General features: G+C 41.3%; 1 protein-coding gene across 1 annotated transcript; it reads left to right on the forward strand.

Moving 5' to 3' along the window:
* Nucleotides 1-11,799: 11,799 nt before the first annotated feature.
* LOC148026645 (uncharacterized) lies at nt 11,800-49,692 on the forward strand. The gene is made up of 2 exons (XM_087691116.1): nt 11,800-12,416; nt 48,434-49,692. Exons 1-2 carry the CDS (start codon nt 11,877-11,879, stop codon nt 49,349-49,351), a joined length of 1,458 nt encoding a protein of 485 aa, XP_087547242.1. The 5' UTR covers nt 11,800-11,876; the 3' UTR covers nt 49,352-49,692.
* The last annotated feature ends 22,397 nt before the right edge of the window (nt 49,693-72,089 follow it).

A 72,089-nucleotide genomic window follows, 5' to 3' on the forward strand; every position in this document is an offset into this window, starting at 1 on the left:
TGACTTATTACTAGTATTGAAGTCATGCTTCTCAGTGAACTCATGATGTCCCCCGAGTGTTTGAGCTACTCACAGACTAGGAACACACTTCAGATCATAGGCTTCAATGTTTAGAATCATTGTTAATTATTACAAATTGAAGAAATTGAAAAAATAGGAAGCTTGAAGCTTCTTGGCTATGGCTGCAAGAAACCCACAGTTAGGGTTTTGCTCATAACAACCAACAAAGGAGGAATTTCTCCAAACCCTCTTAGAGGGAGATGGCCCACTAGAGGGGCTATGAAAGCCCTATGGTGGCTGAGAAGAATGTACAAAGTGTCTTCACGAGGGGATGGTTCGTCATGTAGGAAATTTTGCCCCCCAATTTTGCCTTTGTAAATACCATTATGAATCAGGACATACATGTGTAAAGAAACCCTAATTAGGGTTAGCTAGGGATTAGCTAGGGTTTACCTATAAAATGGCAGCCAGCCAAATGTAGCATCATCAATTGATCATTGGAAGACATCTTGTTCTAGGGAACTTTCTTTCTTGTATTCCATTTTTTAGCTATGGCAGCTTGCCATGTTAATGAAGGCTAGTCTCTTTCCATTTTCAGTTAGTCTTGTTGATTTCCTGTTTCTTTATCCATGGTTGGACATGGAGCTAGGCCAGTTTAGGCTAGTTAGGTTAGCTTCATTACACACATGGAGCTAGGCCAGTTTAGGCTAGTTAGGTTTCCTTAATTACAAATCTATTGCTTCTTTGGAAATTTGAATAGGTGATCTTTGCTTTATAATTTCATCCTAAGTAAAAAATATTTCAACCATGTGCCTTGTGCTACTTGTACATGTAGGTTCTTAGAGTTGGATAATAAGAACATATGACCTCTCTATCTAGTGGATGTCCTAAGGATTAGTCATAACAATGTCTCACTCTAGATGTTTGGATTGCAATTTTCCCTTTTTGGCTAGAGTAAAGAAGGTTCTTTAGAAATGGTATTAGATGAGGTCCCAATCCCCACTCCAAAAGTAATTCTAGAATCTGTTCTGAAGGAGAATATCGAGAATAAAGCCAATGATGGGGAAATGGTTGCAATTGCAACATTGAACATCACAGAAATGTTGTGACAAGAGAGGGGATTTGAAGCCCAACTCCGAAAGGTCACTTTGAGTCATAAAGGATGAAATTTCCACAATGTATCTTAGGCCAGATGATACCAAGCTGGTCAAGATTAGTGCATCTCTAGATTTGGATTCCCAAGCCCAATTGATCAATCTTCTAAAGGAATTCAAAGATATCTTCACCTAACATGACTTAAATATGAAGGGCCTTGAACCTCGATTTTATCAACATCACATTCCGCTTAAGTTAGGATATTATGCCTCTTTGGATGTGACAGTATCAAATGAATTAGCATATGGCCAAGTTAGTCAAAGAATATTTGGATCACCTCCTCAAGGTTAGATTCATTGCCCCAGTAGATTGAGTGGAGTGGATATCCTCAATCATGATTGTGCGCAAGAAGAATAAGAATCTCTGGAGCTGTGTGGATTACTGGAAGCTTAATGAGGTTACTATTCCTAATCCCTTTTCCCTGCCTTACATGGACATCATACTAGATGAAGTGGTAGGGCATGTGATGTATTCTTTTTTGGAAGGATTTAGTTGGTAGAAGAAAGTCCAATCAGCTCAGGAGGATCAAGCAAAGACAGAGGCTACTTCGAATTTCGCTCCAACCAACCCACCCTGGACCTCATATGATGAGATATTAGTCTTTCTAACTATTGGTGTGGCACTAGATCATCTACCTATGGATTAGCACAAGCATTTGGCACTGCAAATAAGATGGTTCAAGTGCATTCTGGGCCAATTGTATCATTAGACTCTAGTACGAGTCTTGCAATGAGTTGTTTTCCCTATGAAACAAGCTGCGGTCATGAAAGAAGTCCACCAGGGGTGGCAGGTGGATAGTTCTCTTCGAATGTCACCATCTAGAAGATTCAATAAGCATGCATATGATGGGCAAAAATGCACAGTGATGTGCAGAAATGGGTTCGACATTTGATTCTTGCCAACACTCATGGAGCCAATTAAGCCAAAAGCTTCCAAGACCAAGAACATGTACATCCTTACTGTTAAGGATTATTGTACCAAGTGGGTTGAAGCTTGGCTGTTAAAGGATAATTCAACCAACTTGATCGTTGCTTGTCTATTTAAAGATGTCCTAACTTGATATGGATGCTTGATGAAATTGGTGAGTGATTGTGGCAGTCATTTCATCAATAAGGTCATTAAGTTGCTCACAATGATTTTTCTCATTATTCATAAGAAGTCCTCACCTATACCCCTAGGCCAATGGATTAGTGGAATCCACCAATAAGAATTTGTGCAAGATTTTGACCAAGTTGGTGGAACATCATCGGAAGGATTGAGATACCAAACTTCCAGCAACCGTCTAGACCTACAAGACTTTGTATATAGGGTGACTACTAGGCTCCTTATAAATTAGCTTTTGGCATTGGAAGAAATCGATCCAGAGAAGTTCATTATTTCAATCATGTTGTAGATTGTAGTGTCCGATTGGCTCCTTTCGAAGGCATCCTTACCATTTTGGTTCAAAGTTGTGGGCATACTAGACGAGGAGTGCATTTAGAGTGTGTACTTATTGGCCAAACTCTAAATGTGGAAAAAGTACCAAATGGATTGTTTCTCCAAGAAGTGACTTTTTAAATGGGGGTAGACTATTCTACTCTTCAAGACCCAGATGGGCAAGCTATCGAGGAAGCTAAAATTCTAATGGAGCGGCCCTTTTTGGGTGTTTGAGTCAACTAGTTCCAATGCATCTTACCTCACTAATTTACAAGGAAATCTGCTCTCTCACACATAGTTAATGGGTTTCCTTCTTTGACATTATCAAGCAGATGTGTTTTTTACATTATCAAACAACTGGGATGGTGTGCCCTTTTTCAATAGAGGAAGAGGTGGAGTCACGACTGCTTTGGAGTTTATTTCGGATTCTTCTGCTCTGGAGGGCTCGGTGTCCATTTTCGAATCCTTTGACAACCTTGGCAATTGTGATAGTCGCTGGTGTCCACATTCTCCATGATACTTATTTTATGGGTTTAGTTGATGTGGCATGTTGTAAATGTGCCCACTCATGGTTCGGGATGTCGGCTCTTTGGGGTGACAATATGAAGTTTTGAAGCACAAACAATATTGATGATTCATCATGGCCTCAAATGATGATGTGGCACACATGCATTGGTTACTTTCTCCCTAGTGTGAATCACCAATTCTTCATCTCACAAAATAAAGTCTCCTTGGCCACAATTGTGCAATGTGTTTTCCTTCTTTGCCTTTGTGCCCTTCCCTCTTGCTCATTCACCACCTTGCAATCTCCTACTCTGCATGCTTGTCACATGTCTACACTCTTTGTTATCACCATGGGAGGTGGTTCTCATATCCTTTTTGAGAGGGTTATACCTACAGTACTTGAGCATACGAATGCAATGGAAGGGTGGGTATATGCATTGTGGTTGTACCAGTTTGTGACATTGCCATGGCCAGTCATGTCGATGCACCCAACAACTATCCACATCCTGACTCAACTTGATGAAGGGCCTCTCATTAACATCGTCAACCATTGGTATGAACTTACCTCATATTGCATCCAAGAGCAGCTATTGTTGCATTACAGTGGTGACCTTGAGCCACCATCTGCTCTCAAATTGCCCCAAATGGACAGGCTTTTTGGTGCCCCAATGGTTGTTGAGTATTGGCTACACAACTTGTAGGAAGCCACCAATCCAAGCTTGATGTCCTAAAGTTTCTAACGGAAGTACAGTACATATAGGCCAAGACCTTCAACATCTTACATTGAGTTGTCTCCCTTTTTTTTTTTGCCAGAGTTCCCCTAGCTCAACTTGACCAATATGATGCATGACCTGTTGGTCAATGACAAGAAGTAGGTGGCTACCTATGGTGTGGGTGTTCATTCTATATGGGTCATGAATGGCTAACATTTGACCTTCTTGTTCCCAACTCCTGACTCTGAGGATCTTGAGAGGAGTCTAGGCAATGTTGGCCCCTCAACCCCTACATCTTCCCATGTGGAAGGTGCCATTGAAGAGTAGGAGCAACCAGCTCCAAAAATCATGGAGGCAAGCCTTGTGCAGGAGGAAGAAGAGCAACAATAGTATCCTCCAACAAAGCTTAAGGCTTTAGGAGCCTCTAGAACTACTCTAAGCGATCCCTCTCTCTTGGAGTAGGTAATAGTGTGACCTGCCAATGCTCCTAGAAGCTCAGGGTCCAATAGCAAGCTAGACTTCAAGTCCCTACTTAAGGGCACAACTCATGGGAAAAAGTGGAGCTAAGTGCAAATTCCATTCATGATTATCTACACAGTGCTAAGGCAGAGGTTCTATGTGTCCAACTAGATGGCTTGGAGAATGAGGATGGGGCAACAATCTTGTCCCTGGAGTGTCTCGAAGAAACTGCAACTTACTTTTCAGTAGCAACTGGAAGAGGACCGGGCTAAAGTATAGGGTGGCTATGTTGGATCCTTGTGCACAACTGTCTTCTCTTCCTGTCGATGATGACGATCTGGGTACAAATGTTTAATCGCCACTTGCTCATGTTTTGTCATCTATTCTGGGATCAAATTTGGCCCCTATGCAAACTCTGGTGGTTCCACCTTCTTCAGCTCCTATGCATTCTCCCAAAAACAACAATTTCCATGACTCAAGTCCAGCAAATCAATGCCTCTAGATTCCAATCCAGCACACTTTGGATCTAGTCGGCTCTAGCCACCCCATCCTAGGCAAGCTCCACGCCCAAATGGACTTGTTAAGTGTTGGAGAGCCTCTTTCTCTCAACAATGAGGATGAGCAACCAACTACTAGCCATGTCCCAGATTTCTTTGACTTTTCAGTGGATAGAAGTGTGGATGATCCAAAGTGGCAAGTGTTTGTGGAATATTGCAAAGTAGTGGAAGTGCAAAAGGTTGAGCTAGAGGAGCGGGTTCAAGTTCTCCAAAGCGATCACTAGCAAATTGTTAGCAGATATGGATGTTGAAGATATATATTTGCTTAAACATATTCTTCCAGTCGTCTGCAAGACACTAAATTGACATATGTACCATACTCATCTTCCTTCTCCCATTCAAGATTCTTCTAACATGGCTCTGATGCCCTCTATGCACAAAGGGCCCAAAACTTGTCAGGGACCAAGCCTTCTGCTGAAGGAGTTGGTTCTACGAAGGCAAATGAGCTTGTTGGTCAATCACAACTTATTATTTAGCTAAAGCAACCACCTGATGTGGAGCCAAAATCAAGTCTGGATATCCAAATGCACTTCAAACTTGTGCAACTCCACCTTACATCTCTGGAGGCAGTCTCCAATAAGCGCTTACTAAAGATCTATGGTCTGGAGAAAGCAACAAATGTTTAGAAGAAGCGTGTGGACCATTTGGAGAAACATCTTGCCATGGTTACAGTGGAGTGGAATCATTTGCTTCATGATGTGTGACTTGGAGCTACCTTTCGAAGGTGTTGGCTATTGAACTAGTCTTTTACAATATCCCTCGGTTGCCTTAATGGAATAGGATGGATCTCTAGTTTCAACAACATCATCTTAATTATCATTCACTCCCTCCATTGTGACCTCAACTTCCTATTTGGAATTGACCTCCTCATCTAAATTCGGTTCCTATCCTTGGAGGTTCTCTTCCACCTATTCTGGTTCTTGGCCCTCTTTGGCCTCAAGTTCATATTCACCTTCCTCTTGCTCCAGCTTGTGCAACGATTCATGTTCCAACTCCAACCAATGTACTTGTTCCTTATGTGTGCATAATCAAAATGATCTATGCAACATCGAAGACTAACTCTAGCAGCCATGGGTTTGAGTCAACTGTGTGTGCCATGTGTTGGACACCACACATAGGGGCGACTAAATGTTTCATATGCTAAAGTGCCGAAAGATCAAGAGGCATAAGTTGTGCTAATCCATATATGTCAATTGGCTTATTGTGCAACTACACTACTATATAAATGTATCTCATTTATTTTCTTTGCTTATGGATATACAATATACATTTGATATTCTGATTCATGTGCTCTAATCAATGGAAGTGTATTATGGATCTCTATTATCTCTATTCTGTTCTTTGTTTTCTACAATATGAAGTATTTGCCATGTTCACATTTCTTTGTATTGGATCCTTGTATTAGATCCAAATATCCATGGTTATTATTTTATGTTGTGGTGTTTGTGCCCAATTTTACTGTTCTGGGGCTATTTTGATCGAAATATGGTAGCTCGTATTCACTTTGTTTTGCAATCACTATGGCAGGTGTTTATAATGCTTTTGAGGATAATGTTATCTTTAACATTGGCAAGTTGGATGCTAATAACTTTAACTACTAGAAGGCACAAAATTGCCAAGTTGGATGTCGACACCTTTAACTACTGGAAGACTAGATTTGGCAAGTCTTGTACCAAAGAAACAAGTTAAGCCATTGAAATGCAAAGGTATAAAGCCAAAAGACCTTGACATTGACACTTGGGAGGAACTTGATGGGCTATGTAAGTCCACAATTATTTACTTTGCCTAAGCAAGTATATCTTAATGTCATTGAGACTATTGATGGTGCATGGAAGTTATGGGAAAAGATATGGGATCATTATGATAAGCAAAGCATGGCTTCATAGTTGTACTAGCCCAAAAAGTTTGTGGACGTTCCTATGAAGGAAGGAACTCCTATGTCTACTCATTTGAATGAGTTCCATTTTTTTTGTAGCTAGCTTACATCACAAAAGATTGTCTTTGATGACAATATTAAGTCTGTGTTCTTGCTTGTCAATCTCCTTGAGCCATGCGGCACATTTCGTACTACTTGAAGCACTAATGCTCCTAAGGGTGGATTTACATGTTGCTCAGATGTAGAAGGAACTTTGCTCATTGAAAAGGTTAATAAGAAGAATGTTGATGTAGCTCACACTTCTCATGCTTTCACACTTTGAGGTAGGAATGATATTAGAGATAGTAATGACCATCATGGTAGATACCCAAAATAGAAAAGGTCTAAGTCTAGATCTTGTGGACAAGCTTGTAGTAATCTTATAGTCCTAACTCTTCACTTACATGCCATTATTGCAGGTAGCATGGACACATACGACCATAGTGCCATAAGATGCACTAGGATATGCATGATATAGACAAAGGAAAAATGTAAAATAATGCTAATAATCAAATGATTAGTGCATTGCTAAATCCATTGTCAAGATTGAAGAAATTAATACATTAGAGTACAATTCAATTGATTACATATTTGCTACTTCTTCACTGGTTGCCAACAGTTGGCTTCCTTATTCAATCGATTTTGGTTACTTGATTCAGGGGCTTCCTTTAATGTGACTCCTCATCATAATTGTTTTTACACTTACCATACCATTTCACATTCTATACAACTAGGAGAAGATCACGTATGTAATATTATTAGCATTATGATGTTCACTTGTAGTTTCCTACAAGTATTGCTTTTGTTTTGCATGATGTACGTTATGTTGCGACTTTGATGAAAAGTCTTATTTCTATTGGATAGTTGGATAATGCTTATTATCATGTCTCTTTTGGTGATTCTTCTTGGAAGATTACTTGTGGAAACCTCATTTTTGCTAGAGGTGCCAAAGTTGACAATCTATCCCTTGCTTGTTTTCAGATCTATGGATCACGTTCATTGATTTTCTTCATGTATCTCTATGGCATCATTGCCTTGGGTACATGTCACATAAAGGTATGGAAAACTTGACTCATTTGTAGTATTTATCACCCCTTGACTATTCTTATTTTGATTATTGTGATCATTACTTATATGGCAAGTGGACTTGTAATGCTCATAAGAAGTCTAGCTCTATGCATATGGCTAAGCTATTGGCTCTTATTCATTCTAATGTTTGTGGTTCTATGCCTTTGTGAGTCTTTGGGTGGTGCTAAGTATTTCACCATATGTATAGTTGATTTTTTACATAAAGTTTGGGTATATCCCATAAAGGAAAAAATTAGATATTTTAGCTACTTTTCAATGCCTTGGTTGAGCATAGGTTGAAATGCCTAAGATTAGATAATAGGGATCAGTATGATGATCGGGGCATTAAAAGTTAGTTAACCACTCCTTGTATTTGACCCCAAAATAGTGTTCCCAAGCATATAAATAGTACTATTTAGGAGAAGGTTCGTTAGTCATGTAGACTTACCCGTGTTTGAAATGCCTAAGATTAGATAATAGGGATGAGTATGATGATCGGGGCATTACAAAGTTAGTTAACCACTCCTTGTATTTGACCCAAAATAGTGTTCCTAAGCATATGAATAGTACTATTTAGGAGAAGGTTCGTTAATCATGTAGTACTTTGATGAGATCTTCTCTCCTTGGTTTTGGCCTTGGTTGCACAATTAAATTTGGACTTATATATTAGATGGATGTTAAGATGGCTTTTTTACATGGGGACTTGCATGAGGATATTTATATGCAACAACCTAAGGGATTTCTGGAAAAGGGCATGAAACATCAAGTATACAAGTTGAGGAAGAGTCTCTATAGACTTAAGTAAGACCTAGGAAATAGTTTCATAAGTTTGATGCCTTTATGCATTCACAATCTTATTCTTGTAGTGATATGGATCTATGTCTCTACATGAAGAAGGCCAGTGATGGTAGCCTTATTATTATGGTACTTTATGTTGATAGTATGCTAATTGTTGGGAGTGCTTGTGATGTGATACATCCTTTAAAGTCTTAGCTCAAGAGGAGCTTTAAGACGAAGAAAATGGGACATGCTTCTTATATACTTGGTATGCATATTATGTGCAATCACTCTAAGGGCTCCTTTACTTGTCCCATAAGAAATGCATTTATATGATACTTGAGCGGTTCCATATGTAGGGTGGTAAACCCATTGGCAATCCTTTATCTTCTCATGTGAAAGTCATCAAGTGAATTGTTCTTAGTTAGACTATGAGAAAGTCGAGATGGCCAAGATTCCATATGCATCTGGAATGGGTAGCTTGATATATATCGTGATCACCACTAGACCTAACATAGCATTTGTAGTGGGAGTTCTAGCTCATTACATATAGTGATACTTAGTCGACAATGTTGAGACATTATGAAAGATATCATGAGATACTTTAAGGGCACTTCAGACATGCCTTTGCTATGGCATCTAGGATAATGGAGTCATGGGTTATACTGACTCAGATTATGTAGAACATGCAGATAGTAAGAAGTCCACCACCTTTCGCCTTCACCTTTGCTAGAGGTGTTGTTTCTTGGATGTTTAAGGTGTGGAAATGCATTGCCTTGTCTATTACCAAAGTTGAGTACATTATAGCCACTAAGGCTTGCAAGGAGGCCCTATGGTTAGGTCATCTGGTTTCAGAGCTTGTTATTACTTCTATGACTACTACCTTGCTTTCAAATTCAATGAGTGCCATTCAGTTGGCATGCAATCCAATCTTTCATGCAAAGACCACGCACATTGAGGTCCATTATCACTTCATTGAGGTGATTGAGGACAAGCACATAGAGCTTGTCAAGATCTATAAAGACAAGAATGCTACTGATTTGCTTACTAAAAGTCTCCTAGTGGAATGTTATTCCTTCCTAGGAAGTTGATGAGCATAGGATGAGATGATGTCTTCCCTCATCCATTTGTACACATATGTACATATTGTACCTTTTATCCTTGCTCCATACACATTTGTATTTATGTGGAAGGTTATTGGGGGTTAAAGGTTGCATATACCTAGCCACCTATATTTACCTTGTACTCAGTGCCCACACACCTATACACTGTAGGTGGCAAGCACCCATTATTGTTATCTTTATTTCTTATTTTTTACAATGATAGAATAATAAACGAAAGGTAGGTCACACATTGTGATTGTTGGAATTTCCCACACACACGTCTTACTCTCTCTTGTTCTACCTCCATAGCTCTTGCTCTTGCTTCTACCCATGATATTCTCTCTCACTCCTACTCACCCTTTCAATTTTTATTGCCATGATCAATGTTTTATTAGTACTTTGTGTATATTAGGCTTGAGCTTTGAGACATTGAGAAAAAGCCCTTTCCCTTTCATTTTTAATGAATTTTGATCAACTATATGTGTAATAGATTGATTCAATCAACTAGTTCTTTTTGTAACAGTCACAAATTGATTCATTGAATGTGAAGGCATGCTTATGCTTCATCACAAGCACAATTGTATATGTAAAATTCTGATGAGAATTTGGTAAAGCATTCAGATCTCGGTAACTATGCTATTGTAAAATGAACCTATCAACATCAACAAGCTACACTTTGAGATTCCTAGTTTTGTAGAAATGTGTCCATCGAGTTATCCTTGCTTGTATGCTCAATTTTTAATTATTTATGTTGTTTAAGTTACTTGTGTCTCATTGCATGCATGAGGGAGGCTAGCAAGTGCATCTTGATCATTTGTGTGAGGGAGACTAGCAAATGCATCTTGAGCTCACATGATAATTTCACATGAGAAAATGTGGGCTATAATTGCTATTTTACAATGGAGCCCATGATGCATGATTCTGTGCATACTTTACATCCTTTCAAACTATTCTAGAGTGGATGGTGCATCTAGGTTAGCTATTTGTATAAGTTTACAACTAGTAGAATTTACCTCATTTTCTAGTACATATATGTATGCACACACACACACACACACACACACACACACACACACACACACACACACACACACACACACACACACACACACACACACACACACACACACACACACACACACACAAAAGGCAACTATTTTAGCCTTTTTTTGTGATTTGTAACTCAACATAGATAGTGAGATCCCATCAATGGCCAATGTTGCAATATATAGGACCATAGTGGTTGGTTGGCCCCACAAGCTTGTCCCAACTGATAGCACATTGAGTACACATTTGAATTCCTAAATATATTTGCAAAGTATATATGACATGTATTGGTTACAATTATGGAATTTCACTCTCCCTTTACTAAAATATGGTATAGATAAAGGTCCTTACAATGGAAATCATAGTGATTAAAGGTTGATTTGAGATTTGTTGAGACAAGCAAGCAAGGTTCTTACATTCATACAACATAGATATGTACATATACTTTGTGTGCGTGTGTGTGTGCACATGCATACACACATGTGTACGTGTGCACTATAGCTCGTAGGATGCAATCACACTTACATCATGTTTTGTGCTTGTGGATTATCTCAAATTTCACCAAAAGATTTGTGGATCATCAAAAATACTTTTTTGGAAAAGAGGAATAATATAGTCCACATGTACTTTTAAGTGGGCATTGCCCTATTGTGATGAAGAGAAACATCGTACCTTCCTTTGATGCACCATAGAGCTACCCTTGTCATTCAATTTTACAACAAAAAAAGGAGTAACTTTGAAATTTGGACAATTGGTTGCATCGAGCAAAACAAGACATAATGCTTACCACTACTACAACAATAAGAACTAATGTAATTATGTGGCTACCTTAGCCACATTAGACAGGTTGCAAGTAGAAATTCGATCCTTTTGTCACATGCAAGATTTGCAAGCAAAGTTGACCAATAAGATCCACTGGGACTTTTTAATACGATGCCATTTTGTGGCAGTTGAATTGGTACCCTCCAAAGTCCCGTACGGGTAGAGCTAGGAATCCACCAGCTTGTCCATGGGAATCAAACCTAGCTTATCATGCTACGTGCACAAATGTCTTATCAGTTGTGCTAAGACACTCTTGGGTACATCCATTGGGATTGATGTGGCTCCTTAGTCACATTAGTTACACAGGTTGCAAGAAGAGCTCGAAGTCCTTTTCAGACGTATGATTTGCAAGCAAGGCCTAGCCATGGCAGGACTGTTAAGCTCGGCCTCATCCCTGTGCAGCCGACCGATGGCTCCTCACGTGCTGTCCTCACCCTCGTCCCGCTCGACCTGCGATCTCCGGATTCTCGAGGTCTCCATGCCGTGCCTCCCGAGTGTCAGCTCAGGCAAAGGCCCTGTCCACTACATGGGAGGCGGCCCTCGCACTTATCCCGGGGGTGTCACCAAATGGCAATGGAAGAGGATGCAGCTGAAGAAAACCAGGCAGCTGGAGAAGGCGCGGCTGATGAGAGAGAAGCACCTCTATGAGGCCAGAAAGCGCGAGGAGCTCATGGCTGCAACCCCCGTGCTGGAAATGCCCTGGCAGAGGATGTCACGCGTACGACCCCCGAATTATGTGAGAGCAGATGAGCATGTAACGAAGCTCGCCGCACGTTTCCAGAAACGAAATGCAGAGGATCTGTGGACTGAGAAAGACGGCCCAGAGAAGTTTGAGGTGATTTATGATCAGTCATCACCAGGCAGGGGAACATACAACCAGGTAGAAAAGCAATTTGTTTGTATTTTGTCAGATTGGGTTTTGTATCTGTATTGTCAAATGTGTGCAATTAAAGATGGATGGAAAAACTTCCAAACAGTTATTGGACGCAAGGGCTTAATCTATAGAGCATGTAGATTGAACATGCGTACATATTCAGGTCAATTACTCAGTCTACCAATCTCACGTAATATCTCATCATTGAGTGAGAGTGGGCAACCTTGCTTTACCCCAGTGATGCTGATGATCTCCATCCCTCCTGGAGTTCAAACCTTGTCCTGACTCGTACAAAACCAACATACCCCACTGCACCTCAGCAAGAACCCCAAGCTCCTGGAGTTCCAACCTTGTCCTAACTTGTACAACACCAACATACTGCACTGCATTTCAGCAAGAACCCCAAGCTTCTATGAAAATGCTTAGATGATTGGAAGGGTGAAAGAGAAAGCATAAACATTGATAGAAAGAAAGAACACATGAACAGAAGAAACTCAAAATGAATGGGCAAGTGAGTCCGTAATGTAAGGCATGAGTTCTGTATTGCAACACCAGCAGGGCACCGGGACAATGATGACCGGCAGCAGTGCCTCCAATCTCCCTCTCTCCATGGATGCAAGATGATGTGATACCACAAGAATGAGAGGAGTGGAGCATACATGGAAGCCTCAGGACGAGACACAAGCCAATTGAGAAACCCTATATGGGTCCCTCCCTAGGTTGCTTCTATGGGGATTTGGGCACCCTATTGAAGGCTAAACACAAGTAACCCATGATACGTACCAACTAACTCATCTTGGATCATGGGTGATTGGTACAATACGATATACAATGATGGGGAACATACAAGCCCCTAGGGACCACCAAAATGTCCCATACCACAATAGTTATCCGTTAGAAGTGGTAACATCATAATATATACAAACAATGACAAACAACTAGGACTATGACTACACAAGTAGTGGGTGATCAAGTCATCATCAAGGTGCCTTTGAAAGACAATGATATCGATGATGATCATGCTTGATCCTAATCACAGAAAACAAAAATAGTCAAATCTCCATACTTGTCACTAATGTCTTATAGAAACACATCATGACCATCAATTCCCTTCATCAGAATTTGCCAATTCTATGGGCAGTGCTCAATGTTTCAGTCAGTTGGTTTGTGGTGTGAACATAACTATGTTAATAAGTTGGTGTCACAACTTCTAGAGTTAGTTCTAGAGTTAGCTCACTTCAGTTGAGTTGGGGATAGGTCTAACTTACTTGAGACCTATTGTACTTTCATTTCATCATTCTAGCACTTGTATCTTTTGAGTGTGGAACTGCTGTCCACTCTTGCTCATTGTCTTGTGTTCACTTTCTCCGTTTTCAACATTTGGTATGGGAGCTAGATATGTGGATTCCATCTCTCCACCGCTTAGCCAGTGCCACCCACACGAAGTCCACTCACCTGACAAAGAAAGAGGAGTTGCTATTTTGTAGGGAGGAGCTGTTGTTTTGGAAGAGAAGTTGCTATTTTAGAGAAGGTGCTATTGCTGTTTTCAGCGTGTATGCAGTTTCATACGCAGTCTTGCACAAAGCCTTGCATACACAGCCTCTCTTAGCCTTGCTCATGATATTCTCAGCCTTGGCTGCCATTTTCTCAGCCTTGCTTGTCATTTTCTCAACTTTGCTTGCCATTTTTTGTAGATATTAAAAAAAAGTAAAAACCCTAATTTTTTGAATTTGTGGATTCTATTTTTTTTAATTACAAATTCTCATCCATCTTGCCCATCTCATTCCCAATTTCAAAGAAATTTTCAAATTTTCACATTTTGTGCCAAGGAATTTGGGGTTTTCGATCAACTTTTTCAATTTCTAAAATCTCTTGAAATTTCTTCAAAAAAATTTGGGGTTTTTGCCTAATTCAAGCTCCCGTGCGTAAATCTCTATCAAAATTGCCAAGATTGTGCAATTTCTTCGACATTAGTGCGAGAAATTTGGAGCTTTTTTGATTCTCGTGTCTGGCATGCATCCGAGGTGCCCTAAAGTTGCTAGTTGCTGTGGATACGCATCTCGAGGCGACACTCCATCAAATTTTCAGGATGTAAGTGTAAATCTCTGAAATTTCTTGGAATTTCTTTATTGAGATTTGGGGATTTTGTGTAGCACACATCCCAAAGCACTGGACAAGTGCTGCAACAGCATTATGTTGCTGTTTATGTGACATTGGATAGAGAAATTTCTGTAAATCTAGAATTTGCATTGAAAATTTGGGGATTTTCAACATTTTTCAAGAAATAGTTTTGACAGTTTTGCACTTGCTTTAGTATCCCATGTTGGGATTTTGGTACTCAATTGAGTTGGCTGCTTAGTTTGTGCATAAATTGCAGCAATGTCAAATCACGAAACCTGAGATTAGAGTAACATTTTGGGAGTTCTTACCTATTATCCTTTATGGAGTTTTATGGTGCGCAATTTTCTCATTACAAAGGATCTTTGGGATTTTGTTATAGGTGATTTACCGAGACTGGATGAGCTTGCTCCTTAGACACTTCAAAGTGGTGCTAGAGGATAGCTAGGTGCTCTTTCTGTTACTTCAGTTGTTGCCCTTGGTCCTCCTATAGCGGATTAGAAAGGATGGGACTCAAAAGATGCATAGGCTTTGTCATTGATTGCCTTGTCAATTAAGAGAGCCATCATATCTCATATACGATCATGCAGGATCTTTAAAGCAGCATGGGATATTTTGGAGTGCATGTTAGTAGCTCTTAATGAAGCTAGAATCTCCTACTTATGGAGACAAGTGGCTAATGCACATTCTATAAATAGACAGGCTGTCCACCATTCAGCCTCATCCTTTTGTGTAGGTTTCTCACTCTACCGTGCAGGTTTCAACCATCGACCACCTATCATTTGCTATCTAGCCATTAGCGAATGGTGACTAAGAAAGAGAAAAAGGTAAAACTCTTTTGCTACCTAATGGTGACTAAGAAAAAGAAAAAGAGAAAGTCCCTGCTTGTGCTACTCTTGCACAATCTGTACTCATGATCTCTCCTTCATAGTGAGCTAATTCCTTGAAGTTCTGACTCAAGCCTGTCCCCATGCTCAAGTGCTAAATGAAGTTTGTGTTCATTGTAAGAAACTTATTGAAAAGCTGTAGTTAATGTTGTAAATGCTATGACAGAGTTTGAGTATGAAGGTCATGTATATAAGGTTGCACCATATTTACACCCCCAAGATGATATGACTTGGTTGGGTGAATTGCAAATGACAAATTGGATACATCTTGCTCTTACTGGCCTTATGGAAAGAATGGACAAATTAATGAGCCTATGTGAAACATTACAAGATCTATTTCAGAAACTTCAAAAAGAAAAGTAGAAACTTCTATACAGATAGCTTCTTCTTCTACTTCTACAACTACTACTTTGATGGCTGCCAGTGCTGCTTCCTATATGTCTCCTCTTGAGATTTCCTGGGATGTTGTTTCTGGTAAGCGTCTACAAAAAGGATGGTCTCCTGTCTTTCAGTCTCCCAAATCAAGATCTCTGAATGTCCACACTGTGGTGGATCCCTCTGATAAGGGCAAAGCCCCTATGCATGACAATACTGATGAGTTGGAATCTTTGTTGGATCAAATACAGAAGATTTATGCCCTACTTTCTATTTGACAAACGATTTCCTCAACAAGCCTTAATGGTGCTGGTCCGTCAACCACCAGACCAATGCTACCTGATTGTATGGGTTATGCTACTGGGGTTTCCCTCTCAGATCCGTATGAGAAGCTTGTAGATCAAGAATTGGATGAATATCTAGAAATGGTTTTCCCAAAATGGAAATAGTGTGATTATGAAGACTACACTATCTCTTCTTCTGATGAAGATGGTGATAGTGTTATTGATGATGATGTAGTTGATGATTCCTTTAGACCTATAAACCCACACCATGAGCATCTTGACCATGAAGTCCTTAATGCTCATTCGTTCTCTAAGGATAATGAGAAGAAATCCGAGTAACTTGGTGTATTTGAAAGGTAGGAAATTTTCCTATCTGGTCTATTGATGGAAAAACACCTGACGAAATAAAGCTTTTGATCTACATGGTGTATATGTATGTGGGCCAAAAGTTATTGGATAAACCAAACGCAAACCGTGTTGATGTTTTGAATGCTATGACGCTTGGTTTCGTTGGAGGACTTTGGTAATGGTGGATGTCAATCCATCAACAGATAAAATTAGCTATTGCTCAGTAACTTGATCCTGTTACTTAATGTTTTGAATTGTTACTTGGTGAACTTGTGGGAAATAAGTTGGATGAAGTTGTTGAAGCAAGGGAAGCTTTCTTCAAAGCCAAATTATGTGGCCCCAGGTAGTATAAAGACTATTTGATTTATATGAGGGATTTGTTATATGAATGTACGGGTGCACATGATACATCTATGAAATTTCAAATAACATCTAGTGTATTCTTTCCCTAAACCTATTCCCTTCTTTTGCAAGCAAAAAATGTAACAAGAAAAGTGTGATTTCAATGATAGCATGGGACAGATCATCCAAACCATTGAACAGATAGTGAAGGAAGTCTGTCATCAACAAAAGCTTATCTCTCTACAACAGAAATTCCCTTCTGAGGTATGTAAACACAGCAGGAAATATTATAAGGATTTTGGCTGTGAAAAATGTAGTTGTTCCCCTTGGAATAGTTCCAAACCTACTAGTGGAGAATCTCTTCTTCTAAACCTAGACACCATAGATCTCACCGACATTCCAGAAGATCTAATGGATATTCTCACCGACATGACTCCAGAGACACGTAGAAATACTATAAGTCTCGCGGTTCCAGGAGGTCTGCTTACAAAGCTTCTGCTCAATAGAAGGTACGGAGATACTATATCTGTGGTAGCATAAATCATCTAGCTAACAAATGTCCTTAGAAAGAAAAGGAGAAGCATAAGCACCGATCCAAAAAAGAAGACAAGCCAAAGGTTGTCAATTTGCATCATTATTTATCTGACCCTTCTACTGATTCTGCCTCTGACACAGAAGACTATACTTCAGAGACTAATACTGAGTCTGTGACTTCTATTGAAGCTGATTCTTTGTCATATAAAGCTTCTTTTAGTGATTGGAACCAATCTGTGTCCTTTGATGATTATTCTACAGACTTTGATGTGGAGCAGGGAACTTCTGCTGAACTTGTTCACTCTGATGATTCTGTTTCACATGTGCAGACAGTAAATGCTCATTCTATTCCCTCTTTCTTTTCTTTAAAAGGCAAAGAAAAATATTTTTCGGGACTCTCAACATCCAAACATGCATCCCACAAAGGAAAGGGTAAGAATCATCACAAATCTTCTTCATCTGAAGAAGAGAAAACTCAGAGTCAATCTTCTTCCTCCGAATCTGAAACTTCTTCCTCAAAGCATAAAAAGAAACAAAAGGACAAACTCAAAGCTGAGCTTTTCTCTAATCCACATGATTTCCCTCACCATGGTACTTTGAGTACAGAGACTCTAAAGAAGGCCAATATTTTTGTCCCTCACAAGCTTGAGAAGATCCACAATCCTAGGACTGTTCAACAATTCGTGGATGAACTTACCAAGACAACTGCTTCTTCTACAGGTAAGATGGCAGAAATGGTTAGTGCTTTTCAAGCCATGCAAGCCCAATTGCATTCTTTATATAAAAGTCTCAAGTGTACAGTCAGAGCTCAGAAACATATTGCACAAGCCACTACTGACGTGCTTAAAGGAGTTGGCTACTTCAATTCCTTCTTCCCCTAGTCTTGATTCCTCTTCTAAATCCATTAATCCTATTAACCCCATCCGAGCTACCAGCTCCAGACACACTATCCAGGCTCATGCTCTTGATCTCCTTGAAGGTGGTGGACCGATCCCTACGGTTTGTATCAAGCTTCGTTCTATTGGGAAATTCCAGTTTTTCCTTGATGCCTTAATTGACACAGGATCTAGTGTGACTATCGCTTCATATGAGCTTTTTGCTCTAGACCTCATACAAGAAAGCAGTCCTATTATAGTGGAGTTGTCTAATCACAAAAGGTTAACCTTAACCAAAATCATCAAAGCCTTTCTCTACTTGGGTGAAATTAAGTTGCCTATTGAGGTTTAGTTAATGCGCCAAATGAGGTATGACTTGCTCATAGGCACTGACATCCTACAGCATCTTACACCCTATATTTTTTGGCAGGATCACATCATCTTTTCCTATCAAGGGCAAAAGACCCGAGTACCTCTCTTGGAAAAAATTGGAAGGAGTATATACTTTATAACTCCCTCTCTTCCTTCACATAAGATCCAGCAAATTGAAGACTAGCTTCAACAAGAAATGTAGAAATATCAAACAAAAATCCAAGAGCTAACGAGTAAAATGCACAGGTTCATGCATGAGGATCCTTTGATGCTTAAGAAAAAAAGGCAAGGATTTGGTATTGGACTACCCTTAAGGAAAATGTTGTCCCAACAAAGATAGTTTATAAAGGTATGAAAGAAGAAGATTTAGCTCTATGTAAGGCTGAGATTGCTGAACTACTTCAAAAGCAATTAATTGAACCAACCACATCTGATTGGGCATGCCAAGTATTCTATGTGAAAAAGCATTTTGAACCAAAGAGGGATAAGAAGCGTCTGGCAATCAATTACAAACTTTTAAACAAATATATTCTAGGCCATGGCCACCCCATTCCTCTTAAGGACATTTTGATCAAACATATTAAAAAAGAAAAAAATTTCAGTAAGCTTGATCTTAAATTAGGGTTTTGGCAACTACTTATTAAGTCGGAGGATCAATACAAGATAGCATTCTGTGTTCCTGATGGGCACTATTAATGGACAGTTCTTCATTTTGGAATAAAAACCACTCCTACACATTTTTTCAGGGATGGACTGATTTTGTCTTTTCCAAATTTTCTTTTTGCCCTGTATATATTGATGATATTTTAGTTTTCTTTGAAACTATTAAGGAACACTTAGATCATCTCACATAGTTTATGCTTGTAGTAGAAGAGGCTGGCATGGTACTATCCTCTACCAAATCTCTCATATTTATTATGTTATCTTGCTCTATTTCATTGTTAGTTTGTCATCTCCTGGTTGTGAGCTCCTGTCAGAGTCTGGCAAGAGACAGAGGAGTTCTATCAGTTTGTGTGTTGCTGTTTTTGTTGTGCATTCGCTTCTTGGGTGGTAGCTAGCCATTTTAGGCCTCTTTTTGGTACAGTCGGCTAGTTTAGGCCAGGTCTGCCAGTTTTAGGCGAGGTTGGTCAGTTTGGAGGCTGGGGGGCTATATATAGCAGTCTCCCCCCCATCAGTCCCACTCTCTGTCTTACATATCTCAGCACACTCTCCCTCCTCTCCCACTTCGGCATTGGTGCTGCCATTGTTTCCAGCCTGATCTGGTGCCCTCACTAACGCTCCGGGCTGTGTGCAGGGATTGATCAATCCACACCTTTGTATTCAGCATTCATTTCAGTCAGTGCAGATTTTCTTTCTTCATTTTCTGCTTTTTCTCTCTTCCTCTATGTTCATGTTTCTTCTTCTGTTGCGCATTCTCACATGTTATCAGAGCCTAATTGAGAGCACGGAGGAGCTTCCATCAACAGAGAGACACCATCCCCTTCTTCTGCTGTTGCCAGTTCTTCTCATCCCAAGGAGAAGTGTTGGCAGGAGTACCCCCATCTGAAGCCCAAGAAGAAGGACTCGAAGGCGGCCCTAGCCACGATAGAGTCTGCTTTTGTGCATGTCTTTGTTGAGGAGGATACAATCCTAGCTTCTACCACTCAGGAGAAGCCTTGGCTAGCGGACAACGGAGCATCTTCTCACATGATCTTTCAGTAGGATCGGCTTCAGGATCTTTGTTCGAGAGGGGGGACTGTCACCATTGGTGACAACTCTACAGTTCTTGTTCGAGGCGTGGGGACTTTACCTATGTTTTCAGATAGGCGGTCTTCTTCCGCAAAAGTTCTAAGTACTTGATTTGGGCTTTAACCTATTGTCTGTGCATGGTCTTACTTAGCTAGGTACCCGAGTCATTTTTACCCAGGATGCAGTCACAGTGGAGGATGCTTCTATAGGTGATGCTCTTTGAACAGGTACACAGGAGGGTGGGCTTTACAAGCTCACAGCCTTGGCTGCGAGGGCTTCCCATGAGCTTGGGCTGCTTTGGCATGCTCGTTACGGGCATCTAAACCTTGATGTGATATGGCGGGCTTCTAGGAGGAAGATGGTGGAGGGACTTCCCGATTTCCCTCCTCTTGACACTTTATGCCCTAGTTGCTTGAGGGGCATGCGGACCTATGGGCACAGCCTTCCTTGGGAAGGCCAAGTATTTGATGCGAATTGTAGACGACTTCAGTCGTTATGTGTGGCCTTATTTCTTGGAGTATAAGAGCGAGGCGTACTCCCATTTCTGCGAGTGGAAGGTGTTTGTGGAGACACAAACTACTTCCAAAGTTCGTGGCGTTCGAGTTGATCACGGTGGCGAGTTCACCTCTCACCTTTTCTCTTAGTTTTGCAGGGATCACGGCATTCGGGTGGAGTATTCCCATCCGAACACACCATGAGAGAATGGTGTGGTGGAGCGTGCGAATCGGACCATGGTGGAGATGGCCCTATCCATGCTGGAGCATAGGAGTCTACCTCATTCCCTTTGGGGTGAGGCGGTGGCTACAGCGGTGCATATTCGCAACCGCTCTCCGACTTCGGCATTTCAGGACATGACTCCTTTTGAGGCTTTCTTTGGGAGGAAGCCTTTCGTGTCCCACTTTCGCATCTTTGGATGTGATGCTTTTGTCCATGTGGACAAGAAGAAGAGGAAGATGAAGCTCGACTCTAAGGGGAGACAGCTTATCTTCGTGGGCTATAGCACGACCACGAAGGGATATCGGCTCTACGACCCAACGACATGGAAGGTTCTTCGGCTCCTCCCCCTCCTATTCCTCCTTTTGTTCCCTCTACTTCGGCTTCCTCTCCCTCTTTGGCGGATGTGACTCCTTCGAGTACTTCCACCCCTTCAGTCTTCCCTTAGGAGTCCTCTAGGAATACACCGCCATCCGATGGAGAGCCTTCTTTAGATGAGGAGGATCTATCTCCCTTGGCGAGGGGGAGTCCCTTTCTCTGACAGGTGCTTTGCAGGTTTTGGAGGCTACTCGGTCTCCCTCGCAGCAGGAGTCACTCAAGATTCCTTTGTGGTATCACCGGCTTATGCAGGATTCAGGTGTTACTCACTTTCGTGTTTCAGTCAAATGCAGCTGCTGCCCTGCCTCAACAGCTTGTAAATGCAAAGAACTAAAGAAAACCAGTCATTTACTGCTGCTGCCCTGTCTCAACAGCCTGCAGTGTCATGAGGACGTGAAAATTTGATGCTTTGCTTATGTTTAATTGACATTTGATTAAAGGATTAATCAAATGTGCAATTAAAAGAAGCACATGTGTTACACATGTGAGGTGCTAGCTACTTTTTCACAGTTGAAGGCCGAAGGACCCTGTGAAAAAGATGAGTGTCAAAGGCAAAAGTTGTAACAAGTTACACTTGTTAGATTCTAGGTAAATTTTGGTGTCAGTTTGCCCCTAGGACCATTAATTGGCCATTAAGTATCAGTGGTGACACTAGGGACTAGGCATTAATTAATGGATTAATGCTTGTCCAAGGGTCAATTAATGCATGGGACCACTTTGGGTTGCAAATGGCCTAGCCAATTAATTTTTGGATGGGCAAGGTCAATTTTTTGGGCATGGCAAAACTTTCCCATGCAAGTGGAGGAAAGGCTAAATAGGGCTGAAGGGAGAGGGAAATCTCGTTTTTTCATTTTGGAGCTGTTGGAAAGAGGTGTTGGATTGTTGCTGCCAGCTTTTGGGGCCATTTCCCAGCCATTAGAGACAATTTTGGTGATGGAGATTGCATATTCTTGACCTTGGGAAGTTGGTAATTGCTGCTGATGCACTTTCTCCTGAAGATCACAGTCTCTGATGCTCCTATTGTTGTTGGTGCATCCGTTTGGGGCTGGTAGCAGGGCAACAGCAGATTTTGATCAGTTCTTCGTGACAAATCTCAGAATTTTCTCTCTACAGCATTCTCTCATCTCCTTCAACCATAGAAATATGAAACGGGGAATGGGAACGGGGAACGGGGACAAGGACAGGGACGGGAACGCCAAACCTAGGGAACGGGGACGTGGGAATGGGAACGGCATTTAAAAAATTAAAATTCATGAAAAAAATTAATATTTCACTCATAATCCATGTGGACTTTGGAGTGTTAAAACTTAAAACCAAGGTATATAATCCACAAGGACAAATCATTTTAAGTTTTAACTTTAAGATATCATGCATCATTCTAAAACTACTCATTAGAAATTGAATTGCAACTTACAAGGCTCAAGAGGTAAGCTATTCAATTATAAATAATAAAATCCATAATACATATGCCAAAAATGATAAAACAATGACAATGAACTAAACTTTAAAGTCTAAGCTAAAAGAACATGCCTATGGTATCATTGCCAAAAAACTTAAAAGATTACAAATATGAAATTGAAGTCTAATCTTTGACAGAACATGCTCATTGCCCCAAAAAAGACTACAAATATAAAGTCTAATCTCTAGACTAAAGCAAAATGCGGCATGCCAAAATAGCCCAAAGGGCAACTGTAAGATTGCAAGACTCAAGTACAAATATAATATCGGCATGGCACAACTGTCAACAGTCCAAGTGTCACACTGTCATCAATGATCATAATATCATATATAATGTAAATGTGTCATGTATCATGAGACTCATGATAAGTAAACTAAATCAAAGATCATGATCATGATCTGAGGCTGCTCTAGCCACTCCTGAAGTGCCAGCCTCATCATCATGTGTACCATGAATTGCTGCATCTCCCTCAACATCAACATGTGTCTCCTCTTCTTGTTGCATCTCCCACTCTGTGAATGGATCGGGCTATGTTGTCATACTGTTACATAACATCCTCGAATTAGTACTAACGAATACTAGATCGTTTGCCCTCTCCACACCAAGACGGTTCCTCTTCTTTGAAGCAATGTGAGCGTATGTACTCCACAATTGCTCCAAACAAGAGGAGCTAACTGATTGACTCAAAATACGGATGGCTAGTTGCTGCAACTCAGGACCATCTGAACCATAGTCCTCCCACCACAAAGCTGCCTCAATCTTACAATGATCCTCCTGTGCATCCCTACAACCAAAAGAACCTCGAAAGGTCCTATAACGTGAAAGCTGATCTCTGATATTTCGTCTAGTGCCATGATCATGCATCCATAACCTCAGTATCATTATCCAGATCCTTGCCCTGGAACTCAGGATCCACAACAAATGCAGCTGCATGCATGGGTGAGCTATAGGAGTTCCACCTCGTCACAACTAAATGGTGTATCTCCTCATACGCCTCATCATTTGGTGCCAACTCCTGCAACTTTTCATTCAGCCTATCCATAGCCTCATATACCTTGCCAATGCAAGGTTGCATAGCATCCATAACCCTCAATAAATGTACAATAGGTGATACCATAGCATCTATCCGCTTTACATCATCCCAAAAAGTGGAGTTATTTGCTTTCTCCAAGCATAAGATACCTGTAGGAGTATCTGCCAATGTTGATGAGGTAAACTCATCACTAAGAAATAACTGCCTCAAGGCACCACTGCATTCTCTTAACTTGCCTAGCATCAAGAAGTTAAAGGCAAATCTGATATCAAAGTATTTTAAAAGTGTCTTCTTCGACTGCAAAGAGAAGTGATGGTGAAGAAACTGGTGATTCAAAACAAAGCTAGCCATTTGAGCTCCTTGCTCTATGATAGGTGCAATCCATGACAGGTTACCAATATCCTTTAGTAGGTTGTTCAAGCAATGAGCCATACAATATGAAACTGTGATATGCGGATAATATCCCTGAATAATAGCACCTGGTGTCCTATTTGCGGGCTCTCCATCTGCAACAAATCCCACAACATACTTGGGAAGGTTCTTTACTCTCTATTGTTCTCCTCTCTATTGTTCTCTACTCTCTCTGTAAAATCTCCGTCACCACCTTTACATTTACCTATTGGATACCCACTTGTAATCTATACTGATGCATCTAACAATGGCTGGGGTGCTGTTCTCTGTGAAAATACTCTCCATCAACTATAACATCATTGGCCTATACAAAGCATCTCCAAATTTGCCGATATGCCTTAGGGAGTCTTTTTTTCCAGTCAAAAAAGTTATCCATCCTATTAGCGAGAATCATCAAGGCTAGTAGAGCTTTTTGCAAGTTTGTGGAGTTTAAGACTTTTATTGTACGCACTGACTTGCAACATGTGCGTGGTTATCTCACAACAAATGCTCCTATAGAAATTGGTAATAAAAGGCTCTTACGATGGTCTCTCTTTTTTGATAAACTAGACATTATCTTTGAACACATGGTCGGAAAAGACAATGTTCTTGTAGACCTACTGTCTAGATCTCATCAACCACCTGAATACTTTATACTGTAGTCATTCAACATTGTAATACACTGTACAAACACATATTTTGTCTTGTACACCTTTATTTGGTGCGTATGTACCTGGCAGTGTACCAAAGTTTTATTCCCACGTAGAAGTGGAAGCCAACACAGACCGCACTTGTGGTACCCTTTGTGTGTGTGTAAATTGTGCAACATAAAGATAGATCAATTATCACATAGTTTCATGAATTAGACATGAGCACGTGGCTCACTAAGCAACATGATGATTGAGTTTAGAAAACAATTGTAATGCCATATAGGTCTAAAGATGCGAAACTAGAGTCATGTATTGAGTGCTCCAAAAAGATACATCAATTGCAAATGCTCATGAAAGGACTCAAAATGTATAATGACAAATGAACTAAGTACAAAGTGTCTAGACTCATGGGGACTCCTCTGTTAGCCTGCTCTTTATCATTCTTAGTCTGTCATCTCCTGGTTGTGAGCTCCTGTCAGAGTTTGACAAGAGACAGAGGAGCTCTGTCAGTCCTCTAGTGGCTGTTTTCATCAGTCCACAGCCTGCGGGAGACACACAGCCCATACTGGGCTGTTTTTTGTGCAGTCGGCCCAGTTTTTGGGCAGGTCGGCCAGATCTGGCTGGTTGGCCAAATCTGGCCAGGTCGGCCAGATTTGGCAGGTCGGCCAGTTTACTGGCCTGGGGGCTATATATAGCAGCCCCCCCAGTCATTCCAGCATTGTACTCTGCAGGTTCAGCACTGTCTCCGTCATCTCCGTCTCCGACATTGGTGCTGCCATTGCTTCCAGTCTGTTCTGGTGCCCTCACTGACGCTCTGGGCTGCGTGCAGGGACTGCTCTGTCCATTTCAGTGTATTCAGCATTCATCTCAGTCAGTGCAGACTTTCTTCCTTCATTCTCTGCTTTCTCTCTCGTCTCCTCTGTGTTCGTGTTCTTCTTCCGTTGCGCACTCTCACATGGTATCATCGCCTGATTGAGAGCACAGAGGACATACCCTCAGGAGTGAGATACCTTACTGCTGCTGCCATCTGATCAACAACTGCCAGGCGACTTCTTCAGGAGGCCTTTCAGCCTGCGTTTTCCTGTCCACGCTGTCTGCAGAGGCTGCCATGTCATCCAGCGACGCAGAAACCCTGCGTTTTCCACCAGGCTGATTGAGAGCACGGAGGACATACCCTCAGGAGTGAGATACCTTACTGCTGCTGCCATCTGATCAACAACTGCCAGGCGACTTCTTCAGGAGGCCTTTCAGCCTGCGTTTTCCTGTCCACGCTGTCTGCATAGGCTGCCACGTCATCCAGCGACGCAGAAACCCTGCGTTTTCCACCAGGCTGTCCCTCCTTCTGCTGGGCGACCTCTCTAAAGGCTGCGTTTTGCTGTTCTGCTGGTCGCCTCCACTCCAGGCGGAACATTTCGTGCTGGCGACTTCTTTCCCGGCTGTTTCCTGGTGCTGGTGGTCTCTTTTCTGGTGATCGTCATCAGTTATCTTTGCGCTTTGCAGATCCAGGTGTTTGTAGGCATTCTCTGCTTGCGTCTTGGTGGTTGGTGACCACATTGCTGGTCATATTTCGACATCGGCACAACTTTCTTTGGTATTTTGCAGATTGGAAGATGTCTTACCAGTTTTCAGGCTTTGATGACTCAGAGGATGAACTTCTTTCTCATCATTCCTCTGAGCGGAGGCGGGATTATCATGAGGTTTGACGTCGGGAAGAACCTCCTCGCACTCGTCCTTCTTCAGTCCATGCATCTTAGAGGGTTCCATCTACCGCGAAGGTTTCTTCCGTGAAGACTGCTTCAGATGTGCGGATGCCTTCCTTGATTCCCTCTATTCAGGTGCCGATTCTCCCTTCCTTTCCGAAGGAAGATAAGTTGGATGGTTCCAACTACTCCCTCTGGTCATGCAAGGTGGCCTGCATCCTCGATACATTTGACCTTTGGGAGCTTGTTTCTTCACCCATCGACCGTCCCCCCGCGGATTCGTCCGATGGCACCTCTATGGACCGTGCAACCTTATGGGATAGGCTCAACTCTCGAGCACGTTCCTTTCTTTTTATGAGTCTCCATGATTCCGTTCTTGTACATGTTCACAGGTTACAGACCACGGCGGAAGTGTGGAAGAAGCTTGCGTCTTTGTATCAGCACAAGACATTTGCCCACAAGATTTCCTTGGAGAAGAAGTTGCGGATGCTCAGTCTTGATGATTCTCCTTCCATGAAGGAGCACATCACGAAGATGGAGGATATGCGAGGCGAGATAGCCTCTCTTGGTCGTATGATATCGTCTGAGGATATGGCGATGATTCTGTTGACTCAGCTGCCATCACCCCGTTATGATGTCTTCTATATCAGCCTCATCACCTCGAGGACCCGTGAGACACTCCTATGGGAGGAGCTTTCCCCGCTTGTCTTGGAGTATGACGAGCGACTCAAAGAGGTGGGAGCCAGTGGCTCCACCAAGGCATTTACGGCCGGCACAGGTGGTGGCAAGAAGAAGAAACAAAAGAAGGAGAAGGCCAAGGACAAGAAGGAGGAGGACAAGAAGGATGCGAAGGAGAAGAAGCCCAAGTGTCCCCATTGTGGGAAGGGCACTCATCCCGAGGAGAAGTGTTGGCAGAAGTATCCCCATCTGAAGCCTAAGGAGAAGGACTCGAAGGCGGCCCCAGCCACAACAGAATCTGCGTTTGTGCATGTCTTTGTTGAGGAGGATACAGCCCTAGCTTCTACCACACAGGAGAAGCCTTGGCTTGTCGACAGTGGAGCATCTTCACATATGACCTTCCGTCATGATTGGCTTCAGGATCTTCGTTCCAGAGGGGGTACCGTCACCATTGGTGACAATTCTACAGTCCCTGTTCGAGGCGTGGGGATCTTACCTATGTTTTCAGACAGGCGGTCTTCCTCCGCCAAAGTTCTCTATGTCCTTGATTTGGGTTTTAACCTATTATCTGTGCATGGCCTTACTCAGCTAGGTACCCGAGTCATTTTTACACAGGATGTAGTCACAGTGGAGGATCCTTCTACAGGTGATGTTCTTTGGACAGGTACACAGGAGGGTGGGCTTTATACGCTCACAGCCTTGGCTGCGCGGACTTTCCATGAGCTTGGGCTGCTTTGGCATGCTCGGTATGGTCATTTGAACCTCGATTCTCTTCGGCGGGCTTCTAGGAGGAAGATGGTGGAGGGACTTCCTGATTTCCCTCCTCTTCACACTTTGTGCCCTAGCTGCTTGAGGGGCAAGCAGCACAGGCAGCCTCACACTCAGGTTGCTCCTAGGAGGGCTACTTCTCCGCTTGAGTTGGTTCACACCGACCTTTGCGGACCTATGGGCACGGCCTCCCTTGGGAAGGCCAGGTATTTGATGCTGATTGTGGACGACTTTAGTCGTTATGTGTGGCCTTATTTCTTGGAGTACAAGAGCGAGGCGTACTCCCGTTTCTGTGAGTGGCAGGTGTTTGTGGAGACTCAAACAACTTCCCAGGTTCGTGGCGTTCGAGCTGATCACGGTGGCGAGTTCACTTCTCACCTTTTCTCTCAGTTTTTCAGGGATCATGGTATTCGGGTGGAGTATTCCCATCCGAACACACCATCAGAGAATGGTGTGGTGGAGCATGCGAATCGGACCATGGTGGAGATGGCCCGATCTATGCTGGAGCATAGGAGTCTTCCTCATTTCCTTTGGAGTGAGGCGGTGGCTACAGCGGTGCATATTCGCAACCGCTCTCCGACTTCGGCTTTACAGGACATGACTCCTTATGAGGCTTTCTTTGGCAAGAAGCCTTCCGTGTCCCATTTTCGCATCTTTGGGTGCGATGCTTTTGTCCATGTGGACAAGAAGAAGAGGAAGACGAAGTTCGACCCTAAGTCGAGAAAGCTTATCTTCATGGGTTATAGTACGACCACGGAGGGATATCGGCTCTACGACCCAACGACGCGGAAGGTTGAGGTGAGCAAGGATGTGATCTTTGATGAGGATTCGGCCTCTGAGGATCCGATTGATGGTTCCATTACAGATGTTTCTTCGTCATCGACGGACCCTCCCCCATCTTCTCTCCCTTCACTTCCTTCCAGGATACCCCTTAGCACCCCCACTATTCCTCCTCCTTCGGCTTCCCTTTCCCCTTTGGTGGATGTGACTCCGTCTTCTACGAGCTCTTCCACCGCCACTTCGGGATCTTCACGGGATACACAGCCTTCTTCTGATGCGGCGGATCTACCTTCACTCGGTGAGGGGGAGTCCCTCTCCGATTTGGGTGCTTTGCAGGTTCCGGAGACCCCCCGGTCTCCCTCACAGCCTCAGGAGTCTCTCAGGATTCCTTTATGGTATCGCCGGCTCATGTAGGATTCAGGTGTTACTCACTTTCTTGCTTCTTCTACAGGCCCATGTCGATCAGCACGTTTACAGGCCCAGCGGGATAGTTCACTATGTGTGAACTATGCTCTTATGTCACAGATTCTTCAGGATTCCGAGCCTTCCACTGTGGAGGAGGCTCTTGCACAGGATATTTGGAGACGGGCTATGCAGGCCGAGCTCGATTTCATCGAGCGAAACCATACGTGGGAGCTTGTTCCGCGTCCCGCGAAACGGAAGGTGATAGGTGTGAAATGGGTCTTTAAGACCAAGTATCTTGCAGATGGCTCCTTGGACAAGCATAAGGCTAGGCTTGTTGCCAAGGGTTTTGCACAGCGTGCAGGCTTGGACTACTTCGAGACTTTTGCTCCTACAGCCAGGATGTCCACCATTCGAGTTCTTTTGGCTCTTGCTGCTCACCACCGTTGGCCTGCTTATCAGATGGACGTCAAGTCTGCTTTTTGAATGGCGTTCTTGAGGAGGAGATTTATGTTTCACAGCCTCCTGGTTTTCTTGTGCAGGGGAAGGAGGATCATGTCTACAGGCTGCGGAAGGCTCTTTATGGCTTGAAGCAGGCTCCTCGTGCTTGGTACCAGCGGATTGACCGCTTCTTTCTACAGAGTGGCTTTGCGCGCTCCACTTATGATTCCAACCTCTACTTACGGGTTGTGGATTCTCTTTCTGTGTTCCTTATCTTGTATGTGGATGATCTTATCATTACAGGGAGCGACACTCAGCAGGTGGAGCATACACGGTCCATTCTTCAGCAGGAGTTTGGCATGACGGATCTAGGGATTCTTCACTTCTTTCTAGGCCTGGAGATCTATCAGATGGCACAGGGCATTTTTATCTCGCAGCATAGGTACATCTGCGAGCTTCTTTCGGAGTTTGATATGGCTGCGTGTCGGCCTATCTCATGCCCCATGGACCCCGAGTCCAAGCTTTTGACAGCTGGAGTTCCCCTTCTAGATCCCACCCGTTACAGGTGCCTTGTTGGCTCTCTTATCTGGCTGCTTCATACTCGGCCGGATATCTCTTTTGTGGTGGCTTTATTGTCTTCTTTTATGCAGACTCCTACCCAGGATCATTGGCAGGCAGCCTTGCGGGTTCTTCGCTATTTACAGGGGACTCGATCCTTCGGGATCATGTATGGAGATGGGATTACCCTTTCTGGATGGAGTGATTTTGATTGGGCAGGTGATGTGGATTCGAGACGATCCACTACAGGTTATGCTTTCACCCTTGGATCCGGTGCTATCTCTTGGAGCAGCAAGAAGCAGCCTACTGTGGCACTTTCTTCTACAGAGGCTGAGTATCGGGCCCTATGTTCGACCGCTATGGAGGCAGTTTGGCTCCGTCGCTTACTGGCGGAGATTGGCTTTTCCCAAACCGGACCTACTGAGTTGCGCGTGGATAACCAGAGTGCTCTTGCTCTGGCTAAGAACCCGCTGTTTCATGCTCGCACGAAGCACATTGAGGTTCAGTATCACTATGTTCGAGAGCGGATCGTGGATTCGGAGCTGGTGGTGGTCTATGGTCCTACGGCGGCCAATGCAGCTGATCTCTTTATGAAGCCTTTGCCTCAGGCTTCTTTGCTTCATCACATGCGGTTCTTGGGTCTTCAGACTCTCCCAGGATCTGAGAGGGGGTGTTAGCCTGCTCTTTATCATTCTCAATCTGTCATCTCCTGGTTGTGAGCTCCTGTCAGAGTCTGACAGGAGACAGAGGAGCTATGTCAGTCCTTTAGTGGCTGTTTTCATCAGTCCACAGCCTGCGGGAGACACACAGCCCATACTGGGCTGTTTTTTGTGCAGTCGGTCCAGTTTTTGGGCAGGTGGGCCAGATCGGCCAGATCTGGCTGGTCGGCCAAATCTTGCCAGGTCGGCCAGCTGGCCAGGTCGGCCAGATTTGGCAGGTCGGCCAGTTTACTGGCCTGGGGGCTATATATAGCAGCCCCCCCAGTCATTCCAGCATTGTACTCTGCAGGTTCAGCACTGTCTCCGTCATCTCCGTCTCCGGCATTGGTGCTGCCATTGCTTCCAGTCTGTTCTGGTGCCCTCACTGATGCTCCGGGCTGCGTGCAGGGACTGCTCTGTCCATTTCAGTGTATTCAGCATTCATCTCAGTCAGTGCAGACTTTGTTTCTTCATTCTCTGCTTTCTCTCTCGTCTCCTCTGTGTTCGTGTTCTTCTTCCGTTGCGCACTCTCACATGGTATCATTGCCTGATTGAGAGCACGGAGGACATACCCTCAGGAGTGAGATACCTTACTGCTGCTGCCATCTGATCAACAACTGCCAGGCGACTTCTTCAGGAGGCCTTTCAGCCTGCGTTTTCCTTTCCACGCTGTATGCATAGGCTGCCACGTCATCCAGCGACGCAGAAACCCTGCGTTTTCCACCAGGCTGTCCCTCCTTCTGCTGGGCGACCTCTCTAAAGGCTGTGTTTTGCTGTTCTGCTAGTCGCCTCCACTCCAGGCGGCACATTTCGTGCTGGCGACTTCTTTCCCGGCTGTTTCCTGGTGCTGGTGGTCTCTTTTCTGGTGATCGTCATCAGTTATCTTTGCGCTTTGCAGATCCAGGTGTTTGTAGGCATTCTCTGCTTGCGTCTTGGTGGTTGGTGACCACATTGCTGGTCATATTTCGACATCAGCACAACTTTCTTTGGTATTTTGCAGATTGGAAGATGTCTTACCAGTTTTCAGGCTTTGATGACTCAGAGGATGAACTTCTTTCTCATCATTCCTCTGAGCGGAGGCGGGATTATCATGAGGTTTGACGTCGGGAAGAACCTCCTCGCACTCGTCCTTCTTCAGTCCATGCATCTTAGAGGGTTCCATCTACCGCGAAGGTTTCTTCTGTGAAGACTGCTTCAGATGTGCGGATGCCTTCCTTGATTCCCTCTATTCAGGTGCCGATTCTCCCTTCCTTTCCAAAGGAAGATAAGTTGGATGGTTCCAACTACTCCCTCTGGTCATGCAAGGTGGCCTGCATCCTCAATACATTTGACCTTTGGGAGCTTGTTTCTTCACCCATCGACCGTCCCCCCGCGGATTCGTCTGATGGCACCTCTATGGACCGTACAGCCTTATGGGATAGGCTCAACTCTCGAGCCCGTTCCTTTCTTTTTATGAGTCTCCATGATTCCGTTCTTGTACATGTTCACAGGTTACAGACCGCGGCAGAAGTGTGGAAGAAGCTTGCGTCTTTGTATCAGCACAAGACATTTGCCCACAAGATTTCCTTGGAGAAGAAGTTGCGGATGCTCAGTCTTGATGATTCTCCTTCCATGAAGGAGCACATCACGAAGATGGAGGATATGCGAGGCGAGTTAGCCTCTCTTGGTCGTATGATATCGTCTGAGGATATGGCGATGATTCTGTTGACTCAGCTGCCATCACCCCGTTATGATGTCTTCTATATCAGCCTCATCACCTCGAGGATCCGTGAGACACTCCTATGGGAGGAGCTTTCCCCGCTTGTCTTGGAGCATGACGAGCGACTCAAAGAGGTGGGAGCCAGTGGCTCCACCAAGGCATTTACGGCCGGCACAGGTGGCGGCAAGAAGAAGAAACAAAAGAAGGAGAAGGCCAAGGACAAGAAGGAGGAGGACAAGAAGGATGCGAAGGAGAAGAAGCCCAAGTGTCCCCATTGTGGGAAGGGCACTCATCCCGAGGAGAAGTATTGGCAGAAGTATCCCCATCTGAAGCCTAAGGAGAAGGACTCGAAGGCGGCCCCAGCCACAACAAAATGTGCGTTTGTGCATGTCTTTGTTGAGGAGGATACAGCTCTAGCTTCTACCACACAGGAGAAGCCTTGGCCCGTCGACAGTGGAGCATCTTCACATATGACCTTCCGTCAGGATTGGCTTCAGGATCTTCGTTCCAGAGGGGTTACCGTCACCATTGGTGACAATTCTACAGTCCCTGTTCGAGGCGTGGGGATCTTACCTATGTTTTCTGACAGGCAGTCTTCCTCCGCCAAAGTTCTCTATATCCCTGATTTGGGTTTTAACCTATTATCTGTGCATGGCCTTACTCAGCTAGGTACCCGAGTCATTTTTGCACAGGATGCAGTCACATTGGAGGTTGCTTCTATAGGTGATGTTCTTTGGACATGTACACAGGAGGGTGGGCTTTATACGCTCACAGCCTTGGCTGCGCGGACTTCCCATGAGCTTGGGCTGCTTTGGCATGCTCGGTATGGTCATTTGAACCTCGATTCTCTTCGGCGGGCTTCTAGGAGGAAGATGGTGGAGGGACTTCCTGATTTCCCTCCTCTTCACACTTTGTGCCCTAGCTGCTTGAGGGGCAAGCAGCACAGGCAGCCTCACACTCAGGTTGCTCCTAGGAGGGCTACTTCTCCGCTTGAGTTGGTTCACACCGACCTTTGCGGACCTATGGGCACGGCCTCCCTTGGGAAGGCCAGGTATTTGATGCTGATTGTGGACGACTTTAGTCGTTATGTGTGGCCTTATTTCTTGGAGTACAAGAGCGAGGCGTACTCCCGTTTCTGTGAGTGGCAGGTGTTTGTGGAGACTCAAACAACTTCCCAGGTTCGTGGCGTTCGAGCTGATCACGGTGGCGAGTTCACTTCTCACCTTTTCTCTCAGTTTTTCAGGGATCATGGTATTCAGGTGGAGTATTCCCATCCGAACACACCATCAGAGAATGGTGTGGTGGAGCATGCAAATCGGACCATGGTGGAGATGGCCCGATCTATGCTGGAGCATAGGAGTCTTCCTCATTTCCTTTGGGGTGAGGCGGTGGCTACAGCGGTGCATATTCGCAACCGCTCTCCGACTTCGGCTTTACAGGACATGACTCCTTATGAGGCTTTCTTTGGCAAGAAGCCTTCCGTGTCCCATTTTCGCATCTTTGGGTGCGATGCTTTTGTCCATGTGGACAAGAAGAAGAGGAAGACGAAGTTCGACCCTAAGTCGAGAAAGCTTATCTTCATGGGTTATAGTACGACCACGGAGGGATATCGGCTCTACGACCCAACGACGCGGAAGGTTGAGGTGAGCAAGGATGTGATCTTTGATGAGGATTCGGCCTCTAAGGATCCGATTGATGGTTCCATTACAGATGTTTCTTCGTCATCGACGGACCCTCCCCCATCTTCTCTCCCTTCACTTCCTTCCAGGATACCCCTTAGCACCCCCACTATTCCTCCTCCTTCGGCTTCCCTTTCCCCTTTGGTGGATGTGACTCCGTCTTCTACGAGCTCTTCCACCGCCACTTCGGGATCTTCACGGGATACACAGCCTTCTTCTGATGCGGCGGATCTACCTTCACTCGGTGAGGGGGAGTCCCTCTCCGATTTGGGTGCTTTGCAGGTTCCGGAGACCCCCCGGTCTCCCTCACAGCCTCAGGAGTCTCTCAGGATTCCTTTATGGTATCGCCGGCTCATGTAGGATTCAGGTGTTACTCACTTTCCTGCTTCTTCTACAGGCCCATGTCGATCAGCACGTTTACAGGCCCAGCGGGATAGTTCACTATGTGTGAACTATGCTCTTATGTCACAGATTCTTCAGGATTCCGAGCCTTTCACTGTGGAGGAGGCTCTTGCACAGGATATTTGGAGACGGGCTATGCAGGCCGAGCTCGATTTCATCGAGCGAAACCATACGTGGGAGCTTGTTCCGCGTCCCGCGAAACGGAAGGTGATAGGTGTGAAATGGGTCTTTAAGACCAAGTATCTTGCAGATGGCTCCTTGGACAAGCATAAGGCTAGGCTTGTTGCCAAGGGTTTTGCACAGCGTGCAGGCTTGGACTACTTCGAGACTTTTGCTCCTACAGCCAGGATGTCCACCATTCGAGTTCTTTTGGCTCTTGCTGCTCACCACCGTTGGCCTGCTTATCAGATGGACGTCAAGTCTGCTTTTTGAATGGCGTTCTTGAGGAGGAGATTTATGTTTCACAGCCTCCTGGTTTTCTTGTGCAAGGGAAGGAGGATCATGTCTACAGGCTGCGGAAGGCTCTTTATGGCTTGAAGCAGGCTCCTCGTGCTTGGTACCAGCGGATTGACCGCTTCTTTCTACAGAGTGGCTTTGCGCGCTCCACTTATGATTCCAACCTCTACTTACGGGTTGTGGATTCTCTTTCTATGTTCCTTATCTTGTATGTGGATGATCTTATCATTACAGGGAGCGACACTCAGCAGGTGGAGCATACACGGTCCATTTTTCAGCAGGAGTTTGATATGACGGATCTAGGGATCCTTCACTTCTTTCTAGGCCTGGAGATCTATCAGATGGCACAGGGCATTTTTATCTCGCAGCACAGGTATATCTGCGAGCTTCTTTCGGAGTTTGATATGGCTACGTGTCGGCCTATCTCATGCCCCATGGACCCCGAGTCCAAGCTTTTGACAGCTGGAGTTCCCCTTCTAGATCCCACCCGTTACAGGTGCCTTGTCGGCTCTCTTATCTGGCTGCTTCATACTCGGCCGGATATCTCTTTTGTGGTGGCTTTATTGTCTTCTTTTATGCAGACTCCTACCCAGGATCATTGGCAGGCAGCCTTGCGGGTTCTTCGCTATTTACAGGGGACTCGATCCTTCGGGATCATGTATGGAGATGGGATTACCCTTTCTGGATGGAGTGATTCTGATTGGGCAGGTGATGTGGATTCGAGACGATCCACTACAGGTTATGCTTTCACCCTTGGATCCGGTGCTGTCTCTTGGAGCAGCAAGAAGCAGCCTACTGTGGCACTTTCTTCTACAGAGGCTGAGTATCGGGCCCTATGTTCGACCGCTATGTAGGCAGTTTGGCTCCGTCGCTTACTGGCGGAGATTGGCTTTTCCCAAACCGGACCTACTGAGTTGCGCGTGGATAACCAGAGTGCTCTTGCTCTGGCTAAGAACCCGGTGTTTCATGCTCGCACGAAGCACATTGATGTTCAGTATCACTATGTTCGAGAGCGGATCGTGGATTCGGAGCTGGTGGTGGTCTATTGTCCTACGGCGGCCAATGCAACTGATCTCTTTACGAAGCCTTTGCCTCAGGCTTCTTTGCTTCATCACATGCGGTTCTTGGGTCTTCAGACTCTCCCAGGATCTGAGAGGGGGTGTTAGCCTGCTCTTTATCATTCTCAGTCTGTCATCTCCTGGTTGTGAGCTCCTGTCAGAGTCTGACAGGAGACAGAGGAGCTATGTCAGTCCTTTAGTGGCTGTTTTCATCAGTCCACAGCCTGCGGGAGACACACAGCCCATACTGGGCTGTTTTTTGTGCAGTCGGCCCAGTTTTTGGGCAGGTGGGCCAGATCGGCCAGATCTGGCTGGTCGGCCAAATCTTGCCAGGTCGGCCAGCTGGCCAGGTCGGCCAGATTTGGCAGGTTGGCCAGTTTACTGGCCTGGGGGCTATATATAGCAGCCCCCCCAGTCATTCCAGCATTGTACTCTGCAGGTTCAGCACTGTCTCCGTCATCTCCGTCTCCGGCATTGGTGCTGCCATTGCTTCCAGTCTGTTCTGGTGTCCTCACTGACGCTCTGGGCTGCGTGCAGGGACTGCTCTGTCCATTTCAGTGTATTCAGCATTCATCTCAGTCAGTGCAGACTTTCTTCCTTCATTCTCTGCTTTCTCTCTCGTCTCCTCTGTGTTCGTGTTCTTCTTCCGTTGCGCACTCTCACATCCTCATCGTAGGGTTAGGTACATCAGAAGGTGGAGAGCGGCTCTCACCAGAAGAGGCCTCAGATGGCTCACCAAAGTTGCTATCACTTACAGCATTCCCAACATCATCATAATCAAGCTCCTTAATTGGAGCATCCTCTACAACAACTGCACGTGCAGTAGAGAAACTCCTTGAGTCTCGCCTCACATAGGTCATGATGGCTAGTGCAGGGCCGGTTCTAGTGCTTACAACTTGAGCAACAACTCAACGATCCCCACACGTGTGTGAGACTTGATGGTCGATCTTCTCTAGCTCCATGTAGAGATCCTTGAAGATGGCCTCTTGCTTCTCATTTTGCTCCTTGTTGATACTCTTCAAGGTAGCCACACTTAACTTGATCTCATCAACATTCACCTAATTGAAATAAAATGATAATTTACATATTTAGAATCTAACTCATTATTTAGAATATGTAGTAAGTGGAATACAACTTGTTACTTCCAAGTTCTAACTTGTCTAGCCATGGGCATTTCATGCATAGTTCGAAGCATACACAAGTTAGAGCAACAATAAATTAGACGCTCTAATTGCCATGTGCTTAACTTGTTTTGGATCTTGGTGTGAATGAGAGCATATGCTGACTAGTTTCTCTCTCACGCACTAGCCATACAATCTTACATTAGACAAAAAATTCAAATTGTTTCAAAATTCAAATTCAATGATCACACAACAATTCGGCTTACCTGTGCAAGCATTGTAAGGGCAATCTTTGGGACAATGGGTACCTGATATCCAAAAGATTCCCACAAGAAAAGAGGCTTGACCAAAGAGACCCTCTTCTAGCATAGAGTGCTAGCAAAAGTGGTTCCTCTTTGGTCACTATAATTGATGATTTCTTGTAAGAATGATGCGTGTTGGTCTTCATCCAATGCCTTCGGGAGGTAGGTATCTCTATTGACTGCCAACTCTTGATCCATGAAAAGGGGTGGAGCTTTATAAGTAGGATGTAAGAGGGCAGCCAATCCGTGGATGGGTTTTCTCATCCACTTTCATATTTTCTTTACTAAGTAAAGGATGTTATCACACCTTGGCGTGGCAATATGCCAATACTACATTTAAAAAAAAGAAATTTAATTTAGTCATTTAAATTTAAAAATTGAAACTCTTTACTTTAAACTTAATTAACTTATGCAAAAATAAGTGTAGTTACCTTGGGTGCTCCACATCTAGTACTTTGCATGCCTTGATCTCTTCAATGGCCTCCCTCATGAAGTGCACGAGAAGCCCCAAGGTGGCGCCCTCGTCAGTCATACGTAGAACTCTATATAAGGGAGTAATAGCATTGACTAGCATTCGTACATCGTTCGGAAATGCTTAAGGAGAGCCGTTGAATGGCTTTCCCCTTCTCCACGCTTAAGAGTGGCTCTTTCTGTAACCATGCCTAGAACTTCTTGAGACCATGGCTTACTGAATTTTGTTTTGCACGTGATATAATCGCTCTAAAAGCAACCACATGGTGGAAAAATGGGACTTGGAAGGCTTCTTTAACTTTGTATGATTGTAGGCACGGTAGATAGCCAAGATCTTTACTTTCTTGGTGATGAAATCTACAGTGAGACAAGCGTCCCCAACAATCTTCCTCACCCATTCCAATGATCCTATGTCTTCCATGAGGAGATCAATGCAATGGGTGGCACATGGGGTCCATACAATGGACAGGAACTCTACTTCAAACAAGCAACCTATCCTTCGACAATTGGAAGCATTGTCGGTGACCAACAATTGGAAGCATTGTTGGTGGCCACTTGCACCAATTGGTCACACCAACCTATATGGCACAAGGGAAAGAGGGGATAGGTTTGAGTTATGATGGATTCATGGATCATGGAGATAGAGATTTATGAATCATGATGGAGAATAAAGAGATAGAGGTTTATGAACATTGAAGAGATAAAATGAACTATGATTTATGAATATTGAAACATAAAATGAGTAACATATCATTGAAACCAAAAAAAGATTACCTCAATGATAGCTTGGCGAATATGTGAGTATATGAATGTGCCTATAGTTCTTTGTCCTCTTTGCTTCGCATTCATGGCCTACAAGAAGAATGTGCCAAGAGGTGAAGAAACAATGATGTTATTGATGACTCATTTCTTCTGATCGCTCTATCAATCGGAAAGTATGGTATAACTATACTTTGCCCATCCGGCATGCATGGGCTTAAGAGATTTATTGACTCTCTCTCTCTCTCTCTCTCTCTCTCTCTCTCTCTCTCATCGAGCTTCTTGGTCCGCATATCATTGTAGCTAACACCATACCACCCCTTGCATGGACCAATCACAACAATGGCTTTGACCATTCTCTTCCATCTATCCACTCCAAGCAAGTGGAATGGGAGATTGCACTCAATGATAGTGCGTGTAATCTCTATCTTTGCATTCCATTACCTCTTTTTGAGAAAAGGCAAAGAACCGAAAACACCACCTGTAGCTTCTTGTAGTGAGGCTTATCTACACGGCCTTTTACTTCCAATGGTGGTGGAGGAGCCCGAGGCCGTTGGGGTGCATAGGCTAGGAGGTGTAGATGTAGGTGTTTCGGAAGTATCCACTTTCATGTCAGGGGGAGCCACATCCTCTTGAGCTTTTTCCATGCTCAATGGTACATGGTCACTTTGACGGGAAAGGGGAGAGTACCTCTTCATGATCTTATCCGCTATGGATTGAGGGATGGAAGGATATGGGCCGCATTGACCATCCACCTTGGGCAAGTGGTGATGAGCCTTGTCATGCTACTAGTCATCATTTTCCTACAAAACTTGCAAGTCCAATGATAACAATTTGCATTGCTCAAGGCCTTTACAAGATTTGTGGTGTAGAGACCAAAAGCTTCCTGAAGAGGCTTTGGCATTGTGGATAGGGATAGGGAGAGAAAGAGGTGGATGAAATGAAGAGAGAGGGAGAGAGGGGGCAAGAGATAGGGAGAGGAGAGGAAGAGGAGGTGAGGGAAAGGGAGAGCAAGAGGAAAAGAGATAGGGATAGGAGACGGTGAGAAGTGGAAGAGAAGGAGAGGGAGAGGAGAGGAAGAGAAGGTGAGGGAAAGGGATAGCAAAAGGGAGGGCGAGAGGTAGAGGGATAAGTATAGGAGAGGAGAGAAGAATCAAGAGGAAGAGAAGGTATTCGAGGTGCTTCAAGCTTGAGCCCAAGAGGGGAAGATTGAAGGAGGAGGCTGGTTTTTGGATGAAGAGGTAAGAAGGGGGGGCTGCTCTTTATAGTGGGCTGAGGTGAGGGAGAGGAGAGAAGTTAGAAAGAGTCTAGAGGAGAACAACTTTCAAAAAGTACATAATGCCTATTAGCCAAGGCCCAATGTTCATGTGTGCAATGGCTTGCAAAATGGGCAGAAATTTCAAAATCACATTTAGTTTGCAATGGTCGAATCTGGTCGGTGCTTGTTGGAACGTACGGAATACTGCACGGTAGTGTATGGAATGCAGTATGGTACCACATGGAGTGTTCCGTGCACGCACAGAATGCAAGCTTGTCACCATAGATGTGCTTTACAGTTTGTAGAGAGCGATTATGTATTGTTGCATTTTGAAAAGGCAAGGTTGAAAAAGATGAAAGAAAAAGAGAGGTGTATCCGAAGTTGAGCAGAGATACTATGAGCCCTTCCAAGTGTTGGAGAAGATCAACGATGTGGCATATCGGCTGAAATTACCTCCACATTGGTAGATACACAATGCCTTTTATGTCAGTTTGTTGAGGCCTTTTCGTGGTGATGTGCCAAAGGATATGCTTGCTGAAATTCAGTTTAAGATTGAGGAGTTGGATGAGATTTCGGTACCTGAGCAGATCTTGGCACATAAGGAAAGAAACCTTAGAGGTAAACTTTCCAAGAGATATTTGATGAAGCTTCCAAATTATTCACGAATGGATGCAAAATGGATGGAAGAGGATGACTTGGCGACCATCCTCAGTTGTTGTAGCTTTACCTAGATGCCTTTCAATTAGAGCCATTTCAGTTTGAGCTCTGTCATGTTCAGTAGAGTAGAGGTCCGGAGTATTGCCTAATGCTCAAGGGGAAGATAGCACTTCCACTCCTCCAGTTGTGGACAACTCTTGTTTGAAGTGGATCTTGGATGTATTCAACATGCATCCAAGGTACTATGTTGATAGTATGTTTGCCATGGGATCACTACTCAGTGTACTAGTCACTGTGAGATGTATGTAGATGAGTATGGTTGTTACTATACCTTTGAGACCATACTTTTGTATCGGTTTGGGATCAATTCATGATCAGTTGGGGACATGAGCTTTTGCATTAGTTTAGCGATAAAATTGTGATAAGTTTCAACTTAGTTTTTGATCAGTTTGAGAAACATTTATGGTTACTTTTGGGATAAATTTTGCGTTAGTTTTGCAATCACTTTGCAATCAGTTTGGGGTCACATTTGCAGTAGTTTGTGATTAGTTCTCGGATAAGTAAATGATCATTTTATAATCAGATTATGCTTAGTTCTCAGTGGTTTACAACTAGTTCCATGGACAACAGCATGCTAGTAAATGCCATTGACAGTTTCAAACATGGTTTATGCTGAGAATATGCTTTACTATGGTTGAGAAACATGAGTTATGGATGCATCCAATGGGTTTCTAGCATTCTTCCTTTGGGCAATGACACAAGATCCCAAGTATCATTAGCGTACAGAGATTTAATCTCTTCGTGCATAGCTAGCTTTCACTTACTGCTGAATTGGCATGACTTGGCCTCTTTGTATGTAAGAGGCTCACCCTCATTTGTAAGCATCACATAATGCAAGGAGAGGTCAAACCTGTGTGGTTGCCTTCTTACGCGTGTAGACCTACGTACCCAATGATCTCCATTTTTAGGAATTGGGTCTACATTTGGAGGTATGTCATTTTCAGCATTTATTGGTTGTTGTAAGCTATTTTTAGTATACTGTTCATGCTGTACAGCACCTTCATTTTCATTACCAGCACATGCATTTTCATAATCAGTAAGTCTATCTTGCTGTCCGTGGCCTCCTTGTGCTTCTATTTGCTGTCCATCATCATATGGCTAAAAAATAACTGGTTGATCATCAGTTTCAGCCTGTGGTAGAGCACCATGAGGCTCATTATCTGAAGTAATAGGTGGCTGCAAATTTTGAAATTTGACATTTTTCATATCTTCATTAGAGGCTAAAGTACCTTTCAGCAATTTTGCCTCATTAAACACAATGTTACAGCTATGAATAATTTTCTTGGATTGAGGTAATCACACTCTGTAGCCAAATTCACCCTCATCACCATAGCCCATGAAAATGCCTCTCAGCTCATCTCGAATGTGCACAAAAGCATCACTGCCAAATATGCATAAATGGTCATATGAGGCCGATTTGCCAAACCAAACCTCCTCAGGGATGCCATTATTTAAGGACTTGTTTGGAGAGCGGTTGCAAATGTGAACCGCAGTTTTGAGTGTCTCCCCCCAAAATTCATGAGGGAGATTAGCAATGGACAGCATGTACCGCTTTCTTTCACATAAAGTCCTATTATATCTTTCAGCCATCCCATTTGAAGAAGGGCTGTAAGAAGCTGTAAGCTTCCTCTTAATTCCATGCAAGTCACAAAAGGACTTGAATTCAGTAGATATAAACTCACCCCTATTAGCAATTCTCAAGCATTTCAGCTTTCTACCTGTTTGAGTGGTCACAAATGCATGAAAATTTTTAAAAACAGCAAACACTTATACTTTTATTTTTCAACCGGTAAACCCAAATCTTTCTGGAACAATCATCAATAAAGGAGACAAAATATGCAGCACCACCTAACGATCTCATGGGCATACTACATACATCAGAATGCACTAAGTCCAAGACATTGGACTTATGAGAGACAATAGAGTAAAATGAAATTTTTATTTGCTTTTCAAACTGATACTCATAACAAAAGTCAAGTTTAGAGCCTTTTTCATCAACTCTTTTCAAAGACGTAAGGACATCGAGTCCTTTTTGGCTCATATGGCCTAATCTCTTATGCCATAACTCTAAATGATAGCCAATTTCAGCAACTGCAAGAAACTTGCCATTCAAAGCTTTACAGTGCAAACAATACAAAGTGCCCTTCTTGGTTCCTTTTGCAATTAGCACGGAACCCTTTTTCACTTTCCACAAACCACCACCAAACATTGTAGTGTAACCATGCAAGCCAAGCTGACCAATAGATAGTAAACTCTTTTTGATGCCAGGAACATATCTGACATCTTTCAACACAAGCTCTTGCCCATTATCTAAAGACAAGTGTACAGTGCCAATCTCATAAATGCTGCAAGTATGGTTATTTCCAAGATACACCTTTCCATAACTGCCTGGATTGAACATAGCAAAACACTCCAAGCAAGGAGTTACATGGAAAGAGGCATTAGAGTCTACAATCCAAGTTTGAGTGACACCATCATCAACTGACAAAAGTGCATCAATCACATTAGCCTTGGTAATCTGCATATCCTGCATGTGACATACAAGGGCATCATAATCAATTGCACATAATAAATACATCAGCCTTTGTATCCAAAAGCTCCTCTATGACTACACTAGAGGCCACATTGGCCTTTTCCTTGCCTTAGATACATCTGTCTTATCCTTTTTCTTCTTTTTTCTCTTACATTCTTCTTTCTCTCTTGTTCCTTCTTGTAATACTTGCAATCCGGCTTCTTGTGGCCCTTCCAACCACAGTGATAGCAAGTAATGTCACTCTTTTCATTTCCTTTGCTCTTGCTTCTGTTTCTCTATCCAGCATTTGCATTTTTCTTTTCAGCCCTGCCTTTTAAATTATAAGTTGAGTTGCTCTCTTCTCCACTAGACATACGTCTAATTTCTTCATTCAAGATTGAACCCCTCACCCCATCATATGAGAGATTGGGGTTATTGCTGAGAGAAACCACCAAGGTCTCCCAAGAATTAGGCAGTGTCATGATAAAAAAGATTGTCCTCAACTTATCATCAAAATTCAAATTTGCATCCTTGAGCTGATTTAAAATGCTAGTAAATGCCCTCAAGTACTCAGCTACAGGCTTTGACTCATCCAGTCATATATTCACCAACTTGCGCATTAAATGCACCTGATCAACAGGTGTGGTGATCTCGTAGGTAGTTTTCAGCTTCTCCCATATTGCATAACTTGTATCTAAACCCTTAGTATTTGTCAAAATGTCATAAGTGACACCCATCTTAATGTAAGCCACATCCTTTTTGTTAACTCTGGCCCAATCTGCATCAGACATTTGTGCGGGTTATCTTTTTGCAAAGCATCCTCACAATCCTTTAGGAACAATATGCCCTACATACGGTCTTTCCAAAGGTCAAAGCCATGACGATCAAACCGATTGATTTTCATTAAACTCTTGATGTCTGAATTGGAAGAAGTTACAACTATTTTATCACAAACACAAGAGTAAATGCCTTGGACTGCTGAAGCACAAGCTGAATCAGCAAATACACTATTGTTTTTCCTCAAATAGTAATAAATCTTTGTTGTTTGTATATGAACCAACCACCACACGAGCAAAAACTACAAAAATTTACCAAATTCTCCACAAAGCCCCAAAATTTTAGGTCCAATAGTGCATAAATGTCAGTCAATTTGACCTTGCTGATCAAAATTTTACCAATGCATGAAAAGCCCTAATTTTTCGAGGTTCAGTATTAGGAAATTTTACTCAAAAGAGCGAAATTTCGATAAATTTGACAAAATTCCCAATTTGATTGAGGTCAGCATGCACAATGTCTGCAATTTCTGACCTGAATGTCACTGCCAGGCATAGACAAGGTTAAATTTGGGAAAAACCTCAAATTTTTGGGCTCAAATTCGCACAAAATTGACGAATGTGCTTTCATGCACGAACTCCTATTAGGCGAAGGGAATGAGAGACATTCAAAAATTTCAGTCTTTTTAAAAAAGATTTCTAAAAAAAAGAAAACAAAACGGGAGACAGGTCTATTGACCCGCCATCCGGGTCTGTGACTTGTCAGGCGTCACGTTGCCCGCCCGCCCCGTGTTGGTCACGCTGGCGCCTGGTCGCTAGTGTGTTGTGTCTGGTGCCTGTGTGCCTTGCAGGTCGCGACTGCTGGTCATGTTGGTGCCCACAGCCCCGTCATCACTGGTCTGCAGCGTTGCGTTTGCCCAACCAATCGTGGTGCATGTTGGTCGCTACACGCTTGCTACTGCCTGTTACCACGCAACTTAGTCGACTACACGTCACATGCTGAGTAGCTGTACGTTTGTCTGTGGCCTGCCGTGACCTGTTCATGAGTTGACTGTCGCCTGTGAGTTAGCGGTCTTGGGAAGCGCGCACAATTTGTGCTCTGATACCAATTGTTGGAGCTCAGCTGGAGGGGTGAGCAGCAGTTCGAGGAGTGAGAGTGACCGGAGAGAGAGAGAGAGAGAGAGAGAGAGAGAGAGAGAGAGAGAGAGAGAGAGAGTGTGTGTGTGTGTGTGTGAAAGTACGATTAGATTTGAGTGTACCAACGGATGTATTGATACACAAAGAATAAAATGTATTTATACTTAGGGCATATAAGGATGCATTCACATGTACAACTGAATAATGAGTATGTACTATATACGGAAGTGAAAAAAGGCCTTTATCCCAACATTGGTTGGAAATTTTCAGCAAGGTTTGAGGCATGTGGCATGGTTGGACAAAAGTGGCCAATGTTGTGATTGTGATGCCTTATGGAAATTCCAGTTCAGGATGCTTTTCCTTTGGCACAATGTCGTGCAATCGAGGATGACTGTAGGGATTTCAAGGAAAGGGTCTATTGTGGGGACGTGAAATTTTAAGATGCTTTAATTTTGCCGATAACATTGTGCAAGGTTGTTTAGCTTATATGATGCACAATGTAGTTATTTCATGGTAACATGATAAGGACCTTGAGGGTGCAATGGGTGTCAAAGGCAAAAGTTGTGATAAGTTATTCTAGTTGGGCTTTTGGGGGTTAGTTGGTGTTTGTTTTGACCCTAGGATAGTTATTTGGCCAATAAATATTAGTGGTGACACTAGGGACTAGCATTAATTAATTAATGCATGCCAGTCTAATGGTCAACAAAGGTTGGGGACCACTCGAGGTTGTAAATGGCCTAGCTAATTTAATTATGGATGGGCACTTTGATTTTGGGCGGGGTCAGAAGGATTGAAATTAATTTTCAAGATTATTTAATTTTGAAAATTAGCTGAATGGCTAGATAATGTTGAAAATTTGGTTTAGAAGGCTGCCACTTGGCAATATTACCCATGCAAATAGAGACAATGTCTTTGGGGGACTGGGTCTTAGCCATTCAATTAGTTTACAGCTAGAGAGGGAGAGTTGCTAGTCCATTTTCTAATTAGAGAACAACAATTTGCTGCAGAAGACAACCATTTGGGGACCTCAGTAGGTAGGGGACAACAGGGAGATGCCTTCTATGGGCTGGCAATAGCATTGCTGATCAGGTGATAGAATTTTGGGGGTGCTTAGCAGTAGGTGATTGCATTAAATGCACGTTGGAGCAGGCAGTAGGCAAATTTTAGGGCTTTCTCGCAAGGAAAATCAGATTTCTCTCTCATCTCGGCTTTCTCTCACCTTGTCTAGTTAATTCTCCAAAGATCTCAGCCAAATTTGGTAGACAACAAGAGGATTTCTGCTGCAAACTCTAATTTTTTGTAGAAATCAGGGTTTAGCAACTACCTTGGGACCCGTGCCAACAGGATAAGGCATCTTACATTGAAATCAGCACCTACATTTTGTTGTATTCATAGGGATTTCAGATGCCAGGCCATCCATTGTGAATTGGGGCAGCATTTGGCTAGTTGGTGGTTCCATTTGTGCAAGTCTTGGGTAAAAAATCAAGGGGCAATTGGCCTAAATTGCTTGTTGATTGTTTGTATAGCGAGGGGCTTTTGGATTAGCCAAGGAGATTAGAGAATCTCGGTTTGTAATTGGTCCATTGGCAATTGAAGTTAAATAAATATTGAAAGGGGCTCCAGGTTTGGGGCCAACAGGGTGTCTATTGTCCAAGATTGTTAAGGTAATGTGTGTATTTTAGTTAATGCTCAATTATTAATTGCTACACTTAAGTGCTTGATCAAGTTTTGCCACCCTATCTAATAAGGCAGATTGGTTTTGTAGAGCTCCAATGTCCTTGTTAGACTTTGATTAGGGCTCACAACTAGGAGATGATAAACTGAGAAGAAAATGGCAAGATAACAAATCTCCCTTGGTAGTAGGCATAAATAGCTCCAACATCTTTTCCTTCCTCTCTTAGCCTCCAAATGAGTGTCTCTACACTTAGCTAGTCCCCAAACAACTTCCCTCATTTTGCATGGGTAAATTTGCCAAGTGGCAGCATTCCAAAAGCAATTTTCAGCATTGGTTATAAATTCCATTGACCATTAATCAATGCCTAGCCCAAATGTCACCACAGGATATTTCTTGGGTCTAATTAATGCTCTAGGGCCAAAATGACTCTAGGCATCCAGATTCCACAAGTACTTGTCAAGCACAACTCACAACAAGTTTTGCCATTGTCACCCAGTGCATGCTTAGGGTTTTAGATTGTCACTATGCCTTAAATCTAACTTGCATTTCACATGTGCACAGCTTAATAATGCCAAATCTAAGGTTTAAAAAAAAAAACTTCCCCACGATAGTCCATCAAATCCTCTACCCCTTTCAGAGTTGAAAATCGATATTGACATTGTAGGTGGGGACTTCTCGGCCCTTCTATCAGTTCCAAGGAGGCTTTCTAGGATTGTTGTGAGCTCTTTCAGGGATCACATTCTCTTAGGGATTTTACCTTCTGCAATGGCTTCTTTCTCTCTTGTCCAAGCCACCTTTCTTGTTGCTAGCATGCCCATTTGGTGTGGGGTGCTATTCTCTCTTTGATGTCTTCTATTGGCAGGAGTTCTTTACAATGCCATAAACAGCTCCTCACTATCGTCTTTTGGTTAGATCAAGGACACGGCTCATCCATTCTTGACTGGATACACCTTGTGTAACTCGTTCGAGGCCTCCACTCCCATTGGCTTGATTTAGCCACCCTGTAGCATCCGGTTCTCATTTGGAGAGGGGTTCATGCTACTTGGTTGTACTTCATTGACAGATGTCATCGACATGCACATGGTCCAATCTCCCATTGGATTTTTTACTTCTTCCGCCGCCTTCAGTCATACCTAGGATTTGAGAGGGGGTGTTAGCATAGTCATACGAGTTATTTTTGTGTGACCAGGTGGGTAGTGGAGTGCCGTGTCATTGGAATTGGCTGAATGTAAATACTGCTTCACTAGAATACTACATCTGCATGCTTTCAACCTGTGATTTATGTGGTTGTTCTAGATGGCATGGATAGCTTAGTAGATGGTTAGAGTGCCCATTGCCAGTCAGATTCTTGCTGTGACTAACTAGGATTTGAACAGTTCAAATTAAATGTCCTTTTCTCTCATGCATGCTTATAATTAAGAAAATGGTACTCTTAAATTTTAATAAAAGGATTATCTTGCATTGAGACTTTGACTGAATTTTCTTGGCACAGGATGCAAGATCCTGGAAGCAATCCCAAACAATGGAGTGTCATGAGGAATCAAGGAGACCACTTATTTCTTCTCAGAGGCACATACCTCCCATATCATCGGATGATGTTAATAAATCCTCTGGTGGATCGTATTGGAGCAGGCCAACCAGTCCCCTACAGATGCTGAGCGATCTAGATGATATGAGCAGCCAGCCTCATCACCAGTACACGCACTCATCGCCTATGGATCTCAAACCATCTAGTCACTCTTACTTTAGGTATGCAGGGAAACCGAGAGGTTCTCAAGTAGTGTATGATAATGATGGAGTTTCTTTCGAAGAGAGACAACCAAGCTTCTCAACAGGTGAGAGGCACACAAGACTGTCAGAGGCTAGATTCTTTCAGAAGCTTGATGCATCCTGTAATAACCAGTGGTCAAGGAGAGAAGGCCCTCTAATGGAATCAAATGCTTCTCAAAGAGACATGCAACCTCTGCCATCTGATCAGGATGACAACAAATTTGATGGTGGATCATATTTGAATAGGCCAACCAATTCCCTGCAGATGCTGAGCGATCTAGATGAGATGAGCAGCCAGCATTCATCATCAATGGGGCACAGACCATCTAGCAATTCTTTCCCTAGATATGCAGGGAAAACAATAGTGTCTGTTGAAGAGAGACAATCAAGCCTCTCAACCCATGGGAGGCAGACAGGACCATCAGAGCTCAGTTATTTTTCCAAGCCTGATGCATACTCTAGTAATGAATGGCCAAGCAGAGAAGACCCTCTAATGGAATTAAATCCTTATCAGAACTTATCGCCTTATCAACATGATAAGATGCGAAACTCTCATGGTTCATCCCCTGGTGAGATGTCTCCATTTAACTCTTCTCAAAACAAGGGACAGGAATCATATTTACATGATGAATATCTATGAAATCCAACATGTATGCATATGTGATTACAACATCAACATGTGTATGCAGTAGAAAACAAGGAAATCATCTTACTAGAGAATTCTTCTTGTATATGGGACCCATACTTTATACAACTAGATGCCTCTTCAATGCTTTCAATGTTCTTATTTCAAAAAGAAGCAAGATGGCAGACTTAAGTAGGGATCCATGTCCCCCGTAATGTTGTGCCATGCTTTTCTTCCAGTTTTATGTATACTTAAAAAAGCAAGCCAATTTGCTTATGTCAAGCTGTCACACACATTTTCTTGTGTGTGGTCACTGATGATAGCAGCAATTAAGAAAAAAGAAACTTGAAAACCTGATGGCAGCCACTTTCTGACAGTTTGAGAGAGAGAGAGAGAGTAAAAGGGTCCTTGCTGTGTAAAGTTTGGACCATAAACATTGCAAAACAAGTGATGGTCTCCATGTAAGTAATGGTCTCAAGGTGAACCATGAGGTGACCAAAGTAGGAAGTAAAAGCAAGGGAAGGATCCAAAAGGCTAATCCCCAAGGAACTAGATGGAAAACTTTATGAGCAAGTCAAAAGAAACATTTTCAAATAAGAGCAGCCTGCTGTATCAAGCTCAATATAATTGCATTCCCCCCATAAAAGGGGCAAAACCAAAGATCTAGTAAAGATTTGGAAGAGAGAATTGAGACAGTTGGAATTCTGAGCTCAAGATTTATCTTGCAATATTATGAGGCACAAGGATTTTACAAGAGAATTCCCATAGTTATTAGGCAGAAATGGATGTCTCAATTAAAGTTTAGTAGCATGTATCAAAAGATTAATAAGAATTATTTGCATGTTATTTCCATCTTTGCCAATGGTATTTAGAAAACTCCTGAACCTGAGAAATGGCCCAATCTTCATGATAAATGCCTCTTGATTCTATTTGCGCACACAAGGTAGATCGGCAGAGATTAACACGTCCTTTTGACCCACAAAGGAGATAGTCATCACTATATGTTAGTGTGATGATGTGAACACTAGCTACAAACCTTTTGATTAACCAAAGTTGATCAGAATGTTGCTTTGAACGTAATACCCTAAGTGCATTGGTACTCAAAACTTATATTTACCTAACGCTTTGATAAAGATATCTATGTTTTGGTCATTGGTTTTGATGTGTACCAAGCCTCTATCTCCATTCATGAATTTCTCTCTGAGGAAATGATAGTGCACTTCAATGTATTTTGCTCTTATATGATAGACTGGCTTCTTTGCAAGCATAATGCTACTGATGTTATCATAATACATGATAACTCCACCATCCATCTCAATCCCCATGTCACATAGAAGTAGTCTTAGTCATCTTTACTCACAAGCTAGTAATTCCATTCCTCTACACTTTGCTTCAATGTTTGACAAAGCTATTGTAGGTTGTTTCTTGTTGCTCCAACTCATCATGGTTGAATTGAATGAGAAAGCATGGCCACTGGTAGATCTTCTATTCAACAAGGTAGGCTTAATTTCTTTTTCATAGAACAAGCCATTACTCACTGTCTTCTTCATATACCTCAACACTTGTTATAGCTCTAAGTTTGACTTGCATGGCCTTTGCATGAAGAATTTGCTTATCACTTCAACTATGTAGCTCAAATATGATATTGTTATTGTCACAAGTAGATTACACTACCAACCATCTTCCTGAACATAGTAATATTCTCAACATACTGTTCATCGTTAACCATCTTTATGTTTTGGTCCAATGGTGTATCAACTAGCTTACGTGCAATCATTCCATACTTTTCCAACATTTCCAAGGAGTATTGTCTTTGCACCAACAAAGTTCCATGTGGAGTATCAATTACTTCAATGCCTAAAAAATATATAAACAATCCAAGATCTTTGATACCAAACTCCTTCACTTTAGCAATCTCTCTTTCAAGAGTACTTGTTATGATAAGATCATCAATATAAATAACAGCCACTACCATTTAATCTTCCAAGTGTCTAATGTAAAGTGAGTGGTTAACTATACTTTGTTGAAATCTCATGTTGCATAAAAGCTCGTTGGTCCTTTCACACCAAGCTCTAGGTGCTTGCTTTAACCCATACAATGCCTTCTTTATCTTGCATGCATAATATAGATACTTGGGGTGCACATACCCTTCTGACTGTTTTATATATACTTCCTCTTTTCAAAGGTTCCATTCAAGAGAGCATTCTTAACATCCATTTGGTATAGATTCCAGCTATAAATTAAAGCCAAACCAATAACTAATTTGACTGCAGTCATCTTTGCAACTAGACTAAATGTCTTCTCATAGTCTAATCCATATATTTGTGTGTAACCCTTTGCAACTAGCCTTGCTTTATATCTTTCCAATGAACCATCCAACTTGCATTTGACCTTGTAAACCCGATTGCAGGCAATTGCTTTCTTGCCATTAGGTAACTCTACTAGATCCCAAGTCTTGTTATTGTTTGGAGCATTAATTTCCTCATCCATTGCATCTCTTCAACCCTTACTTTCAACTACTTTATCAAAGCAACTAGACTCTGCATGCTGCACATATAATACAATATACACATAATGCATTTTCATAAAGCCGTTGTATGTCAACTTGTCAACTAGATATCTTACTCTATCTGATCTTCTCAATTGAGGTGCAATAGATGGTATTTCAACTGTTCTTGCATGTGGTGGTACATATTTTCTTGCACTTCTTATGCCTGGAGTTTTCATGTGTGGTATCCCAAACTTATCATCAATCTACTCATCCTTAGAACTCTCATCCATAGGCCTCTTCCCTTTTGCTATTCTTTTTCTCTTTTTTGTACACTTCTCAACCTGTCACTCCATGGGCTATAACTTCCATTGCTTTTTACATTGCCTTCTTGAGGACTAGATATGTCTTCAATATGCTAATTTTTTTGAGTATTGTCTATTGTTGTTTTATTTCCATAACCATCATCATCGCTGCTCTCATAAGCATCCATATCAATTGCAACTTTAGGTCTATACCATGACTTTTATCCCGTAGAATTTTAAATCCTTACTTATGTAGACCTTTTTAGTGATAGGATCATAATATTCAAACCCTTATTCTCATCTAGATAGCCAAGGAAAATAATTTTGATAGCCTTTAAATCCATTTTTCTCCTCAAATAATTAGGAACATGAATATAACATACACAACCAAACACCCTGAAATATGTAACTATAGGTGTTCTCTCGTATATCTTCTCATATAGTGACATGTGATAAGTCAATGTTGTAGGAGTCTTGTTCATAATATGGACTTCAATATGTACTACCTCAACCCAGTAAGTGAATGACAATTACATTTTATTCATCATAGTTGTAACTTCAACAATGATTCTATTCTTTTGACATGTAACTAGTCTCTTAATCCCATAATCTCTTAAGTAGTTAGAAAACTCATTTGGTATGTATTCACCTCCATTATTTGATCTCAAGCTCTTTATATAACTTCCAAATTGCTTTTTTGCCATAGATTTGAATTCTAAAAACTTCTCAAAAGCCTCACATTTATGTTGCAAAAAATAGACCCATGTTATCTAGCAACTGAAATCATCAATGAATGTAATGTAAAATCTGCATCTCCCACTCAATGAACTGTTTTGAGATGGATCCATATGTCCAAATGTACATTTTCCAAAGGATATACGCTAATTATCCCCATTTTTGGTAACTAACATGCCTTACATACATGGTCATAGTTTACCTAGCTAAAATGCAAAAGACCATGAGCAACTTGTCTAGACTACATTTGTTGAGCATCTGCAAGTTGATATGCCCAAATTTTCTATGCCACAACTCAACATCCTTGTCTTGTCCATGTTTAACTTCCACATATATAGAGTTTTGTATGATAGAAGTACTTGCATCTAATGTAAACAATGTGCCATTCTTTTGGTCTCATGGAATCAACCTACCAAGTTTACCATTTCTAAATTCTTCAATGAAGCAACTATATTTATAGAACCTTACTTGCAATCCTTGATCAGCCAACATAAGCTAAATTTTGAGTGATCGTAGGTACATCAAAAACATCCCCAAGTTGATTCTCTATCCCATTTTTGGTTATCAATGGAATACTGCCAATGTGCGTGATCTTATGCAATGTATTATCTCACGTAGTAGTAATATACTATTCACTTTGCATTTGTTGGTTCCTATCAAACCATTCTGCATGACATGTCATGTGATTCGTAACTCATGAATCCAAAAATGAATCATCCTCTCTAAGGTGATGTGTTATGCTACCAAGTACATGTTCCACAGCAAAAACATAACCTTCAGATGATGAATCACCTCTAGCATTGGGGAAGATTTGGACTTAGGTTTGGGCCTTGTTAGAAATTCCACCTTAGCATAGAGAGAGGTAATTTAGAAATAATTAAAGATGAAAAAAATTTAGTTTATTTTTTTTAGAATCATAAAAAAGCACAAATCTTTTAAGTTGTCAATTACCCTTAGTTTAGTCTAAAGGTCAGAAGACTCAAAAATAAACTAGTCACAATACTTGAAATTTGATGGCTTGTATCTAGATCAATTTGAAATACCAACGCAGTTTCTTTTCATCAAAACTTGAGCCAAAATATTGTGCCAAGGCTTAAGTTATATTTTGATGTGTTAGGTTTTGGCACATTCTCATTTCTTAGAAGCAACTCTAGATAACATAAAGAAGCTCGTGAGGATGGCTCATGCTAAATCAACATCATAGAGGGAGATGGATGAGGCCTAATCATAATCAAAGAGATACAATAGAGATGTGTATCACCTCTATGTCAAGCTTGATATATACAGATGTTTGAGAAGATGGTTGAATTTACATATATAGAGAGGCATAGGTGAGATGTACATTATCTTCACAATGATCTTGATTATGAGTATGAATCATTAAGTAAGGAAAATAAAACTTCTCTTTTGTTTAAATATTAGGGTTTTATAATGGAACAAAAAACTTTGAGATATGTAAGATATGAGTTTGCAATAGAGAAATATAAATAAGAGGATACTATGCAACAAAGTAAAATATTTTCCAAGCATATCTTGAGGCCCATTATTTCTTTATCTCAAATAAATTTTCTTTGCTTTATTGAAATTGACTATCGATTTTTCAAGACAGGTTTATCCATTCAATAAAAGATATTTAGGTGCATATATCAAAATGTTATTGAAATGTCAAAGTAAGAAATCCTTTGAGATAGAAATCTTCTTTATTGGACTTTTGCTTGTATAAAAAGTTTTAGTTGTATCAAACAAAGAGTGTCATATACTTACTAGTTCAACCTTGGGCTTTTAAGTGATTTACTAATTTAAATTTTATTCTTTGACAATATAGCAGATATAATCACATCTCTTAGCTTTCAAAAGAATATAATAGTATATCAATTTGGTCAACTTGAGGGATGGAGAAACCATGATATCAAGCTCAATCATATTACTAAGACATAGAGACACAATGGAGTGGAGAAAGCCAATATTAATTCTAAAGGACTTATATTATATTACATATAGAAATATTGTTCCACAAAGCCATCCCAAAAGAAAGTAATGCAACACTTAAAGAGACAAGCAATGAGGGAATCATGACACAAATGTAATGTTGTAATTGAACATCCTTAATATATTGTGAAAATGTAGTATTTGTACTTAAACCTCCCTTCTATTTGTTAATTCAATATCCAATAAAGGTATTATCATACTCCATGTTAGAATACTTTGTTCCTTAACATTCATGGATGAAGGATACAAAGTCTCTTGTGATCCTCCCATATGAGAAATATTCAATTTATAGTGGATTATTTACATACACTGGCTTAGGGACAACATAACTTGAGGGGAGGGGGTTCTCAATAGTTTCAGGAACCCCTTGCATTGTATTGATCCAAGGCCAACACAATACAAGAGAGGGATCAAGGATAGTGCTTGGAAAGGATTTACCATATTGCATTGGTCACCATGGATACTTTCCCAACTTCTTTGTGATTTGATCTCCTAGTGTCCATTTTATATGCTTTGTGACACTTAATAAATGAAATAAGGAAGATATCTATGATAGAAAGAAATAGGCAAATATAAAAAGAAATAAGGAAGGTACCAAAGAGGAACAACACAATGTGAGGGGTACCTTGGGCTAGCACAATTTAAGAAGGGGACATTGAGGAAGATCAATACATTTTGTGCCAAAAATTGTGAGTAGCTAACTAGTAGTCATCTTTAGCTTGGAGTACTTCTCTGATGCATCATATGCTACTCATGGCACTCTTTGATGAGCCTTTTACAAGCTGGAACCATCTGCAAGCTTCTTGAGGTTAGTTATGGTAGATTCTCTCTCTCTTTCTTGTTGAAATCTCAAGACAACAGTAAAGTTTTATGAATTTCTTCAAGATTTCATGGAGCTTTGATCCCTCTAAGCTCTAGGAAGCCTTCTTTTATTTTAATCATCAAACATTGAACTCATTATTCACTCTTGAAGCTTCTTCCAAACCCTAGCTATAGAGTTTATGGGACAACGAGCAATATTTTGCTTGAATCTTTAAATTTTCATGGGGCTTTTACTCAATCTCTTCCTAAATACTATTCTTAATCTTTAGCATGCATTGAGGTTACAAGATTGTGAAGCATTTTGGCAAGATTTGGTGTAGTTTTGCCTCTCCAATTTCAAAAAAATAGGGTAGCCACTAATTCCTTCAAACTTTTGGTCAACCATGAGGATTATGAAGCATTCTACTATACGGAAGCAAGAGCAAGGCCACACCATGAAGATTTGACCGACATTGAAGCAACCTATTAAGATTCATGGGCATTTTCCTTCTCCTAGAATGCTTGGACATTCATGAATGTTTGAAATCTCCTAAGTTATTGATTCCAATTAAGAATTGAAGCATTTTCATGGAGCATAGACTTTTCTTCATTCATTATTGAAGGCATTGGTTTAAGATTGGCATTCTTGTAGCCATTTAAAGACTTCGAGTGGATGCTTTATATGGATTTCACACAAACTTTTATGATAGACTTTAATCAGTCTCAGCATTCTTCATAATCAAGCATTGAACAAGGTACACCATCTATTCTCTTCTACTCTCTCTAGTTCCATTTGTTGAAGCATAAATAGTTGCTAAAAGGAGAGGTTGAGTTGAGTATACTCTCATTTCTTGATTGAACTTTCTTACAATTAGTTGACCGAATTTTAATGCCCATCCATTGAAGATTGAATTTCTATAATTAAGAGCTTGATAATTCAGCCCATCTGCAAAGCTTGAGAAAAGAGAGTGGCTGAGAGGTAGTGTGTGAGAGAGTGAGGGACTCGTTGGGGAGAAGCTCTTCTCCTTATTTTCCTATATCTTTTTCTCTTAACATTTGATGCCAGGAAGCATCTTTCATGGTGGATTCCGTGAGGTTTTTCTGTGGATTCCGTAAAACTATTTATTTGTCGAGGCTCGTACATAAGGAGGATTCCTTGTGCGAGAAGTTGACGGGGACGCCTGTCCTTTTTGGGCATCAGATTAATTTAATATGCACGTGGGTGATTCCATAGCAATTGATTTTGTAAAATACATATTAAATTAATGGATGTTTACAAGTTTAGAGTGTGTACTCGAATTAAATTAAGGTTAGGACGACAGAGTTTCAATCTATTTAATTATTTTGTAGCTGAAGAGACTGTTAGGTATTCACTTTTGCTGGGTTTTATTTAATTATTTTCTAACAATTTTGAATGCTTCAGTTGATGTGTAGAGCAGGCAGCGGTGATGTTGGGTAGCACCGGGCAATGGCGTGAATCCAAGTGCTTAGAAGAGTTACTATTTTTTATGGATACACGCCTTTTCACTAAAGGCGTGGTGCCAATATTTATTTAAGCGTGCTTATTTATTAAAGCACTTGACAAAACATTTATTATCTTGTATGCGCATAGGTGCTCGATTAAATATTTCATTATTTGATATTTGTATTTGGACATAGCCCGCTTTTGGACACCCAAATGCCTTACTTTATATTTGGGCAAATGCAAACACAAAAGCAAAACCATGCTATTTATAAAGTGGGCTATTTTTGAGCTTGAAGATAAATAAATCTATAAATACACGCCTTATGAAGCGCTCACACAAGGCATGGTGGGAGATTGCACCCAATTTGTCTTTTTTGTCTTATGTTGTGCAAATTTGCTTTTGCTTTGTACTTGAAATTATGAAGGTCTGTAGAATTCTATGTTCTTGGAAACCTTCTGATATTCACTACACACGCGTACAACATCCGATTTGCGCACCAACATTGGAGCGGTGATATTTGTGGATTGGAACAAGGAGGTCATGAATTGCTTGGTGGGAGGATTTGCTTGAGCTATTGCATCGAACACACACAATACATACAAGAGGAAGCTCACTCAAGAACACAAGAAGACATATGGATGTCAAAACATTTTCTTGTTGATTTTTCTTCCTTCTTCCTCATAGAATGCAATATACAAAAAGTATAGATAAGATACAACATAAAGGAAAGTGGCCTACTATACTAATTGACTAACATTATAACTATGCAAATTGTAGGTAGGTATAACCAACCAAATATAATAAGTGATAAGTCAATGGCCATGTGAGAATCATAATGACAATTGACTTGCTAAGTGTAGATGTGCAAACCCATCTAACTAAGTACTCTATCATCAATGTTTACACATGTTAAGCTTGCCATCTCAACACTCCCCCTCAAGCTCAATCGCATCTTTGCAACTCCAAATAAGCTTCAAAATCTTCGAAGCTTCTCCACATCCAATGCCTTTGTGAAAATGTTAGCTATTTGATCCTATATGTTGACATATACCAAGTTGATCTCTCCTACAAGTACCTTCTCTCTCACAAAATGGCAATGCATCACAATGTCTTTTGTCCTAGCATGGAACATTGGGTTCCTAACCAACTATATACTACTCATGTTGTTACAATGAATGACAATTGGACCATCTCCCTACACATCCAAATCACCCAATAAATTTGCAGCCATACCACCTCACATGTTACCATAAGAGCACCTTTATACTCAACCTATGTACTCATAAAGAAACCATTGGTTGCTTTTTGATGTTTTAAGTATTTGCTATACTAGGAAACATGAATCCATTGATATATATTTTATGATAGTTGCACACTTTATCCCCACTACAAGACAATTGGTGGCAAAGGCACAATGCAACTTTTCCTTGAACATATCTATAATGAGAAAAATTTTTCTCCCCTTCTTTTCATTTAGATCCACAGTAGTAATAGTTCAAGGCACGCCTATTGAGGGTACCTAAAGACATGTAGAACTTTGGTTAGATTAGTACAATTCTTGGTTTCCTATAGTTGGCAATCTTTCTAGATATTTCAATTGAAATGCAAGGTTGATAACCTAGAAGTAAAATCATGGTGTCGTTTAACTTGGCAAGACCATAAACTCAAAGTGTGGGGCTGTTTGTCGTATGCATGAGGTCCCGCTAGTGCCATAGCCAGTGCCGGCCCATTTTAGGTCCCATCACTAGATTTGGTGGAGAGGGGCTATGGCACTTACAAACAGGGCCCCCAACTGATCTCATGACTGATCTTCTTTCTATCTTCATTCTCCATCACCGGTTTTCGCTCGTCAATTGGCTGCCTGGTTGTGGAGAACAAAAGCCAATATTTCTCTCTCCTCCCTCTCTCTCCTGTATAGAGGCTATTCATGTGCAAGAATTCAAGAAGAAGAGGGACTGAAGAATGCTTGTCCGCTTGTGATCGGATTGTTTCAAGATGAAGAGGAGGCTAAGGAAAGGGGTTCAGCACTGAAGAATGGTTGCTGGTCGATTTGTGGGCTGCTCAAAATAATGATTAAAAAATCCGCAATATGCAGGACACGCGGATTGCTTCAATTTTATGAAAAAATTTGCTTGTTTTTGTTGTTTCATGGTCCAAATGTTGTTCATATATGATGAATTTTTGTTTGAATCTTGTTTACATCATGATTGAGGGCTGGAATTACAAAAATACAGAACCCGTAATGATTTAGAGTCGTTATTAATTCTTTAAAACCCGTAAAATGTCATTTTTTATGGAAATTAGTGGGTTTTTTCGATTTTGAGTTGGAGAAAAGGAATGAAAATGGGATAAAATCAGAGAAAATATTAAGTTTCAGTCAAAAAATAAGCCAATAAAAATAAATCAGAAAATACCTATTTTTAATTAATAATAAATAGATAAAAATAGCAAAAAATAGAGAAAATTGGATTTTTCACGCTAAAAAAATATGGAAAAATAAGATTTATGTGCATGAATATTTGGCTTAGATTATTATTGTGCCATATAGGCATTATAAGATGTACATAAGGTTTTCCATGTAAGGCTTATAAAGATTTATGTAAGAGAGTTTGTATAAGATCTCAATTTTTCTTTAGTAGGCATTCTGCAAAAAAAAAAAAAAAAGATGTTCTGAGAAGATACATTTATTAGCCATGGATTAGGTGTATGGGCATGATATAGTAATTGGAGGCTCATAGAAGATATCTCATGCTAAGTATTTACTAGGCAAGTTGGAGAGAACCTCAATCTTGTTAATACAAAATTGACAAGCTACAATAATGTGACTTGGTAGGATAATTCAAATGATGTGAAGATAGACCGATTGACTTAGGGTCATTATTCCACCTTCCATATGAACCATTGTATTGGTATGACTTTGGTTGAAAATGAGATGCAAAACCAAGCATAATTTTTCTACAAAGTTTAGCCTCCATAAATCATATTCCATATTGCTTATTAGGTCAGAATTTATGGAATAATAGGAAGGCATCTAGTGCTAGCCCTTGTTTGATCACCTGTTTTGATTAAATCAATAGATTGGAGCAATAAATATCTATTCCATAGCTTGAAATATTTCCTCTCTCAAGAAAAAATTGCACTAAGATCCTACTTGGTAAACTATAGGGAATATTGGAATAACTCACGAAATTGCTACGTTTCGTCTTGCATATAGCTTAAGAAGTGAGAGAGATTTTTCTTAACAGATCCTTGATTCCATTTTATAACACACTATAGATAGTTTATGATTTGATTTTTCTCACTACATTAAATCCTTTTTAGTAATAGATCTTTAATCAATTATTATCTTCTAGGATCTATTCGCACTTCAAGTTTTCACTTTTGCAATGTTGCACTTTTCGGATTTTTACTTGGATCTTATTCAAGGAAAAACTTTTGAAATTGCAAGCATTTATCTACCTTGATCATATTTCCATGATATTTAAAATTTATATATTGGATTTTCAATATCATTCTATTTTCAATACTTAATTTTCGAGAGAAATATTGTAAATGACTTGCTCTAATACCACGTAATGTACTCGCTACTTAATAGAAGGTAACATATGGTAGTTGCTCGAGGTATCATCCCAATTTTTGCAGTGTGTAGTCCACAAGAATAGTTAGACTTTGATCTAATTTGGGAAGCTCTAGTGAAGCACCCTAGCCTCAACCCATAAGGATTTACCTGAGGGATCCCATTGATCTAGCAGTCCTAATAGCATTCTAGTGCCTAGTCAAGATGATCACTTTGTAATTAATCAAGCTATCTAAGAGTAGACTAATCACAAAGAGACTTGAGAGATGGGGGGGGGGGGGATTGGACTTGACCCCCACCATAAGACAAAATCTCAGCTCTAGTTCCCTAAAATGACACTTCATCAGGTTCTTGTCGGGGTAAAAGGCCTCTGGGCCTACCCATGTATACTGTGACCACCCATTCTTTATTTATATATAATATGATAGTGCAATAAGGCTGTCAGTTCAGTTGGATAGCACCTACATTGTGTATGCTCTTCTCTCCTGCATCTTTCTCTTCTCCTTCTCCACTGCCATTGCATCCCCTTCAACTGGTATCGGAGCGGGTCTTCAAGAGCTCATCCCGGCCTTTCACACGAGGTATGAGATCTTCATTCTCACTCAGTTTTTAGCTCAACAGGGTTTTCACAGGTTGTGGGCAGCCATAGCTCACACCTCTTGGAGCTTCCTTCACCTGGATTTTGCTTCCAGCCTATCAAGGCTTGCTGAGGCTTGGTGTAGGCCTTATTTGGCCCCCATTTGTGCCCCTTTGGGTCCCATTGTTGACACGTGGGACAGTGGACCCCCCCCAGCCAGCTCACGTTTTTTTTGCGTCTGTTTCAAAATCTGGCCCAAAAATCACTATTTTTGTCATATCTCGAGCATTTGGAACTCGATTCAGGCAAGGTAAGAGTCTAAGTTGGGGTTTTGGCACGCTCCGACGCGATGGTGATGTCAGATTTGCCAAATTCCGATGACAGAATATTCTACAACAGATTTCAGGTCTGAGACATCATGTATTTGTATGCCTATGGCCTATGTGATGCTTCTACTTATGTCTATTGATATAGGATCACTTATGGATGTTATGCTTCTTATGTGAGACGCATTTGGAGCTGATTTAGCTCAGCCATTGACTGTTTTGGACAATCCCAGATCTATCCAAAACAGAGCAGCCACCTGTTACTTCAATTTTATGCTTACAGGTCTTGGCATTTGATGCCCGATTCTGCCCGGTTGGTGCCTATACATACGGAATGCATGCCTATGGATTTGAGCTTGGATTGTGCTCACTTTACAGAGCTTATATGCTGCTGGAAACTTCAGGAATGAAGCTATTTATGCTACAGTTGGGTTATGCCTATTGGTTACGGGGTGCTCTCGGCTACTCGGTATGATGTCATGATGTATTTGGACTATGCCACATGTCTTGTTTATGCTCCGGAATGCTTTTGAGGTGAGATTAGAGCTCGATTTGGGTTTGACTGTCACTTCTTTGCAGCTGGCATTTCATCTATTACATAGTTTATGCCTAGGCTACTCAGTATGGGTTATGATGACTTGGTGAATGCTTTATGCTTTGGCTGTGGATGGCAATTGTTTGAGCTCGTCTCGACATTCATTTGAGCATTCCCTTGAGCAGTTGGATATTGACTTGACTTTTTCCGTGACGACTTGGCTTTTTTCGTTACGACCTTGGATGCTATATGGGATTTGATGCTCCAATTATGGATCTTGGCTATTACTTGGATGCACTTACAGGTATTGAGCAGTGAACTGCTCCCTTGTTTTGGCAGTTGCCTATTGAGCTATGATTGCTCGTTTGCATTTGATATGTGGGATAGTTACTGATTAGTGGACTTGGATAGTGCTTGGGATTTACAGTTATGGCTTTCTTGCTCCTATGTTGTCTAGCTTCTACGCTAGTTGGGCTCTTGTTGCCCTTCCATGTTAGAGAGCAGATGCTATGTATGCTTACCCGTCTATGCACATGGTCTACTGTTGTATACCTTACAGAGCCACTTATTTGGATGTTGTTGTATAGATATTTGGGCTTCACCTGGAGCTTGACTCTTGTAGGATGATTTGCCACTTGTCGGTCTTTACTTGACTTGGATGTTTCTTGGTGGCATGATGTGCTGCAGAGCTATGCGTATGCATATGGTTATGGGCTGATTTCATGGCTGAATATCATATGCTCTTATGACAGATGTCTTATGCTTTACTATATTGTGGTTGGTTATGTCATGCAGTTGGCTACAACTCTTCTTCATGTGGGAGCTTTTGCATCCTTGATTGATGCCTTTATGTCCTCCCACCCATTGAGGTTTCATGAGCATTTGCATCATGCTTCTGCCACTGATGTACTAGCAGATGATTGTCTTTGTTGAAGGGGATGCAATGGCAGTGGAGAAGGAGAAGAGGAAGATGCGGGAGAGAAGAGCACACACAATGTAGGTGCTGTCCAACTGAACTGACAACCTTATTGCACTATTATATTATATATGAATAAAGAATGGGCAGTCACAGTATACATGGGTAGGCCTAGTAGCCTTTTACCCCAACAACCTCCCACTAAAAGGCCAATGTGGCTAGGGATTGAAAACAAAGAAAAGAAAAGAAAAAGACAAGGTGAGGAATCATAATATCTCACACAACGCCCAATCGGAAAGCGAGCTGTGCAAGAAGCGTCGGGAACCTCTGCAGAAAAAGAGTCAGGCATCCCCGAGTCCATGACATCCAGGAGATAAGTGATCCCGCAGCTCCATACAATGGAGCAATCCAAGAATGCTTCTCATGAAGCAAGCACAACTCATCAGTGCACGGCTGTAAAGCATTAGAGTCGCACATAGCATTAGCGTGGTGCATATAAGACAACGGAGAGTAGTCAAACTCTCCAGAGTCAATCATTGAAAGAGGGCCAACATCCTGGACACTCGTCCAACGAGGTCTCAAGGCTACATGTGGCCTTAGCGAAGCGGAAGACTGACATATGGTTGGCTGTCTAGCCTGCAAAACTATAAGAAAATGGCTCTCATGAGCCTGCAAGGGGTCTAGCAACAGACCACTAACATCCTGACCCTGACTGCTATGCATAGCTACGTCATCTGGGCCAATAAGTGCCTCATTTTTAGCATAAATAGCTTGTTGTAATGGCATTGTAGCTGTTGTAAAATAAGCCATAAAGCGTACTGAACGCTGATCAAGAGGGCTAAGAGGTGCCTATGTCTCATAGAAGACAGCATGACGGTTGCGTATGACCTGATGGGCATCCAAATCCCATAATTTGTAGGCCTTAAAGTCACCATCTCCATAACCAAGGAGGATACATCTACTTGACATAGGCTCATGTGGCATACATACAGATGCTTGGCAGAGCCAAACATCCTCAAGTAATCATAGGAGGGTTGCATGCCACTCCATGCCTCATGGGGTGTAATACCATCCAAGGTCAAGCACGGCATCCTGTTAACCAAATAGACTGTTGTCATAAGGGCCTCAATCCAAAAGCCATAAGACAACCCAGCTGTGGTAAGCATAGAAGCAACCTTTACCTGTAAGGTCAGACACATGCCATGAGCAATCCCGTAATACCGTGGGCACAAGAAATCAATGCCATACTGCTGACAAGAGGTTTGAAAGTTGGGAGAGAGAGCATGACTCTCATAATCCATCTGCAAGCACCTAGGCCTGCTACTAGGAGAATCCATAAACTTGTCAAGCATAACTGCATCATCCTCAATCTGCACCAAGGAAAAAGCCCAAACATGATGGGTAGCATGATAAAAAAAGGTCACAAAGTATGACGCTCCACCAAGTGACTGGGAAGGCATAGGTCCATATACTGCACAATCGACAAGATCTAGAGGAGCATGCCTCATATGATCGCCATAAGCCAAGGGGGACTCTGCAAGGACCAAGAGTACAATTAGGGCAAGCATCAAGATCTGTAAGTGACATAGGTGCATATGGCCTAGGCAATAATGCCATAACAATGCATGTGGTATCCGGATAACTGCAACCATAGAATCTCCCACATGAAAGACATGCACTGGATAATGAGAACCGACTCGAGAACCTCTGGCCAAAACCAATAAACCGTGGCAGATCTTCCATGACCTATCTTGAAGAGAAACAGAGTAACCTACATCATGCAACCGACTGACAGAAATCAGGCTCTTACTAAGCATGGGAACATGTAGAACATCTTTGAGTATAAGAGAAGTCCCATTAGGCAAAGCTAGGTGTATGTTCCCTATACCAACAATAGCATAAGTCTGCTTAAAGCCTAGATCAATACATCCATCAGTTCTAAGACCAGTCCTTTGAAAATTCATCAAGAAAATTTGCTCACCCGCTTCACATTCATAAACATGGCATTCTTTAGCTTTCTAAACATAATATACCACACACATTTTTTGACATATAAAAATAGATCCCTTCATTATCCCTTAGCACTAGGTTTCTTTCATGTCCTTTTCAATGCACAAACACCAAAACAAGAAAGCATTGCTTTCCAAATAGTTGTATTGATAATTTAGATATTTACATTGGTCGGTCCACTCATAAGGGCCATATACTACCCTATTGTTGGGAAATCACCTAGCATATAGTCCTAGGTTCTTGATGCACATTTCATTACAATCATATAGATTACTTCCCTATAATAGGTCCAGCTACAAAATTACCAAATACTTGACCAGAGCTTCTTGGTTTCCATGTTGTCATAAGAGGGAACCTTCCATACATGATCTCCTACCTAGATGTAGGTCAAGTGTCCATAGGCATGAAAAATTTGGCTCAATATAGGAGCCCTAGCTATTGCCATTTGGGGAGGTGCAACATCAATTAATTTTTCCCACCATCTAGGTAAGCACTACTCTCAATCAAATTGAAAATATAAACCATAATGAAGACGTCCAATATAACTACCAATCATTCCTTTCCAAGCAATATTTTCACTGAAATTTCATAGCAAATTTCCATGGGAAACATATTTGTTTCTCACAACTTTGTCATTTACTTAAACCATTCTATCTTGCCAAACTGCTTTGCCTCTTCTTATATTAGAATTTAGGTAGTATTCCCCTATCACCTCTACATAACAGACAACTATTTCATCTACTTGCGTATCACACTAAACCCACCCAATGGTACAATACCATATGATTACAAGATTATCAAAAATGAATTACCTTCCTAAACTATATGGTTTTCAATAAGGTGGAGTATTGTTTAGTTTAATACCTTTATATTAATGTGACTCTCTTTCAAGTCTAACTCGAGTAACATATATTTGTTTTTACTTGAAATCTTCTTATACAAGACTAAGTTAGAGCATCTTTAACATTTTGCAAGTTCTAATTAGTGGGTTATTATGATAGTAGCTTCCTACATATAGATATGCATAATTTTAAGCCTAGCACTTATTAGTATTCAATTGTTTATGTGGGTTACAAAATTCTATTTAGTTTTTTAATCTTTACAGTCATTCATGTTTTAAGGATGTTTTGTTATTATACTTAGGACACAAAGTACATTCCATCTTCAAAATTTAATGTATGTAAATCTATGTTACGGCCAAAAAATGATAAAGACAAGCCATTCTCATTTATTTTACCAAGATGCTTTTGAAAAGTATCATATTTTATTTATCTTCTTCGAAGTTCTTAACAAGTATTTGCCTATAATTTATTTAGTACAATCAATTGTGGGTTATAAGAGGAATACCTAGATTTCATTATTAAAGGTGTGGGCTTGCGTAGTCACATTATAATGAACGATGAGGGAGGTGCCATGTTTGAGGGTCCTGCCAATTAATCTTCTTTTGCGAGTCGGCATTGCAAAAAGGGAGTGAAGGTTTAGAGGTTAAAAGAAGGGGGTTCCTAGTTGCATTTGCCTAGTGCAAGATATTCTCGCCTTGATAAATTTTTCATCACCTATCAATCTTGGGTTGGTTGCCTTTACTCACTTCACCTTTGCTTGCTTCATTGTTCTTTCTCTTTCTCACTTTCTCTCACTTGCATCGGCCCACCTCGAGATGGCTTCTTCCTTCATGCATGCTTCTTTTTCCCTTGGCCTCTATTTATAAAGAATCTGGGTGGGGGGAGGGATATCAAGATCAAGAGGTGGCATGAGGAGGGAGAGATCTTTTTTATCATGATAGAGAGAAGGCTTCCTTATCATCAAGCTGGAAGAGTCTGTGTTCTTCTTTTCTTCTTCTACTTCTTGATATTTCATAAAATTTTCTTTTTTATTACAAACAAGGAGGTTTCAACAACCATATATATGAGATATATTTTTTATCGTGATAGAGAGAAGACTTATCATCAAGCTAGAAGAGTCTGTGTTCTTCTTTTCTTCTTCTACTTCTTGATATTTCATAAAATTTTCTTTTTTATTACAAACAAGGAGGTTTCAACAACAATATATACTTCTTGATATTTCATAAATTTTTCATTTTTATTACAAACAAGGAGGTTTCAATAACCACTTCTTAATATTTCATAAAATTTTATTTTTTATTACAAATAAGGAGGTTTCAACAACCATATATATATATATGGTTGTTGAAATCTCCTTGTTTGACTTCTTGATATTTCATAAATTTTTATTTGACTTCTTGATATTTCATAAAATTTTCTTTTTTATTACAAACAAATTGAAACTTCCTTGTTTGACTTCTTGATATTTCATAAATTTTTGATATTTCATAAATTTTTCTTTGACTTCTTGATATTTCATAAATTTTTCTTTTTTATTACAAACAAATTGAAACTTCCTTGTTTGACTTCTTGATATTTCATAAATTTTTCTTTTTTATTACAAACAAGGAGGTTTCAACAACCATATATACTTGTTGAAACCTCCTTGTTTGTAATAAAAAAGGAAAAATTATGAAACCATATATATACTTGTTGAAACCTCCTTGTTTGTAATAAAAAAGAAAAATTTATGAAATATCAAGAAGTAGAAGAAGAAAAGGAAGCCTTCTCTCTATCATGATAAAAAAGATTTCTCCCTCCTCATGCCACCTCTTGATCTTGATATCCCTCCCCCCACCCACATTCTTTATAAATAGAGGCCAAGGGAAAAAGAAGCATGCATGAAGAGTGAAGCCATCTCGAGGTGGGCTGGTGCAAGTGAGAGAAAGCGAGAAAGAGAAAGAACAAGGAGGTTTCAACAACCATATATATATATATAGAGAGAGAGAGAGAGAGAGAGAGAGAGTACAAACAATGGCTCCTCCTAATGATTGGGGAGGCCTCTTTAAAAACAATAATGATATTATTATTTTTAAATATATTGTGGGGAAGGAGAGAGAAAAAAAGACGATGAGAGGGAGAAAAAATTATTTATTTTTAATTCTAAAAACCTTATTATTGATTATTATCATTTGGGGGGTCATTGGCATGGTACAGAAATGGCTACCCCCTTTCTTTTCCTTACTGTCTCTTTCTTTTAATCACTCCCCGCCCCCCTAATTGAAGGTTCTAATATTCAAAAAAATTTCCCCTCTTCTAATCACCCATTCACACATGTGAAGGTTTTGACTTTATCTACGTTGATTTTAGATTGTTCGTTGACATTGCATGCCATTGATAGATGAATTTAAAATTTTAACTTATCAAGTAGAGTGTAGTTTAAGATTCACTCTTGTATTAGAAGGCCAATTGAGTTGTGTGTGTGTAAAATATCAATTATCTCACCAAGAATTGATGAAATTTAAATGGGGGAACAAGATATGTTATCGCTAGTCTACTTGGCATATTACAAAGAGAGTCCTACTCGAAGGCCTTTCAAGCATGGAATTCAAAGAAAAATGGACTATGTAGCACACTACATCTCCACTACATACACTTTAGCTTGCCAAGCATCAAGTTAATCACTACCTTTAGTAAAGGAAACCTTGTCTCTCCTCCTCAAGGGAAGGGTAAGGCACCCATCTTTGAGTCAAAACAAAACTAAGAATGGCTAGAGAGTTCTAAAGGAACTACTTAAGGTACATAAGGACAAGAGGAAACCACTCAATAGGAACCCTCCTACAATGACAGCAAAAACCCAAGCTACTAGGAACCACACAATAGCTTTTAATGTTGTTAAGGATTACATTTTGGAAGGAAGAGGAGACCCAGGGCATATGCTTGGAAGTGTCGATGGAGAGTTAGCAGCAAGAAATTGATGGATCTAGTTGCCTACACTACCCACGGAGCCACCTCCATTGATTGTAGCCCAAGTCCATCAAAATCAAAGAGAAAGAGACCCAAACACAGATCTTGGTCAAATATCAAGATACTTGAGGAGACAAAAATAGACAAGTTAGTGATCGAAAAGCTAGTTCTTGTGATGCCTGAGCCCACAATTCCAGATGAGCTACCATGTGAATGATCACTTAGGTAGAGATGGTTGTTGGTCCATCTAAACAACCGAAGTCTCCCAAAAACAAATAAACTTTTCCACTTAAGTTGAAGTAAAAAATCTAGTAGTAACATCCTCATGTAGATTGTCAATCAAAGAAAAAGGATCCACAAGGGAGAGTCAAGAAAGCATCAAATGATCAAGGATCTCCCTCTAAGAGAAATCTTAAGAATACATTAGAAATTCCAATATTGAGACTACTTCCAATTAGTCAAGGATTCAAGTGCATAGTCACCTTTCATCGTTGATTGACCAATCCACTAAATTAAAAGACATTAGCTCCAATTTCAGGATAGAATCCACATAGCCCCACAACCCTTGGTTGTGACCAAAATTTTCATTCCTATTGAGAACATGCATCTCATCCTTTTGACTCATAAAAGGATACAAAATTTAGCACTAATAGCACATGAATCTATTGATTCACAAGTCCTGTTCTTCTCAATCAAAAGCTCTATAGCATTGAAGCCTAAGCTGGATCATCTAAGGAGTTAGAAAAGATGGGATAACAAAAAGATCAATCGGTGATTAAGAACCCCATGGAACTAGATGTAACACTACCTTCACTTGCTTGGGAATATTTCATGCCGATGTAAGAGCCCCTATTGAAGTACCCATACTCATCTACAAATTAGTACCACGAAACCTAATCCACTTGCTCATATTTATTCTTTGCTAGTATGTGATCTTTGAGCAACACGACTACCAATTTGGTAAAGAAAGACAATTCCTTCGAAGTAGAATGGCTACTACAATTTGATTTCATATTCAGTACTTATGCCAAACTATTCACAATGATTGATTTAGGCCTTGATGACAATCTTGCGATACAAGTCACTTCTAGTTGGCATTCCATTTGGGAAGAGAGTGAACACCTCTTCTACCAAAGCACTCTTGTTATCCCTATTCTCATTTAAATATGGATATTGCTTTGAGGGGAGGAAAATGTTGTTGATGTAGAAAAGGAAATTTCCTCCTTAGCATTGGAACCAACTTTCTCACTCTCCAAAACTGTTAAACTAAATGGACCAATTAGTATACCTATGGTTGAAACAAAAAACGCCATTCTCCTTATGGGTTTTCTTGACAACAAAATCAACTAAGTCCAATGATAATAAATATGATACCAAATTCCTTTATGGGTTTTTCTTTGCTCAATCATGTAGGTACAACTCACAAAAATGGAAGGAAGGAGTCAATCTCGATGATTGTAGCTCAATAGTAAAAAATCCACTTTTTGACTTTTATGCAAGTGTTGACACATTAATAACATGTTTAGATCAAGTTGACTGAAAAAAGGCAATTTTCTCCAAATTTCCATCTAATATTTTGAAATAGGTTGCTCAAGAATATATATTTGAAAGAAATGTCTCAATGAAATTTTCTTTCTTATTGGAAACCACTATTGTTATGTGTACTCTTGGAGGTGGTTTTTTGTTGGAAATATCTTCCTTTCCTTAAATCCATAGTTTCTAAACCATAAGATATCATTGGTAATTTGCACATGTCATGTAAGTTCCATAAATATTTGAGAGATTTTTACTTTATTGAATTTGAATATATTTGTACAATTTATTTTGGTATAATATCAAACAATTATTTTGAAAAAATAGCTAGCCAAAGGCTTGGATCATAAACCATCCAAACCTTATAATTGCATGAAAGTAGAAAAATCATTACTATTAGGCTTTAACGAGTTCATTAAGATCCTTAAACTAGAGGAGCATGGCGATGCTACTAAGTTTGAAGGCTTAATCGATAATAAGTTACAATGTACCCAAATTGGATAGCACTCGCTCATTGAGGCTAATAGCTATGCATATTCTTAGTATTATGTATGATGATCCCATGTATGAGCACACCTTAGGTGTGTAAGTGTGTGTGAAAGGTGTGAGTATCTTTTACACCTCTTAACATTTAATAAGGATCAAAGGTTTGGGGGAAACCCTAGGCTTATATGATGAGGTCCTAATAATTGTACTTTCATCGACATCTATCACATCAATCTGTTCAGCTCGTTATGTAAATGCAAGAGTTCACACACACACACACACACACACACACACACACACACACTCTCTCTCTCTCTCTCTCTCTCTCTCTCTCTCTCTCTCTCTCTCTCTCTCTCTCTCTCTCTCTCTCTCTCTCTCTCTCTCTCTCTCTCTCTCTCTCTCTCTCTCTCTCTCTCTCTCTCTCTCTCTCTCTCTCTCTTCTTTCCATCATGGAGCTTCACCCTCCATAGCTTGTTGGTCCATCCTCCCTAGCTTTATACCCAACAATGGCATCAAAGAGGGCTCAACTCAACATCTCACTCATCATCACCTATGTGCCTCGAACAAATGGCACCGTGTTTGCACACTACTATTGATGATGATGATGATGATGAGGAGGAGGAGGAGGAGGAAGAAGAAGATGTGACATATTTAGTCATGCCTTGTAACAATAGCTGCTAGTTGTGCTTAGCTCACCCAATATGTCTTCTTAGAAGCCTATAATTTCTAGTCTTGTGACTTAGTGTTTTATGCACTTGTTGTTGTTTGACACACCATGTCTACCCCGCACATATGATAGGCATGTCGGTCGCACTTTATGCACCTTATTGCCCCACAACTTGCATTTAGACTGCCTGCTGCCCACCAAAGTTAGCATTCGCCTAGCACTCTTGTACTATCGCATAGTAGAGAAATCACATTGAACATGAACTTCTGGAATACTATCCACATATTGAATTGGTGCCATCATGAACTTCTTGCATTAATTCTATACCATCATGTCCTGCAAAACTTGGCATATTTTCATGCTCCTTGGGTAAGTTTGTGATAATTGCTTTGAATGGGGCTAATGGCTATAGATGAGGTGCTCCTATGGACCACCCTTCATTGCAGCTCTTCACTATCGATATTCCTCTCTTAGTCCATAGTTCACATTGCAACCCCATGAAATGTCCTTGGACTCCATAGTAGTGACAAGCTCCTTGTTGCCCCTCCATTTGC

The sequence above is a fragment of the Lygodium microphyllum genome, chromosome 13 (genome assembly GCF_053477565.2).
Source record: "Lygodium microphyllum isolate KBCC chromosome 13, Lygodium_microphyllum_v1.1.10, whole genome shotgun sequence".
NCBI lineage: Eukaryota > Viridiplantae > Streptophyta > Polypodiopsida > Schizaeales > Lygodiaceae > Lygodium > Lygodium microphyllum.

Bases quoted from the DNA above. Each gene is read 5' to 3' on its own strand.
- LOC148026645 (XM_087691116.1), top strand. From the start codon at position 11,877: ATGATTTGCAAGCAAGGCCTAGCCATGGCAGGACTGTTAAGCTCGGCC. The intron at 12,417-48,433 runs GTAGAAAAGCAA...TTCTTGGCACAG, and splicing joins GCAGGGGAACATACAACCAG to GATGCAAGATCCTGGAAGCA.